The sequence below is a fragment of the Zalophus californianus genome, chromosome 13 (assembly GCF_009762305.2).
Source record: "Zalophus californianus isolate mZalCal1 chromosome 13, mZalCal1.pri.v2, whole genome shotgun sequence".
Taxonomy (NCBI): Eukaryota; Metazoa; Chordata; class Mammalia; order Carnivora; family Otariidae; genus Zalophus; species Zalophus californianus.
Window position 1 is genome coordinate 47,582,769 of NC_045607.1, and position 69,310 is coordinate 47,652,078.

The 69,310-nt window shown below is 40.9% G+C and overlaps 1 protein-coding gene and 1 pseudogene across 3 annotated transcripts; both read left to right on the forward strand.

The window, feature by feature from the left end:
• The first annotated feature begins 16,928 nt into the window (after nt 1-16,928).
• CDKN2B (cyclin dependent kinase inhibitor 2B) lies at nt 16,929-27,016 on the forward strand. 3 transcript variants are annotated; one of them, XR_004819535.1, is made up of 4 exons: nt 16,929-17,465; nt 20,137-20,403; nt 24,048-24,118; nt 26,715-27,016. XR_004819535.1 is itself a non-coding variant. In XM_027615818.2 (2 exons), exons 1-2 carry the CDS (start codon nt 17,310-17,312, stop codon nt 20,395-20,397), a joined length of 417 nt encoding a protein of 138 aa, XP_027471619.1. In that variant the 5' UTR covers nt 16,931-17,309; the 3' UTR covers nt 20,398-21,669. The 3 variants fall into 3 exon arrangements, 2 of the variants coding, with proteins under 2 accessions (XP_027471619.1, XP_027471621.1); XM_027615818.2 differs by lacking the exons at nt 24,048-24,118; nt 26,715-27,016 and having other exon boundaries at nt 16,931-17,465; nt 20,137-21,669; XM_027615820.2 differs by lacking the exons at nt 24,048-24,118; nt 26,715-27,016 and having other exon boundaries at nt 17,336-17,583; nt 20,137-21,669.
• A 3,538-nt stretch (nt 27,017-30,554) lies between these two features.
• Nucleotides 30,555-55,545, forward strand: LOC113934551 (annotated as a pseudogene).
• Nucleotides 55,546-69,310: the final 13,765 nt, after the last annotated feature.

Here is a 69,310-nt window from a genome sequence, read left to right on the forward strand (position 1 = left end):
GATTCAGGTCAGGGCTACATAACCAAAGCAGTTGCGGTATTTGTTTTGTTTTTGTTTTTTTTTTACAGCTTTTTTCCCAAAAATGATTTGCAGTTGTATGTGCGGCACTTTGCCGTGATATGTGTGCTCTACAATAAAAAACAAATCTACTTTTTAAAAAAGCAGGCCAGTTTGCTATAGTTAGCCTTAACTTCGTCTTCATAACAGCCTCGTGAAGTAGGTTTTTTTATTCCCATTTTACAGATAATGAAGCTGTATAAATCTTAAAATAAGTATCTTCTCCCAAAATACCCAGCTAGAGTGAAAAAGCCATCATCAAGCTCCAAGTGAATTTTTTCCACCATACCAGGGGTCAGCAGACTAGAACCCTGGCATCTTATCTGTCCCACTGACTGTCTTCGCAAATAAAGTCGCATCGGCGTTCAGACATTCTCATTCATTTCTATATTATCTGTGGCAACTTTGGTGCTACGGACAGCAGAGTTGAATAGCCCCATGAAAGAAACCATATGGGCTCACAGAAGCTAAACAATTTCCTATCAGGCCCTTTAGAGAAAAACTTTGTCAACCTCTGCTCTTCCATGTGCCATTAAGAATTTTAGAAGGTTGAGTATAAAGAATATTATCAGAGGATTAGGAAATTCTAACAAATGGGAGTTTGCCACAATCAATTTCTTTGTGAACAGCTACACTAGTACATTCTACCCATGTGTAGAGCTTTCTTCCAGCCCCTCAAACCTCAGGGAAAGAGTGTTTTAGAAAACAAGGATCTACCGAAGGGGTACGTGCACCCCGATGTTTATAGCAGCAATGTCCACAATAGCCAAACTGTGGAAAGAGCCAAGATGTCCATCGACAGAGGAATGGATAAAGAAGAGGTGGTATATATACACAATGGAATATTATGCAGCCATCAAAAGGAATGAGATCTTGCCATTTGCAACGACATGGATGGAACTGGAGGGCGTTATGCTGAGTGAAATAAGTCAATCAGAGAAAGACATGTATCATATGACCTCACTGATATGAGGAATTCTTAATCTCAGGAAACAAACTGAGGGTTGCTGGAGTGGTGGGGGGTGGGAGGGAGGGGGTGGCTGGGTGACAGACATTGGGGAGGGTATGTGCTATGGTGAGCGCTGTGAATTGTGCAAGACTGTTGAATCACAGATCTGTACCTCTGAAACAAATAATGCAATATATGTTAAGAAAAAAAAAAGAAGAAGAAGATAGCAGGAGGGGAAGAATGAAGGGGGGGAAATCGGAGGGGGAGATGAACCATGAGAGACGATGGACTCTGAAAGACAAACTGAGGGTTCTAGAGGGATGGGGGTGGGGGGATGGGTTAGCCTGGTGATGGGTATTAAAGGGGGCACGTTCTGCGTGGAGCACTGGATGTTATGCACAAACAATGAATCATGGAACACTACATCAAAAACTAATGATGTAGGGGCGCCTGGGTGGCTCAGATGGTTAAGCGTCTGCCTTCGGCTCAGGTCATGATCTCAGGGTCTTGGGATCGAGCCCCGCGTCAGGCTCCCTACTCAGCGGGAAGCCTGCTTCTCTCTCTCCCTCTACTACTCCTCCCTGCTTGTACTCTCTCACTCTCTCTGTCGAATAAATAAATAAAATCTTTAAAAAAAAAACTAATGATGTAAGGTATGGTGATTAACATAACAAAAAATTTAAAGGGAAAACAGAAAGAAAACAAGGATCTAAATTTAACGGACCAACTCATTCAAGCCCTCCCCAGTTCTACCTCCAGCTTCTCCTTGCCTCAGCTTCTCATAGGACAGCTCCAGCTTCTCCCTAAGAGAAAAGGAGAGAGATGAACACAGTGAAAAAGTGTTGCTATAGCTTCATGGAACTTCCATTCCATTTTCAGACCCTGCTCCCATGTCAGAGGTAAAATTTGAAGGAAACATGACAAATATCAGGGTTTACTTGGTTTAGGCTTGTCAGATCGATGAAAGCCTGAGTGGATAAATTGATAGACTAGAATAATATAATTTTAATATGGAAGGCACATCAGATAATAACCAATTGAGATGATTCAGTTTATAAAAAAAAAAAAAAAAAGAATCCAGCAAAGCTGGGTGACTGACTTCTCCCAGGTTAGCAACAGAGAAGAGGCTTCTCATCCATTCTACCACATATTCAGCAGGATCCGGTTTAAGGCCACAACTGTATCCTATTCACCAGCTTCCATATATACATTATTTTCATGTCCTTTCTCAAGGCCACAGCTTTGGTTGAAAGAGCACCTTTGGGGAATCAAGCCAGTTGAGGTTCAAACCCTGTTTTGGTCCCTTACTATTTGTGCAAACTTAGGAAAGTCAGTAAACCAGTGGAAGCCTCAGTTTTATAGAAGTAAAACATAGTTAACTGTTCCCTGCATGGAAAGAAGAGAAAATAAAACATTCAGTGCCAAACAAAGTACCCCTAGCATGTTGTAGGCACTTTCTCAACACATGGCAGACTCTCGTATTACTCTTAAGGGACAAGTAAAACTGCATCACCTTAGTCTTTTATTGGGCCAAGATCAATGGGTATTAACAGTTGGACAAAGAAGCATCTCCCGGTTCAGGGATAGAGGATAACATGCTGGCCACATATTATAGAGGTATTTCCACTCTGAGGGAAATTTAGAATTTTCACCTGAGAAAGCTAAATGTTAATTTTCTAATCAAGTCTTGTACCAGTTGCATATAATTGTTATTATATGCTATGATTTATGGACAGCCTTGTTTTTAATTATGAGGTTTTTATTGGAGAGACAGGTTTCGGGGTGAGTCTGCCATCGGACTTGCCAGCACTTGTTAAAAGTTTTTATAGTGTGACTCATTTACGTGTGTGTGTGTGTGTTTAGGAGTGCTATTATTAAACATTCCTGGCATATAGTGATAAATTTGTGATTCAAATTTGTCCATATATTTACCTCCCCACCACCTACTCTATCCTTTCCCATACCTCATCCCTCCCCCATCCATCAAGGCTAGCTTCAGATTGTTTTCAAGGTTTTCTACAGATAAACTCACTTGGAATGGTCCTTGCCTAATTCCCTTTAGCTCTCTCTCTGCATGTGAAATAGAAGAAAACACTGCTCAAAAGCAAAAATATTTCAGGTAATGTGGTAGATGGAAAAACTAGAGGAAATTTAAAAAGCATGAATGCCATTTCTTTATGCTCAATGTTTTTCATTTTTTTTAAGATTTTTTATTTACTTGTTTGAGAGAGAGAACGTGAGAGAGAAAGAGAGACAGCATGAGCAGGGGCGAAGGGCAGAGGGAGAAGCAGACTCTCCGCTGAGCATGGAGTCTGATCGGGACTCCATCCCAGGACCCGGGACCATGACCTGAGCCGAAAGTAGATGCTTAACCAACTGAGCCACCCAGGCACCCCTTAATGTTTTTAATTTCGTAGAAAGAGTACCTGCAGGAAAAATCGCCTTCACGTTGATGAAGTCCACAAGAGATACTGATAGATCAGTGCTATAAATTGCCTACAAAGAAAAAGAGAGGGAACATGAGTACACAAAGCCCATAGAAGAATAAAGATATTTCCATAAGTAGAAAAATGAAAACAAAACAGAATGGATAGCATTGATTCAACTCCCATGGTGATTCAATAACACCAACAGCCAAACTTTTGTTAGATGTGTATACTACATGAGTACTATGAAGCCAACATACAAAGCCTGGCACAGGGCATTGGGGAAAGGTATAGATGATAACATTTTGCAGATGGAGGAGTTTTCTTTTGCGCTGCTATTGACTTTAAGTTTCCAACTGTTCCATTAATTAGAAGTATGAAAGAGTAGGAGGAATAAAGGGAAGGAGTGAAAGAGAGAGGGTAGGGAGGAAAGAATCGGAAAATGAGAAAGAAAAAGTGTCCAATGTTAGAAATCACAGTTCAACAGAACTGCCAACACTTGGGGCCCAGGCCCAATGGTGATAACTTGGCTCTACCTCCACCGAATCACTTCTGGAAATGAGTCCCATAGACTTGTGTTATACATTGCTGAATAACAGATTAATTCTCCCAACCCAATATCCAAAAATGAAGAGTTTAAAATGCCTGTGGTCAAGGCTCTGGGGATGGCTTTACTGGGTCTTCTGCTTCACAGTCTCCCACAAGGCTGCAGGCAAGGTGTCCATCAAAGCTGGGTCTCATCTGAAGGCTCATCTAGGGAAGGATCTGGGTCCCAACTAATCACATGGAATTGTTGGCAGGATTCATTTCCTTGAGGAATGTTGAACTGAGGGCTTCAGTTCCCTGCTGTGCTTGGGTCACCATTCCTATGGCACCATTCCTTGCTTCATCAAAATCAGTGCAAGAGAGAGACAGAGAGAGAGAGACTTCTAGCAAGATAGAAGTCACAATCTTTTACAAACTAAGCAGGGAAGTGACACCTCCTCTAAGTTGCCATATTCTATTGGGCTAGAAAACAGTTTCTCAAGCGGAGGGGATTACATAGGCATGAATACTAGATGGTGAGATAATCAGGGGCTATCTTAGAGGCTGCCTACCACAACTTGGCAATCTACTCTCTTTTTCTTTGCTAACCTTTTTCCGTCTCATCTCTATTCAGATTACCACAAAATTCCAAAATAGTCAGGTCTAAATAGACAAAAGTTTACTTTTAGGTCTAAGTTTGCACTCCTTAGAAGAGTTATTAGTATAGCAGAAGCAATAAGATAAGCAGGTTAATAAGAAGGCATGAGTACCAGGCCCAGTTCTGGAAATTTACCGGCTATAAGATTTTATCCATGAGCCTGATTTCCTCATCTTTGAAATGGGGATAATTATGTTTTCTCTGTTTTACCTCACATAACAATTACAAGGACCAAGGACTATCATGCGTGGCAATGTTTTCCAAAACACAGTAATATAGCACTGGAGGTACTTCCGATGACTATAGGTATATGGACTACAGGTGGAACTTTTTTGAAGTATTTGTTTTTAGAGTGCATTAGAAAAATATAACTTGCACAACAAATCCATGATTTTATAGCTAATGTTGCTCAAATGAGACTTAAATCAAGTTGGAAAAAAGGTGAGTCAATGTGACGAAATGTGACGAAAACTATTAAGAAAGTAATGATAAGTCTAAGAATGGGGCAAACATTATGATGGTGATATACAAATGATGGCATAAAATGTAAAATGCTCCACAAATACATCCAATCTTATTCATTGACTCATGCTCCATGACTCTGGTTTAAGAAGGAAACTAGATACATTCTTTGCTACCAACAGAGCAAATCTAACTACAATGGTAAAAGAGATGGCCACTTGAAAATCCAGTTCTAAATGTTTTGCCCACAAAGAATCCTTCCACTAGTATTTCTTTTCCTGTGTCTCATTTATCATTTTATTGTTTAAAGTGCCCCTACAGAGTGCCTTGAACATATTAATCAAGCTTTGAAAGTTTACTGACTTGATTGTATTTTTTTATTTCATTTATTTATTTTTATTTAAATTCTGGTTAGTTGACATACAGTTCAATATGGTTTCAGGAGTAGAGTTCAGTGGTTAGTCATTTACATATAATACCACTGCTCTTCCTAACAAGTGCCCTCCTTAATATCCATCACCCATCTACCCCATCCCCCACCCAGCTCCCTCCATCAACCCTCAATTTGTTCTCCATAGTTAAGAGTCTCTCACGATTTGTTTCCCCCCTCTCTTTTCCCCCTCCCGAATGTTCATCATTTTGTTTCTTAAATTCCACATAAGTGAAATCATATGGTATTTGTCTTTCTCTGATTGACTTCTTTCATTTAGCATAATACACTCTAGCTCCCATCCACATTATCATTGCAAATGGCATGATCTCTTTCTTTTTGATGGCTGAGTAGTATTCCTCTGTGTGTGTGTGTGTGTGTGTGTGTGTGTGTGTGCGCGTGCATGCATATATATATATTCATACCACAGCTTCTTTATCTTCTTTATCCATTCACCAGTTGGTGGGCATTTAAGCTCTATTATTAAAAAAAATTTGTATCATTTGTTCCCTGATGCACTTTCTTTCCTAACAATATTTTAATAATAATTTGAATTTATTAGGGGTTTACCGTGTGCTAAAATGTACATATACTATTTCAATGAATACATCTCCTAGGAGAAAGGTTGTGTTATCATAGCTTATGAATAAGGAAACTGAAGCCTAAAGAGGTTAAATCACTTGACCAAAATCACTCAGCTGGTAAATAACACTTTTATATTTTCGCATTGCAATTTTTTTTCCCTCTGGAATGTAGGAAAATACGCCAACACCAGAGCATTCAAAACAAGGTCAGAGAATGAGTCACCCCAGGATCCTGCAGGCATCTTTTACTGTTTTGTCACTGATGTATCTTAAGGGTCTAGAAGATGCCTGGTACATAACAGATGCTCAATAAATATTTGCTGACTAGCTAACAGATGAATGGAATAATCAACACAGCCTGTACATAGGAAAGAACAACCATGAAAAAATTCTTCACTCAGAAAGGGTGTTATTTTTAGATGATTTTCTAATAATATCATTTTGCTCATTTTTCTCTCATTTGGTAAGAATGAATATAGAGAGATAAATTTTAGAAGAAACTCTTATCAGGAACATTATGTAGTAAATGCTTTCTCCTGGCTTTTTTTTTCTTTCATTTAGTTTTCTGAATTTTTTTCAGTAGATTATTCTAAGTTTGAATTTGAATTATGTTTATGTCCTGGGAACTGGTCCTTATATACAAGTAATCAAAGAAAATGTTGAATGTGCAATTTTTTAAATAAAACAGGATTAACAACGTAAAGGATTATGAAAAATGTCTTCAGAATGAGAAAACTGAGAGACAGAAGAGGTGGGATCAATATATCAATCATATATTATCATATATATCAATATCAATCATATATTATCAAAATTTTTGGTAGAATATGTTCAGAATTAATTGAAAAGTAAACTAATCTTCTATACTAAAATTTGTGCCAGAAATTTTCATTTCTTCATTTATTAGTATAAATTAGTCCATATTAGGAATATGCACTCCTCTCTGAGCTACAGACCCATCTTTCTAACAATAAACATTTCCATCTGGATATATCACCATGTCTCAAGTTCAAGCTCTCTGATCCTGAACCCATCCTCTTCACCTCAAACTGCATTCTCATCCAGTGTTCCCTATTTTGGTGACCATAATTACCAACCTCACCAGTTGTACAAACCTGCCTAACACCTTCTTCCTCATCTGTATCTCAAGTTTATTGCTAAACTCTGTTGAAATTATTTCTTAAATATATCTTAAAGGATTCCCCTTCTTTCCATCTTAGGTGCAAACAGTTTAGTCCAAACTACCATAATCTATCCTCTGAACTACTGGTCCACCAGTATCCATTCTAGCTTCTCCTCCAAACCATTCTCCAAAGTGCATGGAAAGTGATTTTTTTAATTTAACTAAAAATCTGATCATATCACTTCTCTGCTCAAACCCATAAATGGCTTCTCTCTTTCTTTTTAAGATCTATTTATTTGAGTGAGAGAGAGAGAGAGAACACGTGCACATGGGCACATGTGCCAGTGGGGTAAGGGCAAAGGGAGAGGAAGAGAGAGAATCCTCAAGCAGACTCCCCACTGAGCGCAGAGCCAGATGAGGGACTCGATCCCAGGACCCTGAGATCATGACCTGAACTGAAATCAAGAGTTGGCTGCTTAACTGACTGAGTCACCCAGGTGCCCCAGGCTTCTTTTTGCAAGATAAAGATAAAAATGCTTCACATGGCCTATACAGCCCTACAGGATTTTGCAGTGCTTATGTCTCCAACTATAGCCGGCCATATTCTCCTCCTCCATCCCTGTGCTCCAACCACAGTTCCTTCAATATGCGCATGCTTTGTCCCACCCCAGAGGTTGCCACATGCAATTCCTTCAACCTGGAATGTTCCTCCTTGCAACTACTGACCCACACCTTTGATTAGTTAATACCAATATAATCCTGCAGATCTCAACACCCTCCATCTCTTTGACCACCAGACCCTCATTATGCATTTAAGTAGCATCCAGGGTTTTTATTTCATGGAAGTTAACCATGTTTTGTAACTAATAGTTTCTGACTTGCTCATTATTTGTACCTAGCAGACAATATCTGATACTTAGGAGAGGTTCAATATCCAATTTTTAATGGATAAGTAAATATTTTACTAGCTAATTATTCAAGATTTTATTTTAGCATTGTTACTAAAAACATGGATGAACTAAATGTAGATTAAGAATATATTTTTAGAAGGATGTAAACGTGTTAGTATTATTTACATCACATACATGACATATGTGATCAGTAATATACGAGAGAACAGCTTCATCAGAAGCAAGAAAGTTAAGAACAGCAAGAAAAAAAGGTTCATCAGCATCCAAAGCTGTACAGAAGAAACTGCAAGAGATGAAGGCTGGGATTACTGGATCTAGCAACAAGAAAGCCATTGGTTACCTTGGCAATTAGTTACTTGATTTTGTGTGAAATTGGTTACTAATTCTGTGTGAAAGCCAGATTATGGAAGGTTCAGGAGTGAATGGAAATAGAGATAACATTCTTCTTCCAAGGATCTTAACATCTGATTATGCAGTTTCTTGGGCCATGCAGAAGATAATTTCTTATTGGATCTGTGCTGTGTGATTGGATCTACACAAAAGCAACAATTTCAGATGAGAAAAAAATTCAGGTTCCAATTCACAATGACTCATAAAGATGAAAGCTTGAATGCAGGACTGGATCCATAGCATATCAGATTACCAAATCTTCAAGCCAATTGATTCTGCTGAGATATGTGTATAGGTGCGTGTGTGTGCGCGCGCGCGTGCCTTTTTTTTCTTAACAAAGAAGCCTCCTAAAATAAAAAAAAAGTTTCAAAAAATCACTACATTTTTTAGGATGGGTTTTACGCAAGAGCCCTGGAAAGAAAATATACTTTATCAGAAATGTATCAATTATCTCTAATGAAAGAGTACTCAACATAGGAGTGCCTGGGTGGCTCAGTTGGTTGAGCAGCTGACTCTTGATTTCAGTTCAGGTCACGATCTTGGGGTCCTGGGATAGAGCCCCATGTCTGGCTCTGTTCTCAGCAGGGAGTCTTCTTGAGGTTTCTCTTCTTCCCTCTCCCTCTGCCCCTCCTGCTCCCACTCACGTGCACACGCACATGGGCTCTCTCTCTCTCTCAAATAAATAAATAAATCTTTAAAAAAGAAAGATTACTCAACATAGTTCAGAAGTAACACATTTCTGAGGGGAAAAAAAGCAAATTAAATGTGTAACTTATGCTAAATAACAATCTTCACAAGAAAATTAAGATAAAGCAAAATTCTCAATTTGTTGATCTTTTCAGCATATTTTCTTTTTTTAAGATTTTATTTGAGAAAGAGCATGAGCAGAGGGGAAGGGCAAAGGGAGAGGGAGAAGCTGACTCCCTGCTGAGCAGAGAGCCACACACAGGGCTAGATCCCAGGACCCCAGATCATGACCTGAGCCAAAGGCAGACGCTTAACCGATTGAGCCACCCAGGTTCCCCTCAGCATATTTTCAAGATATTAAGCTAACAGAGTCTCTCTCTACTTTGAGAAAATGTTTTCCACTAACTCAATCTCTCACTCCCCCTTCAATATTCAATTTACAATAGTAACAGTTGTGAGATGCCCTTGATCCTAATATTAATGCTAGACCTCCAAAATAAGAAAAAAAGAGAAGTCTGGATACACACAACTTAGTTTCACAAATAATTACTGACTCCTATATCACTGTGTTATTCAACATGTCAAACTTTAGCATAAAGTCACTTCAGTAGTAGGTAATGCTTGGATACTGATGCTCTCTCCCTTGGCATGTGATGGCCTACTGAGTTCTCTTCAACTTGAGAAGGCTCTTTCATCATCAAATTTCTGGCAAACAAGAACTGTACATTACTGGTATTATAAGGTACGCAAGTCAAGATTGGCCTAATGTTTTCAAGTGGGGTCTCTGCCATGATTAAACAATAAAGGAAAACTTTATTCAAGAACAAGCTTCAATGGGAAGTTAAAATTTGATAAAATGAAAAAATAAATGATTTTATGCCTGAACTGAGTGCAGTATACTTCCATGAATACACCTGAAGAAGTTCAAACTTTCCTAGCACACACAAAGTCTGGATTCAGTTGGGGGTGTGTGCAAGGGAGGTAGACAAATCATAAAGCAGAAGATTTTTTATTTTATAATGAAATCATCCCTTTGATCTCATCTCCCTCTATCCATGTGTCATTTAAATCAGTGATTTTTCTAAGGGAGCCACCCTATGGGGTATTTTGGATATTTTTTGGTGGCATTTCTTGTTGTAACAATGACTTGGGGGCCCTCTGGGCTCAAAGATAGGCCCAAAGACCCACACCATTGAATTTTCAACAATTCCCTTGACATTCATGTAAGTGAAAATATGTGTAAATATTCTGAGCTAAGAAGCTAAATTTATGTTTTATATGTAAACATAAAGGCCTTGAAATATCATGGCCTGCTGGGTAGCAATAAGGTCCTCAGCACTGACGATGTACTTTTTAAATACCATTCTCCACTAAAAAGAATCAATGCTCCTTGGAGAAATAGGTGATTCTATATATAGTACATGAAAAATACAAGATAAAACTGGAATACATTGCCATACCAAAAATCAAGGATTCTGTCAAAGACTACTGGAGTCACATTAAAAGTCTCAGGAACCAACCTGCAGAGGCTCTCACTGGCCAAAGACAGGCCTTGAACATCAATAGGAATGATAATTATAGTGGATGAAAACACATCAATTATGTTCAAATCCACAAGTTCACAATAATTCAAAAATCATTAGTCACCTCTGAAAGATGCTGGAAGCTCAAGTCATTAGTTTTAAAACCTATAAATAAATTTGAAAATAAAGTACTTACCCTGTCTTTCTTACATATACTTGAGGGCAAACAAGTAGATAGCAAAGGAAGCTTTCTCTTTATAGAAGTATTTCAGCTGTTAAATGAAGCAGGGATGGTAGAATTAGAATGCCACCATTTTGTGACCCCTAAGGAAATAATAGATTTAAGAAATAATTATCAATGGCTGCTATAATCATGGAGAAGCAACCAGATTATGTGCCTTTTGGTAGAAGTTTATACTACTTATAAAGTATTTTTGCCAAAATATCAAACTTGAATCACATCCAGACTCTAGATCTAAATAATAAATTACAAGAAATACAGGTGACAGAGAAAAATGTTAAATGTCATCATGAAGAAGCATTCTGCAAAGTTCAGACTTCAGAAAACTCCAGAACTAACAATCCCATTCCTGCAACGAATAAATTGAAAAGAGAAAGAAAGAGAAGAAAGAAAGAAAGAAAGAAGAAAGAAAAAGAAAGAAAGAAAGAAAGAAAGAAAGAAGAAGAAGAAAGAAAGAAAGAAAAAGAAAGAAAAAGAAGAAAAAGAAAGAAAAGAAAGAAAGAAAGAAAAAAGAAAGAAAGAAGAAAGAAAGAAAAAGAAAGAAAAGAGAAAGAAAGAAAGAAAGAAAAAGAAGAAAGAAAGAAAGAAAGAAAGAAGAAAGAAAAAGAAGAAAGAAAGAAAGAAAAGAAAGAAAAAGAAAGAAAGAAAAAAGAAAAAGAAAGAAAGAAAGAAAGAAAGAAAAGAAAGAAAGAAAGAAAGAAAGAAAGAAGAAAGAAAGAAAGAAAGAAAGAGAAAGAAAGAAAGAAAGAAAGAAGAAAAAAGAAAGAAGGAAGGAAAAAGGGAATCTATAGATTAGAAGAGACACAAATTGGGGTGCCTGGCTGGCTCAGTCAGTAGAGCAAGTGAGTCTTGATCTCATGGTTGTGAGTTTGAGCCCCACATTGGGTATAGAGATTACTTAAAAATAAAATCTTTAAAAAATAAATAAATAAAATATAAAAGAGACACAAGAGACTGGTATCAATATCAACAAATTTCAATGTGTTGACATTATTTTCACCCTTATTCAAATAAATAAATTAATAAAAATGATATGTGTAGAAATTGGGAAAGACTCCATTATAGACTGAATTGTGTCCCCCCAAAATTCCTATGTTAAATCTTTGACCTTCAGTATCTCAGAATGTGACTGTATTTGAAGATAGGGCACGTAGAGAAGGGATTAAGTTAAAATGAGGCTGTTGGAGTGGGTCCTAATTCAATCTGACTAGTGTCCTTATGAGAAGAGGGAATTTGGACACACAAAAGAGATTACCAGGGACTTACATGCACACAGAATGAATATGAGAAGCAGCAGCAGGAATGTGACCACCTGCAAACCAAGGAGAGAGACCTCAGGAGAAACCAAGCTGAGAAAATAAATTTCTATTGTTTAAGCCAACTAGTCTATGGTATTGTTTTATGGAAGCCTTGGAAAACTAATACAGATGCTAAAATGTCCACTGTTCAATTAAACTTAAATAAATATGGGAGGGGCACCTGGGTGGCTCAGTTGGTTGAGCATCTGCCTTCAGCTCAGGTCGTGATCTTGGGATCCTGGGATCAAGCCCTCCCTGGGACTCCCCTGCTGAACAGGGAGTCTGCTTCTCCCTCTCCCTCTGCCCCTAACCCCTGCTGTGCACCCTCGCTCTCTCAAATAAATAAATAAAATCTTCTTTTAAAAAAAGGAAAGAAATAAATATGGGAATATAGAAAGAGATATACTATGAATCCTGAAGCATAAATCTCAACTGATGAAATGGAGAGAATCAAGTCCCCTGGTGGGAGGTGGGTCATACAAATACAAATTGATTTGTATTCACACTTTGATAGTGAGTTCATATATAGTTTCACCAACTAGAATATGAACATTATCACTGGAAATATGCATTATTTATAATATTGAAACTGATTCTACTCATTCCCTTCTTTTTTTTTAAGATTTATTTGTTTGTTTTTCAGAGAGAAAGAGAGGGAGGGAGGGAGAGCATGAACAGAGGGAATGGCAGGCAGAGGGAGAAGCAGGCTCCCTGCTGAGCAAGGAGCCCAACATAGGGCTCAGTCCCAGGACCCTGGAATAATGACCTGAGCCAAAGGCAGACACTTAACTGACTGAGCCACCCAGCCACCCCTCTACTCATTCCCTTCTATTTACCTCCAAAATTCTATGCCAATTTACTATTTATTTTCTCTCTTTTCTCACTTATAAATTATCCACCCTATTAAATGGCATAGCTGTGACAATTCTAAGTTTCAGCTGCCCGCTATGTTCCCATCCACTTCATCTCTTAAATGTGTTTAAAGCATTAACAATAGGTTGTGTTTCATCCTAGAGACAGTTGGGTTTCAGGGAGAGGTAAAATGTTTCATTATCTCACCCTATTGTCCAAGACAAATGTGCTATTGTATTACATGTGAAATGTCAACTTTGAAGTCTATTAAGGATGTGCTGTGAGGTGAACCATCTGGAAAACACAATGTAGGCTGGAAAATAATTATAAGCCAGTTCATTGCACTTTTTTTTCCAGTGAAGCCTACCATGACAGCCGCTAAAAACACTATGTAATGTTAGGGGTAGAGGCTCTGAAGACACACAGGTTAGACCCTACCTCCAACAATGCTTAACTAGTATGCAAGTTACTTAATTTCCTTGATCCTTTTGTCTTGTCTGTAAAATTGAGAAACTGATACATTTTGCATTGGAGTTTTATGAGAGTTAAATGAAATACTTGTAAATCACTTGGAACAGGGTAGACATCAAGTGTTTTTCTCCTCTCTTAAATATAGAGACTATTTCATGTTCTTTACATAGAGAATATTAGATAATCCAGTAATATTTGGAAATCAGATTGAGCAGTCCATTGTAAAGATGTTTTGTAAATTAGTCCATCGAGTTTCCATGTGATTCTTTGAATTTCAGGGGAGAAAGCGGGTTTGGAAAATCAAGTGTGAAGCTTTCTCAGGAATTCTCAGTCTGGAGTGGGTTAGGACCACCTAGATGCGCTTCCTAGGAAGGCGCTGTCCGTGGTGCTAGTAATCGCACGTACCGCTAGCAACATTTCCCCCGCCCAAAATTCTTTTCCAGTCAACTTACTTAGTGAAGCTCACATATCTGCCTCGTGGAAGATTCTCACACATTTGGCTAATTGGCTTTTTCTCTATCTTACCACTCTTTGTCTATGTTCCCTTCAACTAAAAACAATTTTCTTCCATCTCCTTATCAACTCCAAATAGTTTTCATTTTTTCAGACACTTTGGCCATGCTTACCACTTAAGAAGGTAGCTCAAAAATTGGTTCATGCTATCTTTTTCTGACCTTTTTGTTAAGTTTCAGAGAAATCCAAAGCTCAAATCTAGAATACAGGAAAAATTTTCTGATGCATTCTTTAGAGACTCTTCATCTGGTAACTCCTCTGCATCTCCATCTTGATTTAAGTTCCCCTCTTCTTACTCCCAAAATAGCCTATAGATACATCCTCAGTAAAGTTATTGCATTAAATTGAAACTCTCTATTTATTAGTTTTGAGTGCCACCAGGGAAACTTTCTTAAAAGCTAGCACCCATACCTTATTCAATTGTGGACTCCTGGAATATAGGACATACTGAGCTAAATTTTGTTGAACTAATTTAATTACTGGATCCATTAGAAGAAAGATCCCAACAATACTCCTTTAAAAGGCAACCTGCCTTTTTACATTTGGCTGTGCACTAAATTTCAGGGTAGCTATGTTGTTCTGATGAAGATACTCTGGACTGAGTCCATTTGCCACCACATCCGCCACTATCAGTCTGATGACTCAGCCCCTCAGAGTGACCGCCAAAGAAACAATGCCATCCATTTCAAAACTCTGGCTTCCCACTGTCTATATTTCCTCTTCCTTCTCCCATTCTGCCTACACACCTGTAATCTCCAGTATACCATGGGTGGGGACTAGCTCCAAAGACTGGTCAAAAACAGCTCATCTATGCTTTTCAACCAGAAGTAGACTTCTATTCCTCTGGCCAGACCAAGAAACGGAGCCACCATCGACAAATAAAAGGACTTTTCTTTTTCAGATAAGAGTGGAGGTTCAAATAAGAGGGAAAAATAGAGAAATTAAGAAGCTGAAAACTAGGGGCACCTGGGTGGCTCAGTCGGTTAAGCAACTGCCTTCGGCTCAGGTCATGATCCTGGGGTCCTGGGATCGAGCCCCGCGTCTGGCTCCCTGCTCAGCAGAGAGCCTGCTTCTCCCTCTCCCTCTGCCTGCCACTCTGCCTACTTGTGCTCTCTCTCTCTCTCTCTCTGTCAAATAAATACATAAAATCTTTAAAGAAAAAAGAAGCTGAAAACTAAGAAATGAGGTGGGGAAGAGAGACGAAAAAAAAAATGGTTATCAATGCTGCCTCCTTCCCTTCCCTATCCAGGTGGATTTCAACTCTGTCTCAGTCAGTAGATCTTCATCCCTAACCACCACTTCTATGGGTTCCCCTGTCTTTGAAGAATTCGTCCTTATTCTTCAATGGATTGGGGAAGGGAGTCCAAGCTAAGGTATGCTAGAAGAAACACGTGAGGGGCGCCTGGGTGGCTGTCATTAAGTGTCTGCCTTTGGCTCAGGTCATGATCCCAGGGTCCTGGGATCGAGTCCCACATTAGGCTCCCTGCTCGGCGGGAAGCCTGTTTCTCCCTCTCCCACTCCCCCTGCTTGTGTTCCCTCTCTCGCTGTGTCTCTCTCTGTCAAATAAATCAATAAAATCTTTAAAAATTTTTTTAAAAAAAGAAATATGTGAAACAAACTCCCATTTATGAGTAAGCAAGCAATTGCCCTTCCTTAGGCACTCTTCCTCTGCACTCTGAACCGAAATTAATTTGTAAATAACTGTTCCGTGTTAGAAGCAGCTCAATCTAATGTAGTTCCTCATCAAAGCTTTCAGACAACAGATACATAACTTGTGGTTCTCTTCCTATTTTAATCGAACATCAGCTGCAATTTTTTAAATCTTTAAAGCAATACATATGTTAGTTCAAACTCACCTAGGAAGATTGGGAAGAAAGGCAATTGGCCTTTAAATCTTCAGAAGAGGATTTAATGACAGGTTCAGCCTGTTTAATGACAGGCCCAGCACCACACCCCTGTTTTATTATGCTTCATTATTACTGCATAAATTTCCTTTATTACTCATGATAAATAAAAATCAAATACTTGTGAAGTGGGTTTAAACAGGTAAGAGTGCAAACAAAAATAATACTATTCAAATATCATGAAACTGGAATCTCAGATTCTTAAAATATATATTTTTTAAAAGTCTCACATATACCAGGTTGCCACTGTCATTTCCAAACTAGGTTTGTTTTTTTGAGGTGTGTGTGTGTGTGTGTGTGTGTGTGTGTGTGTATCCATTATTCAAAGATGAAAAGAATAAAAAACACATTCAAAACAGGATTCTCAGGATTTTTCACTGTGACTGATTTTTGACTAATTCAACTAAGAAGACACACCCAAAAGAAAATTGCTAAGGTTGATGCAAGATGTGAAGCTAGTGAAGTTCAAGTACTCCCTGGGGATGAATTTAACCCGCGTGACAGGTGCAAAACTGTCACTTTCAGAAATCTTAGGGGAGACGAAGTTATTTTGAATGCCTTTCTCCTAGTCGTTCAATTGCACAAGGAACGACTAACGTCTCCAGAGCGAAACCAGCTGGCATAGGACTGAAGGAATAGAAATCCTCTGCTCCGCCTGCTGGAGGGAGGGGATTAGGAGGAGTGAGTGCTTTAATTCAACTTTTCCAAAACCTTAGCTAAGGCCTTGCAGGACACTGGGCCAGCAGGACAGCAAGCTCCGCACGCCCAGTGTCTGGCGCATGCGTCCCAGCGCACTCCGGGATGGCTTCCCTCCCGCCCGCCCCTACCTCGTCGGCTGTAACGTCATCTGCGGGCCAGGCCTCCGGGCCAGCGGAGTGGGAAGTGCCAGCGCCGGCCGGCCGGACAGGGGGCGGAGCCTAAGGGGGTGGGGAATGCCCTGCCCGGCAGCCCAGCGTGAAACGGATTCATTCCCAGCCGGCTCTCCATCTAGCCGGAGCGAGGCTCGGCAGTGAACGCTGCGACGCGCCCGCGCTCGGCGGCCGGAGGCACCCTGCGCTCGGCTGCGGCCACGCGAGGCGCTTTTTCCCGGGAGCGAGCCGGGAAAAGCCCGGCTTAACCACGAGTGGCACGGCCATTGCAAGGACCTCCAAGGCGACAGAAGGACGGCGAAAGAGGGCTGAAGCTGACCTGAGCTTTCCCACGGAGGGGAGACGGCGCCAGGGCGAGGTGGGGAACAAGGGAGTGTGGCGACGCTCACGGCCAGCGGTGGATTATCCCGGTCAGTCTGCGTCTGCGGCCTGCGAAATGCGCGAGGAGGACAAGGGCATGCTCGGTGGTGGTGGCGACGACGCGGGTCTGGCCAACGCCTCGGCGCAGGGGCAAGTGGAGACCGTGCGGCAGCTCCTGGAAACCGGTGCGGATCCCAACGGAGTCAACCGCTTCGGGAGGCGGCCGATCCAGGTAGCTGGGGCCCTGGGCCCTCGCCGGCAGGGGGCGCATGAACAAAGGGGAGCGGCCTCCGTGGGACGCGGCTGGGACCGAGATCTTCACCAACGTACCTGTGTCTCTCTTCCTTGAGGTGTGGAGCCCAGGTGTAAAGCAGGTTCTCCCCCACCAAGGATCCTAAAGAGAGGGATTGAAAGAAACCACTACTTCAGTTTGGTTTTCTTTTTAGTAGTGGAAAAAATGTCAATACTCTCTCCGTCTCGTGATCACAGATGGAAGGGATAAATTCAATTGGGGAGAAAAGGAGAGGTTATTTGGGGAGGAAAACTTTTGTCTGTCTCTCAATAAATATCGATCAACTTTCATTGATAGAGATAATTAAATGACAAATTACACAATCTGGATTAGATTTGAGGAATGATGCAGAATCATAGCGCATGAAAAAAATTACCATGCACTTCTAGGCTGCAATATAAAATTCTCTTGTTCCTTTCTCGTAGAGGCAAACTGAATACAAAGAGATAAGCCAGGATTCCTCGACCACAGAACTTAATTCCTTTTACATTAGCAGTGTCTCTTGAGTGTTACATAAGAAAAATATGCTTCCATATATTTTTGTTTAATTATACAGTGATTACAAAAGCATGCTTGCAGCAATTTTTAGGTCCTTTTTAAATGGCAGAGGGTCTACATAAATAATTCGCCTCTTCATTGTTAAAATCCTTTATTCAATATGTTTATGAATCCCTTTAATTAGTACTGATTTTTTTAAATTCCTTTAAAATCCAAGGTAATGTTTTGTGCTTTATTGTTGACTATAATGGTTAGTATTCATCTCAGTGTCACGTTCTAGATCCAAGCTGTTATTAAGGAATCTTATTCATTGTGTAGATTTTTAAAGAAATATATGTTCATTCCTTTTGCATTCTTAGAAAAGTGTTATAAGAAGTGAGGGATAGCTTGCGGCTCAGTCGGTTAAGCATCTGCCCTCCCCTGGGGTCATGATCTTAGGGTCCTGAGATCAAGCCCTGCCTCCAGCTCCCTGCTCAGTGGGGAGTCTGCTTCTTCCTCTCCCTCTGCCTCTCCCTCTGCCTCTTCTGCCTCCCCTGCTTGTGTGTGTGCATGCACCATGTGTGCGTGCGCTCTCAAATAAGGGGATAAAATCTTTTTAAAAAAAAAGAAAAAGAAATGAGGAATAGTTTAAAGCTGCAAAAATATTGTAGTTTTTAAAGACTTCAAATGATATTAATAATTTTTAAAATAGATTTTAATTATAGTTTTAATTCATCATTTTCTGAGATACTAAGAACCACTTTTTTTCCCTCTATATATGAAATATCTGACATACATCACTAGTGGAAATGATAACATATCATGGTTTTTAAGGGAGGAAATGGACGTTTCTAATATTCATGAAACAAAAAGTACTGTCTTTCAATTACATGGTACATTTTAAAATACATAAACTCACAAGAATAAAGAAGTCCATTTTGGATATTTAGTTATCAAAAACTGTTTTATTGTTAAAATAAGAAAGTAAATGTTTGTATAATGTACATATACACAAGTGGATGCTACAGGCTTACAGCTCCAAAACATCTTTTTTCTAAATTATTCATTGCTCTGATGTGACTAACATCTGAGCTCTATTTTACATAGCAATTTACTATCTAACATTATAAAATCCTGTTACATTATAAAATCCTGTACAATGTAAATATAGTGTTTATGTTACATTAAATATATTACCCTTTAAACTTTATCCCTTACCTATAATGTAAACTTAAAATACTAAAAATGGTAAATCATCTGTTAAAAAAATAACTCATTTTCATCATCTTATAAGACTAGACGTGACATTACTTTTTCCCCTCTATCTCCAATTTTGGCTCAAACTGTCAGACTATATTCAGTTTATGAGCGCAAACATATACGACAATGAAACATAAAAGCCTCCCACAGCGGATTTAAGAGGAAAACTAAACAACTTAAAACATTATTTCAGGGGTGCCTGGGCGGCTCAGTCATTAAGTGTCTGCCTTCACCTCAGGTCTTGATCCCAGGGTCCTGGGATTGCTCCTTGGGGAAACTGCTTCTCCCTCTCCCACTCCCCCTGCTTGTGTTCCCTCTCTGGCTGTCTCTCTCTGTCAAATAAATAAACTCTTAAAAAATAAATAAATAAAACATTATTTCTCCTCTAAAGCATTTCTCTCTGTAAAATATCAGCTGACTGCCTAATAAATATTTTTAGATCCGGATTATGGCTGAGGTGGGAGAGACATCAAGGGAAATAATCTAAGACTTTAAAAGCTTTTAGACGTAACTCTGCCCATAAATCATTTAACGAAATAGATTCCCATGTTCCAAAAGAAATCAAAATTTTCCTTTTTGCACAACGACTATTAGAGCTTTATTATCAGCTCTTTCTTGTCTCCGCATGTTTGGAGAATAAGATGCAACTCAGGACTGAGTAAAGAGTTATAACAGGGGAGAGGGGGGAGGGTGTTGGGATTGCATCAGCAAACGAAGCATAACCAGACTCCTGAGACTTGTAAGTGCCCCTGCGTTAAGTGGATACTTCATGAATAGGTATTTCTTTGAAACGGTTCTACCTGTCCCGGTCCAGGCCTGAATCTTGCTGCCCTGACCACCGTCCCTGCCCTGACCACTCTGCTCTCTCCGGCAGGTCATGATGATGGGCAGCACCCGGGTGGCCGAGCTGCTGCTGTGCCATGGCGCGGAGCCCAACTGCGCCGACCCTACCACCCTCACCCGACCTGTGCACGACGCGGCCCGGGAGGGTTTCCTGGACACGCTCGTGGTGCTGCACCGAGCCGGCGCGCGGCTGGACGTGCGCGATGCCTGGGGCCGCCTGCCCGTGGACCTGGCTGAGGAGCGGGGCCACCGCGCTGTCGCCGGGTACCTGCGCGCAGCTGCAGGAGACTGATGGCAGGTACCCCCAGCCGCCCACAACGACATTTCTTTTCTCCCCTGTTCCCCACCCCCAACTTAGTTCAAGGCAGGCTACAAATGTGGAGCGGCGGAAAGCCTGAAAGCCTTCCAGGAGACTTGACTCACCGTGGGGGAGGAGAAGCAGACCGTGAACACATTTTTTTTTTCTTTCTTCTTTTCCCCTGGATCCCGCCCTCACACTCACAGTGCAGCCAAACGCAGAGGTGGTACAAATGGATTTCCAGAGAGATTTAGGAGCTGAACGTGAAGCTCCCGAGTGTTGTTCACTTTTCAGGGTTTTCTGGCAAAAAGCGGCCTATAAAGTCCCTAACGACCCCAGGTGTCTGCCAAACTTCACTGGAAGCAAGCTGGCAGCAGAGTGGGAGGCGGCGATGATTGGCATTTGAGCAGGAGGCAGATGGCACATTTGCCCTCTGACCTCGAAGGAGCGCATCAGAAGCCCCTACATTGGGTTTGAGGCGCTGGAGGCTAGAAGGAAACCTCTGAAGACTGAGGAGACGACAACCACAATGCCGAAGACTAGTTCAACAGTAGACGCCATCAGCAGGTGCCCAAGGCTTTATAGGTTGTGTGTTGCCACCCAAGTCACCTGCGAAGCCCTGGGGACTTGTGCCCATTTCCACCGGATAGTGACGGGAAAGGAGGATGTGAGAGCCACCTTGAATCTTCCCACAGGTTCTACCATCCCTGGGTCAAGATGACACAGAACCGCTCCCGGAGAGGGGCAGGTGCTTGCTGTTTGTTATTCAGTCGAGAGGAGATTCTTGGGGAGTTCCAGAAGTCAGCGCACAGGATGACGTGCTGGATTGTAGGGAGAGCAACTGTCGCGATTAACTGTAAGGACTTGCTTCATCTATATACGAGAGGATAAAGAACCACCCCCCACCCCACCCCCCCCCCCCCCGTGAAAAGATTTTGTGATATTTTGTACTTTTCAGTTGTTTTTCGGTAACACTCTTACTGGCTTTAAATAACAAAGTAACTCGTGCTCCTCGGTGAGGAAGAAGTACAGCTTTTAAATGAAGCTCTGTCACAGTGCTAAAGCTTAGACCCATTCATCCCTAACCTATTTATTTCTTTGTTAAATTTTCTGACCGTTTCCTTCACTAGAGTGTCTCAGGGGGTCAAACTATGAAATATTCCAAATATCTTTTAGAAAACCGATGCACTTGCCCAGTAAATTATTTCGGGGTATTTCCCAAAGGGTTGCTGAAAGAGTAAATTGAATATAAAACTGTTGAAAATATATGATGATGGCTCATGGAATGTCTTCATATCTGCTGAACAAACTAAAGGTGTACTGCTTTAGGATTTAATGTCCAGCATTGCTTGATTCCTTACAGCATTGGAACAACTGATACTTCAATGCTTTAATAAAGAAAAAACAATAGATTGGACTCAAAGATGTGGATATTTTGGTTTAAAAATGTATGATCATGGATTTACCACTAACTCCTGAGAAATGTTAAAGACTCAAAGAGGTTCACTTCTCTCACTCTTTATAATAATTATTGATAAATGATATCAACAACAATTTATAAAAAAAACTGCTACACATACTAGGAAAAGATTTATGGGGTGTGTGTGAGAGAGTGAGAGAAACATAAAAAAAACTAATTTGAGAGACCAAAAGAAGGGGTTTCTTTAAATTGAATAAAAAAAAATCTTTACTTCCCCATCAATTCTTTATACCCAAATGAATACATTACTGGGGAAAGTTTGTTGAGAATCAGAGCATTTCTTATTGCGAAAAATATGTAAGCACTTATTGACACATAACTTGTGCTGGACATACATTAAAATATATTTGTTCATTTAATACTTAAACCTGAGAGATAGGTATCATTTCCCAGATGAGAACAAGATAGAGAAATATTAGTTGATTATTTTTTATAATAGGGTATAATTCTTCCAATGTTCAAGACATGGTTCAAGATTCTACCAGAAGAGCAAGTAGAATCAGTGATCTGGAAAAATGATAGAAGTCATCTGAGAAGCACTTCTGTGGACTACCTTATGTAGAAAATGCAAAAGTCAGTGTCACTTAAAATACAAGAGGTCTGGGGCGCCTGACTGGCTCAGTTGGTAGATAGAGCATGTGACTCTTGATCTTGGGTCATGAGTTCAAGCCCCACATTGGGTGCAGAGATTAAAGAAATAAATAAAATTGTAAAAATAAAATAAAAAAGATCTGCTTTCACGTATATGTTAGCAGCTAATTCTGACATCCTAAGTTTTTCATTACTAACAACCTATTGAGTCATTCTGTGAAAACTTGAATAATTTGGGGGTTGGTATAATTTCACAGTGTTCACTTAACTAAACTACAAATAGGTATGAACATAGAGATGATAGATGGTAGAACATATGTAAGAAAATACAATTTTAAGTTTAAAAATTAGTTGAAGGAGCAACAATAGTTGTGTCACAATACTTTCCATGATCTTCTCCTGTCCTATTTATAATGCCAGGGAAGGGAAGGAAAGGAAGGAAGGAAAGAGGGAAGGAAGGAAAGAGAAGGTAGGACCTGACTGGAAAAATGGAAGACCTGGGTCCCAGGACTGGTTCTCTAACTACATGACCTGAGTCCTGTGACTTTGATTAGCCTCAATTTCCCTCATCTATAAAAGGTGGGAATTAGACTAGATAACTCCAAAGTTCCCTACCATCACTAAAGCTTTATCCCTTTATGAATTTGTGGCATATATGAATGTAGTGGGGTCTTATATTTTATTAGTAATAATTGTGCCATGCTAAGAGTCAAGGAAAGATACATAGAAGAATAGAGAGGAAAGATATATTTTAAAATTCCTGAGCCCTGGAAGGGAAAAAAAAAATCTTTATTAAGCACCACCTCCACCAGTTAGTTGAAAAATTACAGACAAATTTGCAAGACAAATTTGCGAAAACTAGGAGCAGAAAGTATGCTTTGCAAATTAATAGTTTAAATGTTCAGGTCTTTCTCATTTTGTTTTACCTCTCATTTTCCCTGTTGCTTTTTGCATTTCTCTTAATGCCACTCAAAGCCACTAGAGGAATTAGTTTCTTAAAGTGAGATAAGCAAGTAGACCAAATAGATTTATAAAGTAATGCTGAAGTAGGCATTGCAAACTAATATAAATGTTCTGAAAGAAAAAGTGGTTTTAAAATGAGCATATAACAAGGGATTCTGACCTAGAATGGGTTGGTTTAGGAGTTAGAACCAAGAGAAAAGCTTGGGCTGGGGCACCTAGCTGGCTCAGTTGGTAGAGCATGTGATTCTTGATTTCTGAGTCTTGATTTGGTTATTTGGGGTGGTGAGTTCAAGCCCCACGCTGGGTTGTAGAGCTTACTTAAAAGAGGGAGGGAGGGGGAGAGAGACAGAGAGAGAGAGAGGTTGGGATATCAGAAGAACAAAGTGTGAAGGTGAGAAAATGCTAAAATACATAGTCATTCAAGGTAAGTAACTCGGTAAACAGCAGTCATGGATCTTACAGACCCATTTCTAGGGGTCTGTACTTTCTCGTTTGTTTCTATTGGATTCCTTGAAACTTTAGGTCCTTAAATTTTGCCTGGGGGATAGTAGAAACCAGCTGGTTAGGGAAGACTTCTGTATCACCTAAATGTGTACCTGTCGCTATTCAGGAGGGCAGAGAAGGAGATGAAAGCAACAAAAGGAATACAAGGAGGAACAGCTTGGTGGTGTTTTGTGCAAGGTCAGTAATTCAACAGAATTAATCAAATCAAACCAAAACAAACTTATATGGTCTACATACTGACGGGATTTGCGAAATGTTCCCAGACCTAAAATAATCAGAATCTGCTCATTCCCTACTGCCTTGGTTTTCTATAAAACTTTTCTCAAGTTCAGCTACAACAAATAGGATGGCTCCTTTCTTGCCTCTCGACTCCCCCCTCAGAAGATTTTAATATCATTCCTTGCATAAGGAGAAGAATTACTTTACTTTTAGAAATGGTAACTTTTGTAGGTCATTTATATTTATCATTTATATTTAATTAGATAACTATGTATAATATGTATAATGTATAACATAATTATAAATGTATACAAATTAAGTATATTTATTTATTAAATTTTTGTTTTAATTTAATTTAATTTAAATGTTTAAATTTTATATATTTATAATTTCTTTATTAATTTTGCCACAAATTTGCTTTGAAACAAGTGCTGCTAATGAAATAATATGTAACTAGCATGGATTACATACCAAGCACACTAATATAAATCAGCATGTACATCAAAACTGAGCATCCAACTCTGATTCACTAATTTGAAGTTTGAAAGGTTTTGCCAGGGGAAAAAACCCTGAGAGATGTGTGAAGGTGACATGCTGACTCACAGCCATCTACATTATAGTGGAAGTTTACAAAGGACCCCCCAAACACCTGCTAATCCCTTTCCCACTCAGAAGCCCCAGGCATTAGAGTACCAGTACCTGTGGGTCTGAGTTGCTGGGTTCTACCACCTCTCCTAGGGCATAGAAGAAACCTCTGCCGTCCCCTGTATCTCCTCCCAACATGCCACCTAGAGTTTTAAACACTAACCTTGCCTAAAATTTTCGGGCATCTTCTACTACTCTCCAATCTCTGGACTGCCTTCGATAGAGTTATCACATACAGATCTATCCAGAATTGCAGGAGCCTTTTGATCTGCTTAAATATCACCATAAACAAACAAAAAAAATGTAATGTCATCTCTCTAGAGAAAAATTAAATGACATTTCATTTTACATTCACCTCAGGTATTTATTATATCTTTACAAAGATAGTGCTGTCCCCGCCAGTCATTGGAGACCAACAGATAGGGACATGGTTCTCAATCTTGGCTCCATATTAGAATCACCTACATACAGAGATGTTCTAAAATTTAGATTTACTGACCATCAGGTCTACAGAATTAGTATCTCTAGATTTGAGATGTCTGTGGTGGTTACTTTAGAATTTTCATTCACGGTAAACTTTCAAGCAGTACAAAAAATAAACAAAATTAAGTAAAAATCTCCTAAAACCTCACTACCCCTCCCCATTCTCACTACCCAGGGGTAACCACTCTTTTTAAATTTTTTTAACTAACCTTCCAGAAATATAGGTACATATAATTGTAAACACCTCTCCCACAGTACACACATTTGGAAAACATAAATGGGATCATACTATTCCACAACTATTTGTTTTCTTTGATTAGTAATAGATCTTAGACAACTTCCATTAGCAGGACAGATAGATGCACTTCATTTTTTTATGGCTATATAATTTTGTATTTTATGGATGAAACCCAGTTTAAAAAAGAAATCTATTGGCAAACACATAAATTATCTCCTTTTTCCTTTCTTGCTTTTTTTTTGCTACTATATATGATGCTATAAAGAATCTTTTTTGCATTCTTATATGAACTATCTGCAGAAATTTATAGGAGAGAAACTTCAAGGGTTAAGAATATCTCTCTCTCTCAAAAAAAAAGAATACATCTCTCTGTCACACACCCATGCACACAAAGTGTGTGTGCATATGTGTGTCTCTGTGTAAAATCTTTCCAAACTTATTTGTGCATGTGTATATATGTGTGTGTCTGTATATCTTCAATATTACATATGAGTGTGTGTATATATGCACATAAATATATATATATATACACTTTTCATACTGGTATGAGTTATTGAGTGGAAATGCTGAGTTAAAGGGACATATATCTTTACATATGTGTATAAACATATATCTGTATATATAAAAATACAAATATCATAAACACAAATACATGCATGCATAGCATATATCTCTTTCCATACATATATATATACACACACAGTACATGTATGGTATATATATTTCCACGCATATATTTATGTATGTGTATCTTTGCATACTTATATGAGCTATAGGAGAGGAATTGCTAAGTCAAAGGGACACATATGCATGTTCAATTTTTATAAATACTCTAAAGTTGCCTTCCAAAACAATCACACCAAATTACAATAGTGTGTGTGTTTCCTGTCTTTACCAACATTATCGCTCCTTTTTTAATTTTTGCCACACCCATAGATATGTCATTGTTTCTGTTACCTTTCTTTACTAATGAGTAAAACTGAGTATCTTTTCATATATTTTTCTGACCATTTGTATATGCTCTACTATAAGCTACCCGTTGTATTCTTTGCTCATATTTCTACTGGTTTACCTTTTTGTTCATATATGTTTTTATATTTTAAAAGTTAATCTTTTGTTGTATGTTCAAACGATAGTTTTAAAATCTTGCTTATGGTGACTTTTGTCTTATACTTTTGGGGTTTTCAGCTTGAACATGTGCAGTATTATGGAAGTTTCTCATGGAATTCTGATCATCAAGAGTTACCTGAGAGAAGGAACTAATATCCTGGACATTATGGGAGTGGGGGGACAGTGGCACAAAGCAAGTAAAATATCCTCTTCTATCTCTGCCTGTGGGATGAATTTGCTGATCCAAAATAGAAAATAATTTTCCTCCATTAAAAAGCCAAGAGCTCACTTTGGCTGTGAACATAATTGCTCTTTAAAAAAAAAAAGTATATTTTTGGGGGCGCCTGGGTGGCTCAGTCATTAAGCGTCTGCCTTCAGCTCAGGTCATGATCCCAGGGTCCTGGGATCGAGCCCCACATCGGGCTCCCTGCTCAGCCAGGAGCCTGCTTCTCCCTCTCCCACTCCCCCTGCTTATGTTCCCTTTCTTGCTGTGTCTTTCTCTGTCAAATAAATAAATAACATCTTTAAAAAAAAATCTAAGAGAGATCTATGCCTTAAAACTTATGAGTAAAAAAAAAAACTAAGATCTAAGAGATCAATTTTTTAGGCCAAAGGAAAAGAGCAAAGAAAAGAAATCACATTCAGTGATTCTCTAATTGCACAAATGACCCACTGATGGCTCATTCCCTATTGACTCCATCCTTTAGTACGACAAAAAGAGCACAAGACTTATAGTCCAAAAACCTTCTTGATGATTCCAGCCCTAGCACTTGCTGGTCATAGACTGTCCAAGACTTGAGCCCCTGCGGCTTCAGTTTTCTCACCCGTAAAATAGAAGCAGTTATCCCAAATTCAAAGGGCCACTGTACAATACAATAAGTAATACAAGTAAAAGGGTGTACACATACTAATGCTCAGTCCTTGATCCTACATTTTTTGAAGAGCACACAGCCAAAAGTCATTTGGAATTCCAAAAGTCTTTGTAATGCCACAAATTGGTTGTTTTGCTAAAGATTCATCTACATAATTGTATTTTGCTTAGTCTACTATTAAAATTGCATAGAATTCCCCTGCATGCCACAACTTACAAAACACAGGTATTGGGCAGCAGGGGAAAACCAAGATGGAATTTAAGTTTAAATTTTAAAACTTATATTCATTGAACACAGAGCTTATTGTATAATGACCTTAATGCTCTTACTCAAATGGCATTCCTCTGAAGTGGGCAACTTCCCTTATCCCCTGAACAAGTCTGGGTGAAGATGAAAGGGCTACAGGTTAGGTTGTATGGGCCCAATCAATACAGACAGATTCCTGAATTTAAACTTGTCTGGAAAACTGAGAAAACTCAGCAGACCCCAGACATAATGGGATAATATGATATTTAATATTAGGTGTCACCTTGCCTAGGTTACAGTACCAGCTGTTTTGTCAAATACCAGTCAAGATGTTGCTGGGAAGGTACTTTTCAGTATAATTAACATTTAAATCCATAGACTTTGAATAAAGCAGATTACCCTCCATAATGTGTGCAGAACTCACCAAGGCCTTAAGTGAAAAGACAGTTTTTCCAAAGAAGCAATTCTTTCTCCAGGCTGCTTGACTCAAAACTGCAGCATCAGCTCCTCCCTGGGTCTCCAGCCTCAACTATCTGTCTTGCAGATTTCAGACTTGTCAGCCCCTATAATCAGATAAGCTAGTTCCTTAGAATAAATCATACACACAGGCACACGCACACCCATCCTATTGGCTCTGTTTCTTTGGAAACAGAATTTCTCTGGAAATTTTATATAAAAATTTTCCAATTTTTCTCTGGAAACTAATAATTTCAGGAGATGTGCAACACACGTATTCTTCCATGGTTTACTGCCACAGCTAATCGCCTGCCTGGAAACCCTCACTCTTCCACTTCTCCAGGTTCCTTCAATAATACCATGCTGGAATCGGGCAGCTCCCTTTTTCCTCCAGGATGCTTTCTCTGAACTACCCACCCCCTAAAGTGCCCCTCCTCTGGGCCATAAAATGAAATCCCCTCATTATAATTGTGTGTATTTTTACTAATCCATCCCCTCTATGAAGTTTTTTTGGGAGGGGTGGGGGGGAAGAGGGTCATCGCTGTAATGCAAAAGAGCAGGATCTGCCTCCCATGGAGTTTACAGACTACTGTAAGAGACAAACCACAAACAAGTAAACAATTACATACGAAAACTTTGTTCGCTAAATTCTATACTGAAAGGGGGAAAAAAAAAAAACAACCCACCATGGTGATAAGATGCGGCCTGAAAGAGGGAGAGTCTCTGAGCAGGGAAACTTGAGAAGCATCTGAAGGAGAAAGAGCTGGCCTATGAAGACCGAGAAAGGGGATTCACTCTGGACGGAGGGGTGGCAAGTAGCCCCAGTAGGGAACACGGTGTTCGGGAAATTCTGAGTGAATCCCACAGGAGAGGGGAGAAGCGCGTTTGTGAAGATCTAGATATTTAGAGTAGCTATTTAAGACTGGTACATAAGTCTCACTTCATGCCACCGGCCTGGTCCGCGGCTAAGTCGTGCGATGAGGGTAGGGATGGAGAACCGGCAGAAGCCTGCCGCCAGACCTGGCCTCTCGGTAGTGTACGGTGGCTTGGGCAACGCAAACCTCACTGTCTCCACGTACCGCGGAGCTTGGCACCTGATGTATAAGGCCCCGTCGGCTCTCATGCTGAGGGTCCTCTTCCTTAGCTAAACCACCAGGCCCGGGCATAAGTAGAAGCCACAGCGCGGCGGGCCACCTTTAAGGTTCCGCGAAGGCTGGGCCTAGCTAGTTCCACATCCTCTGCCCTACGGCCGGCCCAGGCCGCGCGTGCACCCGGCGAGGCTCTAGATCGATCGCGACTGACTGCAGGCGGGGGAGGCTGGGGCACCGGGTCAGCGCCGCCGGCCGGAAAGCGGCGTCCTGGGCTCGACTCCCCGCCTCCGTGGAGCCAGCGAGCCCGCGTCCGAGCTCCATCCAGCCCCGCAGCCGGGGACCTGCCAGGCTGCGCTCTGGGAACTGAGCTCCTTGTCCTCAGGCCGCCCCTGTATCCTCGACTCACCCCTCCTTTATGCCGCTGCTTCCTTTCCTTCCCCCGCTTTTCCTGTGCTGAGTGGATCGCAGCGGGGAAGGGGGAGGAGGAGGGAGGATGGCCGAGCAATAAAGAATCAGTGGTGTGGAAAAGAAGAGGGGCAGGAGGAGGAAGGGAGGCGCGGGGAGAGCGACCACGCGGAGGAGTCCGGCGGCGAAAGCGAAGGGTGTCGGGGCGCCGGGAGGGTGAAGGAGGAGGAGGGCTACCGGCCGGGAATCAGGCTGCCGCGGGGAAACCGGGAAAAGCGGGGAGCAGCCCATGGGGGAGGGGAGTGCCGCGGGCGGAGGAAAGAGGAAGAAGCGTTCAGATGTTGCGCTGCTTCTCCGAGGTTAAAACCGAAAATAAAAACTGCCCGGCTTCTCCGCCCAGCCCCGCGCCCTCGGCGACGCGGGGAGCAGAGAGTGGAAGAGGTGCCCCCGACCCAGCAGGGACCCCGGGATTGGGGTTCGGCTCCACCTACCTGGTGGGGCGCCCGACCCGCCGCTGCGGCGGCGCCAGCGCCACTCAGTGTCCAGATGTCGCGTCGGCTGCAGGCAGCGGTTTCCTTTAATTTCGCTCGTTTCCCAAATCTAACAGTGGAGCTTAGCGCCATTTCTTTCAAAACCGACATCCAGCCTCCTGAATGGCTGATGCAGCGCTGTGATGGCCTTGCTTTTCCTTTCTTTTTCTCTTTTAAATAATCCGGTTTGGAGCGATGGAAGACCCTTAGCGAGTGGCGCGAGGAATAAAAGAAGGGGGGTTGGGGAACCGGGGCGCGAGCAGGACTGGAAGCCGCCGCAACGCGGTGGTTCCTGCTTACGGCCGTGTCAGGTGACAAATGTTGCGAGGGGGCGGGGGCCTGGAGATGCTTTCTGGCGACAGGCCCTTGAGCTGTCACCGCGTGGGGCGCCGGGGCGGAGGGTGGGAAGGTGGGGGAGAGCGCGGATCGGGCGGGAAAGAGGAGGCGGGGGGAGGGAGGGGAACCTTGGGTGCTTGCCGCCCGCGCGCGCGCAGCCCTCGGGCTTCACCGCCGGCCTTTCCCGCGCGCGCGGGGCGCAGAACGGTTCTGAGATCGGGGGGAGGTCGGGGGGCGCGCGAGCGCGCGCAGGGAACGCGGGGGCGCGCCTGCGGGGCGGGGATGGGCGGGGGGCGGTGCGTGGGTCCCAGTCGGCGATCGGGGGGCGGGCGCGGCGCTGCCTACCTCTGATGCCAAAAGGCGGCGCAGCGGTCGCGGAGCACAGAGGAGGTGGCGGCGGCGAGAGTATGGTGCGCGCGTTTTTGATCACAGTGCGGATTCGGCGCGCTGGTGGCCCGCCGCGAGTGAGGGCTTTTGTGGTGCGGATCACGCGGCCCGCGGGTGAGTGGGCAGAGCCGGGTGTGCGGGCCGCTGCGGCCCTGGTGTTAAAGCTAGTGAAGAGCCGTCGCAGACCGCAGCAGCCGCATCCTAGAAGAGCAGGTAAGAAAGGCCTCGAAAAGTCCCGGGCGCAGTCCGGCCCTTGGAAGATTTTGTTTGGTATGATTTAATACAGATAAACCATCTTCCGGACCAGGATAGGAGGAGGAGGTTTCTAGGGGTGGAAGCTCTCTTCCCTCTTTCCCCATTCGGGTTACAGTTACTTAGAGGTGCGGTGCTCCCAATATCTTGAGCCCAGAGCCCCCTTCACACACCTCCTCAGTCCCGTGAAACTCCGGGGAGAAGCGGGAGATTCTAACCCACCTTAGAAGTCAGTCACTCCTGAATTTCCTGGGTAGGAGTCAGTAAATACACACACACACACACACACACACACACACACACACACACCCCACATACCACATAACACACACACCCCACATAGCACACAACACACACACACACACACACACACACACACACACACTGAAGGTGTATTTCTAGGGCACTTTATTTCGCCCTGGAGGAAAGTATTACTAACGGTCTTGGTTTTATGGGGGCCACCTGTTTTCTCCCCTGCCAGGTCAACCCTCTCTGTAGGTGGAGGATGTTCCAGGGTGGGTGCTCACACACGGTTTGGCTTCCCGAAATAGTAACACTGGTCGAAGGAGCAAACACTTGCTTCTGCGGGTCAGTAGAGTTGGGTTTTGGTAATAAGATGGAGATCTCATATTTGGAGCCCTAACAGATTCAAACTGCTCGGGATGATGCTTAGCAAAATGTTTAGCAAAAAACAGAACTACAGTGATGAGTCTGAGAAATCACAACGGATCATATTTTAATCATCTCAGGCCACAATTAACACTTTCTAAAAAATGAGGCCTACTTGAAAAACAAAATCCTAGGTAGTTTTGTCCTCACATCAGACAAATCTTTACTCGGTGTAATTTCCTATGACCAGAATAATTGAAAATATATATTGCTACAATATGCAGAATCCTAGTTAGAATTTGGATATAAATCTAAAAGCAATTTCATGAAGCTTCATTTTTGTGACCTTACTTGGGGCATCCATTTTCCCCAGGTATAGATGTTTTGAAAAAGCAAAGGCCAGGGGAAGGGGAATTATTTTTTTATTGTAACGTTAATAGGCCTTTGTCATGTAAATGTAAACTGTTAAAACTACGGGTGTTTAGTTAGGTGCCTCAATTTACAAAAATTTACAAGCAGGGGCGCCTGGCTTGCTCAGTCCGTAGAGCCGACAACTCTTGATCTCGTGGTTGTAAGTTCGAGCCCGTTTGTGTAGAGATTACTTAAAAATAAAATCTTTTTAAAAATTTACAAACAACTTATAGGGTAAATACACATTTTCTTTTTCATATTATTATGAAAGTTCCGTTTTTTAAAAGAATTAGTAAGAGCTTGTAAAGGATTTCATGCTATGTTGTGGACTTAACTTCAGTTCATTTTAAACATTAACAAGACCCTGTGTGTTTGTTTGTTTCTTTTATGGTGCTTTATTCTGACCAGCAAATGTTTAGCCACCATATGTTTTTGAATATCAGAGTTGTTACTATTACTCTCTACTTAAAGCTATTTTACTTAAAGTATTAGGTTGCTTCTGGAAATCTCTAATAACAAAGTAGAAAATTTTAATCTATGTAAATATAATTATGTGTTTTCTATTTTAGGACTACACAATGTAATTACTTTAAGTTAGATACAGTGTTTTTATATTTTTATGAAATGTTAAAAATATAAAAATAATAGACTCATGGAAAGTAGCCATTTATTTTTTGTTATTTAAGTATAAATCAATTTTCAGGACTAATATGTAAAGTTATTTAAAAATGTATTGACTAGGGGCGCCTGGGTGGCTCAGTCGGTTAAGCGGCTGCCTTGGGCTCAGGTCATGATCCTGGGGTCCTGGGATCAAGCCCCACGTCCAGCTCCCTGCTCAGCGGAGAGCCTGCTTCTCCCTCGCCCTCTGCCTGCCACTCTGCCTACTTGTGCTCTCTCTCTCTACCTCTCTGTCAAATAAATAAATAAATAAAATCTTTAAAAAAAATGTATTGACTATTTGAAAAGCCCAATTTTTAGTAAATATCTGGCCCAATTTTTAGTAAATATCTGAAGACAGGACACACAACTTAGGTAGAATAGACTATGTCTTAAAAAGTTGTGCAATTATCCTTTATTTGTGAAATTATACACATATGTGACATATGGAAGTATTAATTATAAGTGATGTTTGATTATATATTTCACATAAATATATATTATGCCTATGGTTATACTGACTTAAGAATATATAGGATGGTAATTATATTGGGACTCATTCAATTTCTTAACCACAATGCTAAAAAATTATTTGTATGAATTACTTAATATTAATACAAATATATAAGATGTAATTATTTTTTATTTTTAAGGTTTCTACAACTATGTGCATTATGACTTTTTATTTTTATATGACTGGAAAATGTATATAATAAAATTCCATGTTACTAGTTTCTTTTTCACACATGCCTGATGAATTACATTAATTGATTTGTTACTTCTACCTTGGTGTGTTTACAAAACAGTTGTATTTTTATGACATGAAGTATTTATTTGTTTACTCCTATTTGGGAACCCTTAGGGTTTTTTTATCACCTTTAACAGCATAGCGTTCTCTCAAGGTAAGCACTGTACGTTAGCATAAACCATTATTCCCAACGTGTACATGATCCCCAGGTTGTATTATGTTCTACAGAAACAGTGACACTTTCACTAACCAAAACATAATATTCATTTACTTCTTTGGGGACTCTTGAATTTTAAAAAGTCCATTGTCATCCTAAGGTAGGAAGGACATAACCTTGTCTATGTTCGTAATATTTTATAAGTCTCTTTGATTACATGGTAGTTCATCACTAGTAACTACCATGGTAGAGTTAAGCTAAACCATTTTTCCAACATGTGAATGACTCCTATTAGTAAAGTGATCCAAATCATCTCAAAAATACTTTCTTAAAGGAAGGCTAAACATTTGACCCAGGATTTTTATTCTTTTTAATTTTTAATCCTTTTTGAGAAACATAACAATCCCACTTGCCCCCTCCATACCTAAATACCTTAGGCCAGAGAATCCTTCTGTCTGCTGCAAAATCTAACTTGAGAAAAAATTTTTGTGGTGCTTTATTTCTACAGTTTAAGTTATGTAAACAATGGATATTCTTTCACTTTCTAAATATAAAATTATTGTATTGAATAGCTTTTTTAAAAAGCTACAGATATCAAAATTCTTGTTCTCACATAATGATCACTAATATTGTGTCTGTTTATTAACCAATGAGATTAATGCACTTTTTAAACACGCCACTGGCAAGGACATTTTTATTGTAGGTATGAAGAACTTTTAAAATATCCATACATTTTTGGAGGCACCTGGCTGACTCAATCCCTAAAGCACATGACTCTTGATCTTGGGGTCCTGAGTTCAAGCCCCATGTAGGGTATAGTGTTTACTTTAAATTTTTTTTAATCAGAAAAAATATTCATACATTTTATTCAACTATTCTCTGTGTAGGCATCATTCAACGAAAGAAAGATTATGACAAAGATCAATAGACAGATAAATAGTAGCAAGAAATTGAAAATTGCCTTGAATTCTAGCAATAAGATGTTAAATTATGACATGAAACTATACTCTGGAATAATGGTCTGGAATATTCTGGACTCTGGAATATTATAGACAATCATTTTTGAAGAATATTTAATAGAATGTGAAATGATTACATTAAAGTTAGGTGATTTTTCAAGATTGAAAACAGTAAACAATTCTTATTTTTGCTTTTCCTCTTTTCCTCTCTCTGGACACACACACACATACACACCCTGTTTATGTACCAAAATATCTATAGTGCTTTCCTTAGGATGGGGGGACTGGGATTGGTAATCTTTAATTTCTTCGTTATACTTTCGAGTTTTCCAAAAGTGTGATGACCATCAGCAGTAAAAAACAGGTCATTTTCGAAGACTGAAATGATCCTACGTTACGGATGAACTAGAACCTGCTTAGCGTTAGATTGGGAGAGGCAGTGAGGACACTGAGTTGTGCAAGTATCATATATAAGAAGGTTCTTGTAAAGTCTGGAGAAAGCACAAGAGAGTTGTGACTTAAGACTAACGCACGCCGCGCCTATTCACAACCTACTTCGTTTTTACGGTAAATGCATAGCTGTGCTAATTCCCCCAAGTGCCTGGGCGTTAGGCCTCCTGTCACAAAATCTGCCCCGTTCTAGGAATCCCTCTCACGAGTCCTTTCCGGACCACTTCAAGCTGGGGCTCACCGCCTCCCAGAGCCGGGCGAGGGTTGCAACGGGCCTCCCCCAGAACCCCAGAAAGAGCCCGCCCCGCAGGAAGCGAGACTCGAAGCTTTTCGGACCTCGCCTCCCCCACCTCCCGGCTGCAACCAGCCTCCAGGACCCTACCTCCTCCCCACCCTCTCAATTCCTAGAGACTCTGCGGATCCCGGAAATTTAATTGGCAGCTGGGGTAGGACTCTCTAGCAAGAGTTGAGAGGCATGGCCCACCGATCACCCCACTCCGCGAATGCACCCCTTCAGCTTTTAGCGGGCCCCTGGGCCTCGCCCCACACCCCAACTATTTCTTCAAGTAAGAGTTGATCAGAGTAACAGACCAGGGGTTACACGTAGAGCGGGAATGGGGCTTCACTAGATGGAGGAGGAAGTGGGGGCAGGCAGAGGCTGAGGTGGCCTCGTGGATTCAAGAGAGGTGCAAGGTAGGACCAAGGACGTCTCTTGGTCACCTCCCCAGCTTGGAACTAGCTAGCCCTTTTTTCTAGAGGGGAGGATCAGTGAATGGATCGGGTTGACTCGAGACACCGTGGGGAAAGTGTCCAAAACTTGGCAGCTTATCCCTTCCAAACAAGGTGGTGACCAAAGAGTATTGAAAAGGCCTCCTCCTCTTCGTTCCTCTGTCTGCGGTACAAGACCGTAAGGAGAATGACCCGTAGTATTTCCAGTGATGAAGAATTTGCCTGAAATTCTTCTCTCAACTGTTTTCTTCTCATACTGCAGCTTTCCTCAGGTTTGAGAACTTCCCCAGTTTAAAAAAAAAAAAAAGTCAGTAAGTATTAAAACAAGATCAACTTCTATGACAGTAAGCCAACCAATGGAGAAAACCTTGGGAATAAATAAAGGCTTTGTTCAGTAGGGGAAAGAAGGCCTCTCTATAAGGCTCTCCTCCATCCTAGAAAATGCCCGCCAACTTGGGACCTGCACAGATTCACCATATCCTAATTCATGCTATTTCAGTGTGTACGTACATTGACAGTTGTTGAACTTACTAAAGGTCAGTAGCATTTGTTTTTTAGAGAAAGGAAAATTGAAGAAAATCTCTGCTTCTCAGTGCAGTTATTTATTTCATGAGCCCTAGAATGATTGCTGCAATAGGGCAGACCTACATAATCAGAAAGAAGTAATAAAAGGGAAAAAAATTAAAACCATCCACCACAAGACTTAAAATTCCAGTGCCTCAGAGGTCCTTCAAAAAATAAGTTGATCCTTATTTTTTATATTGTAAGTCATATAATGGCTCTGTTCATGAAAATATAAAAATGTTATCACAAATGACTTTTTAATTCTTGTTTGACAAGATCTCAGTTTTTCCCTTCACCTCAAAAAAGGGGGGGCTCAGAATAATTTAAATTGTTTCAAAGCCAGTAGGAAGAAAGGTTTTGTAGAGGTTCAGAACTATATGAACAAAGATATGTAATCTCTTAAACTGAAACTAATAAAATTGTGCAACCAGAGTGGTGTAAATAAATATGCCTTTACTTTCTCAATCTAAGCATGAGGTTAGTGAGAAGTCGAAGAACTAAGGCAAGGCTTATCAGCAGCATCATTACCTGAACTGCTGTTCAGAATATACATTTCTGGGGCCCATTCACAGAAAATCTAATTCAGCATATTTGCTGTGAGTCCCAAGAATCTGCATTTTAAAAAGCGCTTGAGGGGGATTCTGTTACAGGTGGCCTTTCTGCAACACCATTTGGCAAATATGGACAGTGTTGCTTTTTAAAACCTTATTTTTGCTTATTTATTTTTAAATCAAGGCCCTGGCCTTTTAGATAAGATTTAAATTTTAGAATCAGTCAGTCACACTTTGGGTCCCAGAAAGGATACTGAGAGTCTGAGTAATCAATGAAGGAGCTATTTTACTAAATAAGGGAGACTCTTTATTATTATGTGATCCTTCATCTGAATTGGAAGATTATCTCTTAGATGCCAGATTTTTACTATCAGAACATACTTTGGGGAGGGGGAAGGATGTAACAGGATATACTTACATTGTTAAAACTTGTAGCACCAGACAGAAAATTTCCACATAAAACATTTATGATATTTTAGAAATTTTATCTTTTCAAAACACTATACGTACTTACCCCTGCTTACATACGATGAATAGTTCCAGATAGATAGATAGATAATAAGGGGTTTCTTTCAGTTCATTTTATTATCCAAACAGAAACCAGGCTGGTAAACATGACAATCTAAAATGATGTAAGAGAGGAAAAACAAAACAGAGAAATGTTTCACAGGTTTAAATGGTATTTATTAATCAAGGCAAAATTGCCGTAAAATGTCGCCATAAGAGCATAAAGCACTTGTGGAAAAAATTATGAGGTCTCTGTGTCTCTGCAAAAGCCCAACGACCAGAGAGGAAATATATGTAACTAGTGTAAGCTAAAAAATAATTAGCCATTCTAAGAAAAACTAAAATATTATGCCTTCCAAATTATCATTTTTCTGCCTTTAAAGTGCAATTTGTCTCATGTTATACCTACTTTGCTGGTGTATTAGGGAAGCTTATGTTTTGCTTTCTTTCTTTCTTTCTTTTTTTTTTTTGAGTGCCACCATTTTCTTGCTCTGAATCTCTGAGGCTGCCAGATCCTCTGACTCAGCAACTGTACAACTCTTTCACCCAATTTAAAGAAACAACAGCCATCCAAAGAACGATGACTCCCCCCTAGCAAATCTTTCTCACCTGTAGAACAAATAGTGTATTTTAACTTCAGAATGATTGCTAAATGTCCATATAACATGGGACACTTGGAATTTTACTCGGTTCAGTTTACATGCTGAATAATTGAAGCTGATTCTATTTCAAGGAACATACGATTTTTAAAAGAAGCTTTATTGAAACTTTCTTCCAAAAGCCTACAATCAAGTTTGCTTTCTCTATTCTTTCAAAATAATTATGAGAGGCCTAACAGTAATAGAACACATCAACTCACATCATCTCATGCAATTGTCACATTATCCTTCTGTTTTAGAGATTTTATTTTCTCATTTTATAGACTGGAGACTGGGGTTCAGATAAGTCGTTGTATGGTCTGCCAAAAGTCATTCACCAGTAATTCATGTACAGTTGAACTGGTGTGTTTCTTGCCCCAAGTGCCCACACTTACCACCTTATAATTTTATTATATAAATATTTTTTATATTTATTTATATATATATTTTATTATGTAAATATAAGTATTATATATAGTATAAATTACTTATTCCCCACTTTAAGAGCAATCAATGGGAAATCTATGTACAAGCATAAGAATCACTTAAGCATGAAGTGAAAAGTCACTTTCTTGAAATACATGACCTGGGATTAGATTGTTTCCTTTACTTACTAGTTGTGTACTATTAGGACTAAGTACTTAAAGCACACAGTGTTTCCATTTTCTCATCTGTAAACCTGAGACAGTAGCCTATAGTATTCATCTAATAAAAACTAGATATAATAGTATATGTAAAGATACATTAGGAACTTATAGTTAGCATACATTTGTCAGTTGTTGTTAAAATGCCAAATGAAACTATGTCCTTAAAAGCACATTAGTTTACTTTTACAGTAAGTGCCTACTTAATTTGACTTTAATTATTCAGATTAGCAGGAAATTCCTGAACTCCACTTTTAAAAATGTACATATCATAATAAAAATATATTTATCAATTCAAATCCCTGCCACATTCCAAGGTGTCATGTGAAATCAATGTAAATTTGCCTACTTTTTTTAACCCATACCTGTACAGAAACCCTATATGATGGTCTTTACAGTATGACTCTGAACTGTAGTATTCCTAATCATTAAGTAGATATTAAACAATATTCATGAACCTCTGCTTTCTAAGATGAAGAAATCAAATTATTTTTAGAAAGCTGAAAAAAGTTATTGACCTGCCTTCAATTATCAAAAAACTCAATATAATAATAATTTCTGGAGGGAGCACTGAGGTAGTAGACTCTTAATTCCTCCAGAAGGTTGCCACCAGTCTAAACATCTGAATCAATAGTGTTGGCACAGAATTTTGTAAAAAAAAAAAAAAATAGTATAAAAAATTCTGTGTGAGAGAGAGAATGCAAGGAAAGAGGAGTAGAAAGATTAAAGTCATCCCCAGAACCTTCAGAATCTCTGCCTTGGAAGGTAGCATGCTATTATTTACATTTAGGAGGATATCAAAAAGATGAGATATATTATGTAAACTTCCTTAAGGCAAAATTGACTTAGGTGTATAAAATTGGTGCAGAGTAAACATAAATTGTATTCTGTTATCATTGCCTTTTTAAAAATGAAGTATGGAAGTTATCATCTTAACCAGAAGAAAGAAAAATATAAAGCTGTACTTTCTCTTTTTTTAAGATTTTATTTATTTATTTAACACACACACACAGGGAGAGAGAGGGCACAAGCAGGGGGAAGGGCAGGCGGGGGAGAAGCAGACTCCCTGCTCAGCAGGGAGCTCGATGTGGGGCTCCATCCCAGGACCCTGGGATCATGACCTGAGCCAAAGGCAGACACTCAACCGACTGAGCCACCCAGGTGCCCCAAAGCTGTACTTTCAACCCAGAGACTCAAACGAAAACATGAGTGGAGATGTTACATCTGTAAGTAAAATGTGCTAAACATGAATAGGAAGCATTTCCTGATTTATTCAGAGTTGATACATATCATCATGAAATTGATTCCTTCCAGAGGAGTTTAATCACAAATTAGGTGATGAATGTCACTTGAGGAAGAGCGATCCAAAACAAGAATTATTTCTTATAATATTTTATAGTATCAGGTGACATTTTGGCTTCAGAAGTCCAGGAAAAAAAAAATGTTTTGAACATAACAGTAGGACTATAGAGCCCCGAGAAGGCAGGCTACTCTTAAAGAGGGCAACCAGTTCTCCATTTGAAGAGGAAATCTTCAACTTAAATGATTCCCCCTGAAATTAGAATATCCTAAATCACTGTTAAATCCAATCAACCATGAACAGTCAACTCCCACCCCCAAGAGTGAAGACTTAAAAGAATATTTTCTCTGTGAGTTTCAGTAGTTTCTTTGCATTCTAGTAGCACATACATACATCAGCAGCATAAGCAAAAATAGAATAGTATATGTGTTCATGCTTAGCAATTAAGAGGGCAACATGTGTTTGAAAGGAGAAAATCTATTCCATGAGTGGGAAAAAGAGGGAGGTTGGGAATAGAGGTTTAAAGAAGGTAAACTTTATAATCCCTCAATTTTGCCTATAGTTTCCCCATTGTACCTGATATATGACCTGTACACCAAGTAATGGTGGTGGGTGGCAAAGAATGCCCAGAAAACACTGAACACTCACTTGCTTCATTGTTACTTCCCATGATTTAATGAAGCTTTTTGTGCAAGTTCTTTTGTTTTAACACAGCCAACTTTATTACAAAGAAGCTCTGTTTTCAGGGGGTTAAAATTCAAAGAAGATAATCACACCTTTTGGAAGGGAGTTGGCTTGTTCAAACCCCAGGTACCCACCAGAATGTATAGTAACAACAACAACAAAAATACCCCAGAGGAAATTGACTTTGATGGCCTAAATGAGCAACATGATAGTAAATGTCATATCTATTCTCCAAAAAAAGGAAGTTCTATTTATTAAGAGCCTACTGTGTGCTTAGATTTTATATATCTGACATTCTTTATTCTTTATAATAACCTATGAGGTAAGCTTTATTTTCCCCACTTTTGAGAGGTGGGAAGATGGAGGCTCTTGATATAATGAGCAGTGGGTGTTATATACAACTGATGAATCACTGAACTCTACCTCTGAAAATACTAATACACTGTGTTTATTAATTGAATTGAAATTTTAAAAAAGTTCCCATAACTATTCAAGCCCACAGAGCTAGTAAAGGAGGGATCAGGTCTATGAGGGTATAGAGACTGGGATTGTCTCATTACCATGCTTTATTTGTGTCTCCTCCAAGACTGTTAAGGATATGGTTGACATTCTCACCAACCACATCTCTCCAAGTCAGAGTAAGTAGCTGTAGCCACAGAAAGATTATGGAGAGAGGATTGATTTCAAGACCTGCAACAAATATTTATTAACTGTGCAACCATGGCAATGTACCACCCCTCCATTTTCTTATCTATAAATCAAGAGGGTAGCTTTTTGAAAAGTAAATTGCAATATGTGGCAGAGCCTTATACTTTTCGAAAAACTGCAGTACTATGTATTGTAGCAATTAGAAACCCCTAAAATATCTGACAACAGGGGTATCACTAAGTAAACTATAACACTGTCTCAGTGGAATGTGTTGCAACTGTTAAAAGTGGTGTTTATAGGGCCGCCTGGGTGGCTCAGTGGGTTAAGCATCTGCCTTCGGCTCAGGTCATGATCCCAGGGTCCTGGGATTGAGCCCTGCATCGGGCTCCCTGCTCAGCGGGGAGCCTGCTTCTCCCTCTCCCACTCCCCGTTTGTGTTCCCTCTCTCGCTGTCTCTCTCTCTCTGTCAAATAAATAAATAAATAAAAGTGGTGTTTATAAAGTGATATTTTAGAGAATTTAGGGAAATGTTTTAATGATAAGTGAGAGGAAAAGCTTACTTCAGAATTGTACTATATCTACAAAAACTAAGCAAGGAAAAAAAATATTTCAAAATGTTAACAGTCACTGCTTCTGTGCATTGTAATTTTTCATTTTCTTTATGTATCTCATTTCTTAAAAAATGTTTACACCTGTGAACTATAATCAGGAAAACATTATTCAAAAATGATAGAGTTAAGTGACTTTGAAAGGACATGAAGATTCAAATTTCTGTCATTATGTGTATTATTAACCACCAGTACATCACTCAGAAACACAGTAGTTTCTGAAAGTGGAGATCCTGTCATCTTAGTCCAGGATTTGCCACCTGCTCACGGGTACAGTTCTCAAAGAAAAGAAAGCATTGCTGAGTGTTGTCCACCATGTACTGTACAAATCAATCAACAGGGAGACACACCAGGGAGAGTGTTGACCTCTCAGATAGAACTGTTAACCTTGAGTTCGAATTCCATCTCCTTGTGCATTGTTCCTTAAGCACTCTGGGCTGCTGCTTTTCTAATCTATGAAGAAAGGATAATTCTATCCCACAGGACAGCTGAGCTGTGGGGTTAGAAATGATATAGGTAAAGCTGTTTAATGCTTGTCACATAGTTGGAGTTCAATAAACGGTAGCCATTATGATTTTCTTGGCAATTTTTTTTAAAGATTTTATTTATTTGGCAGAGACACAGCGAGAGAAGGAACACAAGCAGAGGGAGTGGGAGAGGGAGAAGCCGACTTCCTGCCAAGCAGGAAGCCCAATGTGGGGCTGGATCCCAGGACCCTGGGATCATGACCTGAGCCGAAGGCAGACACTTAACAACTGAGCCATCCAGGCGCCCTAATTTTCTTGGCAATTTTGAATGAATTTCCTATTGTCTCTATTTCTGTCTGTCTCTCCTTTAATTATATGCCTTATTACGTATTTTGTTCCTCAGGATGAGGCTAATTCTCAATATCCGTGCAGGTAAACAAATTATACACATACACACAAATACATACTACAGATAGATATTTAGATAGATGTACGTAGACACACAAACTATGCTAATATTTTAGTTTTCTCAACTGGCCAAATAGCAACAGATAGACATAAGTAATTCACCTCAGAAACTTCTCAATATGCAAAAGCAGACATTTACAAAACAGGGGAATTCTGAAATGATTGTTTTCATGACCTGCAAAGATTCCTCATTTCATAAGAACCCACTCTATAGATACTTTTAATAGTAAACTCCTTCATAGATTTAAAATCACATTTGTTTTGCACACAATTTAGAAAAGACATCTGCTATATAACATGTAATACATTTCTAAATTGTCCTCAGAATGATTTTGGGAAGATGACAGGTACTGCAGATTCTATGCTCAGTTAATACTTTGGAAACTAAAGTTGAAAAGTTGTGACCTACCTATAATTATGCATCATGTTTATAATAAGTGAAGTCATTTTGAGTTTTGTGTTCCTTGCCAAAGTCCTGTCTGAGCAGGAAGAGAAAAATTATAGTAATTCTGAGTGAACGAAGATGTCATGGAGTCCCTAAAGAGTGCCTTACTTATAGCAAATATTCAATAATTGTGCTATATTGAATTTAATTAGAGAATATTACAAGAGAGAAGGAAACATCCTCCATCTTGAATTTTCCATAGAGCTAATCCGGGATCCTCTTTTCTCAGCAAACTTGTTGGAGGTCTGCTGTTTTCTCAGGGGTCTCCCTTTCATGTTAAAGGTATCTTTTCTTCTTGTGGAAAAATAAATAAAGGAAAACCTACTCTTTCTTTGCCATTTTTCATGTAAGGAAGTCCTTGTTTCCCGTTTAAAATACCCAGATTGGACACTGAACCTTCAGAATTCTTACCCAAGGGCACTTCAAGGGGGGAACATGTTTCTTGGCTGAACAATATTTTGAGGCACAGTCATCAATATACTTGTTTTGTAAATGGGGATATTGAAGCCAGAATAATGTATGACCTGCTCAAGGTTATAAGCGGTAGAGCTAGGCCTGGGGCTCTCTTTTCCTTACATTATTAACTTCTTCTATATTAAAGGGGTGCATGAAATTATTCTCCTATTGCCTTAGTCTTCAAGTAATCCTGTTGCACCCAGCATTCAATCCTAGACTTAACTATTCAGACTTAATTCTATTCAGACTTAACCCAGCTGTGACCAGAAGCTCTTTCATGGAGAATACCTTGCTCTGATAAGCTATATCCTAAGAAGCTCTTCTTAATTATGGGATCCTCTCGAGAACCTGAAATACAACATCTTTTCCCTGCTAACACAGGTCTGAAGTGTCAGTTATCAGAATTCATTTTCCTGCTCCTGTACTGTTAATGTAGACTCCCCTCAAGGGCTCATCCCATTTCAAAACCACCTTCCAGAGAAGCAAACATGTTGATGGTTGTTACCAATATACCCTCTTGACTAAGGACCCTTCTTTTTCTGTACCCATAGCTTAAAGCCAAGCACCTGACATACAGTATATGTCTTCAGTTACTCTTTGTCAAAGTTATGAATGATGGTTTTCAGAAAGGCAACTCTTACTTTTCTAATAAATGTATCATGTTCACTTAATTAATTAGAATGGCTAATGTATACACATGGTACAAAATTCAAACATGAAAAAGAAAGTCTCCTGTCCGTCCCAGTTCTTCATTTCCTTCCCCCACAGTTAACAGACTTTTCTGTATCTTTCCAGAGATATTCTATGTATATTTTATTTTTAACCTCGAACTATATTTTGAACAACTGTTTAGTAACAATGCTAATATTGGATATGGCAAAGAGATATATGCTTTTAAACACAGCTTTTGTGTGTGTTTCACTTGATATAATAACCTCATGAAGTAGAAAGAATAGAACAAGATAGATCTCACTTTAAAGATATGGACATTGAAGCTAAAAACAGTCTCAAAGGAGTTCATATTCAAAAAAGCAGTTCACTAGATACATCAGGACTGTCACTTGGTCCCAATTCAGAGCTACTTCTCCAACACCTTTTATTTTCCCAATAAAGTAATATTATCATATGATATGTGTGCACACAATGCATGTCATACCTTGCCAATCCTGCAATGCCTTGTCAGAACCAGAACCTAATTTCAAGATACTACCTTCTCAAATATCTTTTTATCTCTTTCTGGTGATGTGTTAAATTAATAGTCACATCTAGAATGACAATCTGAGCAGCCCTTCCCAGGCTCCTCTGAAGACTCTTTTTCCATTTCATTTTCCAACTTCTCGCCATACATCCCAGTGAATTATTTTCAGTGTTCCCAAACTTCCCCACCCTTTCCACCAAATTCTTTGATTTGTAGTGTTACTAGGGTAGCACCATTGCAAGGCTTTCTTTAAGTAAAATAGATTCTCCTGTAGTGTCATGATCTCTACCCTCAGCTGGGTTCTCCAGGCTGATGAAATATTTCTCTAAGTCCTACTCAGCCCATCCCTCTCTCCTCATAACATATTCTAAATCTTCACCACTCTCACTTCTTTTTATTTTTATTTTTTAAAATTTTTTATTGTTATGTTAATCACCATACATTACATCATTAGTTTTTAATGTAGTGTTCCATGATTCATTGTTTGTGCATAACACCCAGTGCTCCACGCAGAACGTGCCCTCTTTAATACCCATCACCAGGCTAACCCATCCCCCCATCTCACTTCCCTTTTTAAACATAATTTTTATTAAATTCCAATTAGTTTACATACAGTGTAATATTAGTTGCAGGTGTACAATTTAGTGGTTCACTAATATTAGTTTTGGGTGTACATTGAGTAATTGTATGACTGCTTACATACAATACCTGGTGCTCATCACAACAAGTGCCCTCCTTAATCCCCATCACCCATTTCACCCCTCTCCCCAACCACCTCCCCCTGGTAACCGTCAGTTTGTTCTCTATAGTTGAGTCTGTTTCTTGGTTTGACTCTCCTTCATTTCCCCTATGATCATTTGTTTTGTTTCTTAAATTCTACATATGAGTGAAATCATATGGTATTTGTCTTTCTCTGACCAACTTATTTCCCTTAGCATTATCCTCTCAAATTCCATCCACCTCATTACAAATGGCAAGATTTCATTCTTTTTGATGGCTGAGTAATATTCCTGTGTGTGTGTGTGTGTGTCTCTGTGTGTGTATGTGTGTGTATACCACATCTTTTTTATCCATTCATCAGTTGCTGGACACTTCAGCTCTTTCCATAATTGGCTATTGTAGATAATACTGCTATAAACATGAGGGTGCCTGTATCCCTTCGAATTAGTATTTTTGTGTTCTTTGGGTAAATACCTAGTAGTATGATTGCTGGATCATAAGGTAATTTTTTTTTCTTCTTCTTTTTTTTTTTTTTTGAGAGAGGTGGGGAGGGGCAGAGGCAGAGGGAGAGAGAGAATCTTAAAGCAGACTCTGGAGCCCCATGTAGGGCTCAATCTCACAACACTGAGATCATGACCTGAGCTGAAATCAAGAGTCCAACACTGAACCAGCTGAGTTACCCAGGCACCCCAGGGTAGTTCTATTTTTAACTTTTTGAGGAACCTCCATACTGTTTTCCAGAGTAGCTACATCAGTTTGCATTCCCACCAAGTGTGAGAGGGTTCCCCTTTCTCCACATCCTCACCAACACATGTTGTTTCTTGTGTTAATTTTAGCCATTCTGGGGTGCCTGGGTGGCTCAAGTCAGTTAAGCGTCTGCTTTCTGCTCAGATCATGATCCTGGGGTCCTGGGATTGAGCCCTGCATCGGGCTCCCTGCTCAGCAGGGAGTCTGCTTCTCTCTCTTCCTCTGCTGCTCCCTTTCTGTCAAATAAATAAATAAAATCTTTAAAAAATTTTTTAGCCATTCTGACAGGTGTGAAATGATATCTCATTGTTTTGATCTGCATTTCCCTGATGATGAGTGATGTTGAGCATCTTTTCATGTGTCTGTTGGCCATCTGGATGTCTTCTTTGGAGAAATGTCTATTATTCGTGTCTTCTGCCCATTTTTAAAGTGGATTATTTTGGGGGGGTATTGAGTTTGATAAATTCTTTATATATTTTGGATCCTAGCCCTTTATCAGACGTGCCATTCACTCTCACTTCCTAACCCACCATCTTATCCTCACTGCAAACAAGCCAGCCTCTTCCTTCATGAGAGGAAGTGCTTTAACTTCCTCCCTGCCCTGACCTTTTCGCCTTTCTCAAATCTAGCTATATCTCCTGTGTCCAAATTTATAACCACTCTCTGTGCCTTGTATTCCATTTTTTCCTGACTTTTTAGGGACTTCAGGTCCTAGAAATACCTTACCTTGCCTGAGTCCTCAACTTCCCTTTTTTCTCTTCTAGCTGTCCTTCTCTTGGCCTGGGACCTTTCCTTGTGTGTGCTCAGGCCTCCTCACCCTTCCCTCTACCTCCCATCACCGACATTGCTGTGAACCGTCACAGCTAAGGTGGGAAAAAATAGTCCACATAGTGTCCCCACGTCCTTGCCATCCCATACATGCCTGCTTTTCCTTCTGACCATCTGAGCAGCCCTTCCCAGGCTCCTCTGAAGGCTCTTTTTCCAGGAGTTTATTTCTCCAGCTTATTACCATACATCCCAGTGAATGATTTTCAGTGGTCCCAAACTTCTTTGCCTTTTCACCTGCTCTCACCTCTGCTTGGAACATCTTTCTCCTCCTTTTATGTCTTTATACTCCTACATCTCTCTCCAAGGCTTGGGTCAGTTTTCAGCATCCGTGCAGCCTCTGCCGGAGCCACCAGAAGTTTGGTTCCCTTTTCATTTTCTTGTGTCATCCTCTACTTCTGTTTGCTCTTCAACACACGTTACATGTAATGCCAGTTTAACACCTACAACAACTCTTTGAGGCAAGTACTATTATTATCTCACATATACAGATGGGAAAACAAACCTAGATGCAGTAAGTAACTTTGTTCAAAGTTATAGAGCATTAAGTGAAAAGTACAGCTTTGAACTCAGGCAGTCTTACTCTAGAACCCACATGTTTAACATTCCACCACCACCATGCTCCACCCTTAGCCTCTGAGTTTGTCGAATGAATGAAGGAGTGTTAGTCTTTTTCTTAAAAAATGGATCAAAATTGAGACAAGTTTAAATTTCATAGCAGAGATTTTCAAAACTGCCACGGCAGCACGAACCTAAATAAGGCCATGACATTCTCAAGGACGAAGAAAATTAAGTTGGAGAATGATAATAACAATATGTAACAAAGTTTAGGATTCAGAGAGCTCTTTGGCTTCATCATCTTATTTAATCAACCTGTGAAATATATTATGATTCCATTTTACACATGGGCAAACTGAGGCTGGAGTAACCAGGATCCTGGGCTTTATATTCTATTTCTTCTTGGTATTGGCCCTCAGGTCTGATCTGATATGGAAGAGTAAATCGGGAGTATGGTAGCTTCTTTAAAAGAAAAACTAGGAAAGTTTTACACTATTATTAACTACTTATTTATACAAGATTTCTAATAGAGTATGGGATCAATTTCTAGACCTGAGGAGCCACACCCAAGGATGCCATAATCTCTTGGGAGCTCTACTGCAAAAGTGCCAGAGCTAGGATATACCTGTCTAAAACCTCTTCTTGGAAAAAGTCAACCTCCGTGTCTGTATGTAATTCATCCAGAGGTTGTTTTTATATGGTTCCCTCATGCATTTCCTTCAACAGTAGTCCAATATATTGCCTAAGAGTTTAATGAGCTCTTGAGTAGGAATCCGTAGTTGGTTTTAGAAGAATTTCTGAATTCCCTAAAAGTTATATTCAGAAATACATGTGCAAATAGGGGTGCCTGGGTGCCTCAGTCAGTTAAGCATCTGACTCTTGATTTCAGCTCAAATCATGATCTCAGGAGATCAACCCCCTCCCCGCCGCAGCTCAGCAAGGAGTCTGCTTGAGATTCCCCCTCTCTCCCTCTCCCTGTGCTCCTCCCCACCCCTCGCTTGCCTGTGTGGGAGAGGGAGCGAGCTCTTTCTCTCTAAAATAAATATATAAATCTTTTTTAAAAAATACACATGCAAATGAACACACTAGTTTAAAAAATTATCACATACTTTATTTTGGGGGGAGAGGGTCTATAGCTTTCAACAGATTATCAAAGCCCTACTCCCCCTGCTCCAAGATTAAGAGCCATTATTTTAGTGATGGAAGCTAATTTTGATACTGCTCTAAAACAAAGACACATTATAAAGAAACTCTATTACCTCCTTCCCAATACTACAACCACTATTTTCCCCTTCCCTATCATACCTACATTAAAGAATTTTATGTTCTCAACCACAGTTTGAATTTTCCACACCATTGTTGCCCAGATAATAGAGAGGTGCCTGGAAGAAAATATAGAAAGCACAGCAATTCATTTTTTACAACAGATTTTACATCCCATAAGAGTTTTAACTGGCATCATTTTAGTTTTTTTTTTAATTTTTAAGTAATCTCTAAGCCCAATGTGGGGCTCAAACTCATGACCCAGAGATCAACACTCACATGCTCTACATGCCCTTAACTGGCATCATTTTATTTTTTTAAGATTTTATTTATTTGTTTGAAAGAGAGAGCATGAGCGAGCAGGGTGAGGGGCAGAGGGAGAGGCAGACTCCCCACTGAACAGGCAGACCCCTTGCTGAGCAGGGAGCCCAACTGGACTGGACTTGGGGCTCAATCCCAGGAGCCTGGGATCATGATCTGAGCTGAAGGCAGACACTTAACTGACTGAGCCACCCAGGTGCCCCAACTGGCATCATTTTAAAACTACATGTTTTGCCTGAACTAACAGCAACTGAAAGTATTTGGGGGGCTTGAAGAGAAGTCAACTAGGGATTGAAATGTAACTTTTGAGTAGAGCTGTATTATCTAGTAGGCAGATTAAGCATGTCCTTTAAGGCATGAGCAAAGCCTGAACGATCCATTTTTTGAAAATAATACATATTTTAAAATATATTAGCCACAGGAAAAAAGTAATAACCACAGGTAAAATTAGAACCATGCTGGATTTTCTTTTCCTTGTTATACCCTTAGTTCTGTTTAACTTTTCATTAAATATGAGGGCGGTGGAGGGTGTCCTTTATCTTTTCAGTGATTAAGGTCTTCTTGGCCTTCCCTTTCATATAATATTCATAATTCTATCCAAAGCCTTTTATTCTCTGTGACTCACAGCAAGATTTTAAGAGAATCCTCAAAATAGAAAATTTAAGAGCTAAGGTATTAGCTTAAGATGAGCCACACTGTTCTAAATGAACTTATGTTCATCAATTCATTTAAAACTCACAACAGTCCTATTAAGTAGGGACCACTCTCAGCCTCCCATTTTGTAACTAAGATAATTGTGAGGCTTTTCCAGTAGGAAGAAGAGATGGGGACAGGAGAGGAGCGGGAGTCTTTCCATCCAGGAGAGCGCTGTTCTGCTGTCTTCCCAAGGAGGCGCCCTTCGCTCTGAACTCGCTGTGAATGTGATAGACTCTGAATCACTAAGCAACTCTTTCTAGAGCTCTAAGCACTTTTTTTCTAGTCTAGGAGTAATTATTTTTTTTTTAAGATTTTATTTGTTTGACACACACAGCAAGAGAGGGAACACAAGCAGGGGGAGTGGGAGGGGGAAGCAGGCCTCCTGAGGAGCAGGGAGTCGGATGAGGCGCTCGATCCCAGGACGCTGGAATCATGACCTGAACCGAAGGCAGACGCTTAACGACTGAGCCACCCAGGCGCCCCTAGGAGTAATTATTTATTAAGAGCAAAGTCTATCAGCCCAATGATTCTCTTGCCAGTTTCCTATCTGCTCGTTGGCAGAAATCTCCATCATCCCTGTTAAATAGACCTCATCTTCTCGGAGCCAGCCCTTATCAGGGCACTCAGGCTTTGCACAAGTTTGGGAAAGCTTCGCCCTCGTCATCCATTTTACAGATTGTGTGTGTGTGTGTGTGTGTGTGTGTGTGTGTGTGTGTGTGTGTGTGTACAGGCTGCTGGCGGGTGGGCAGTGTGTGTGTGTGTGTGTGTGTGTGTGTGTGTGTGTGTGTGTGTGTACAGGCTGCTGGCGGGTGGGCAGACTCTCCAAAACTAATGTTTGAGCAAGGATTTCTGGCATGGTGGACCCAGCACGCGAACCCAGGTGTTGAATGGTGGAAGAGGGAGAGTTATCTAAAAGTAGGTAAGCCTCGTAGTGGCACAGGTGACACCGATCCTCGTCAGGGCTCTGACTGCGAGGAAGAGTTAGCTGTTTCTTCTGATTAAAAGAGGAAGCAATACTTTGCCTACGACATCAAACACCCTGGTTCGAAATTGGCGGTTAGGAATCCTGTGCGGCTTTCAAATGCGAGGGTTTGTACCGGAGAGGCAGGAAACAGGAGAGCAAAGTCGCTTCAACCGAGTGAACTCGCTCTGAGACCGCGAGCGTCTCCGTTGGGGGCGGGGGGAGCGCAGCGCCGGGAGGAAGGCGGAGGGAGGGGGGAGCGGCGGCTGCGGAGGGGCTCAGGGCTCCCTCCCTGCCACGGCTTCGTTAGGCTCCCCGAGCCGCGGAACCGTGACAGCAGAGGCCCCGCGTGGGGCGACTTCAGGGGGTGTCACGTTCACAGCGAGTTCAGAGCAAAGGGCGCCTCCTCGGGAAGACAGCAGAACGGCGCTCTCCTGGATGGAAAGACTCCCGCAGGAGGAGTCGAGGGGCAGAGTCGGGGGGTGGCTTCCGCCGGCCCCGGAGGAGGAGAGAGGAGGGGCGGGCTGGTCACGAGAGGCTGGGGCGGGCCACTGGCGCCCGACCTCGGCGGAGGGAGGGAGGGAGCCAGGGGGGCAAGCGCTCGGGGAGCAGCATGGAGCCCTCCGCAGACAAGCTGGCCACCGCAGCCGCCCAGGGCTTGGCGGACGAGGTGCGGGAGCTGCTCGCGGCTGGGGTGCCGCCCAACGCGCGGAACCGCCAAGGTCGGAGCCCGATTCAGGGTGGGTGAGCCGGCCTGCCGCGGGAGGAGGGGGTGGCGGGCGACTTTGGAGCACAAGCTTTGTAAGGGAGTCGGAACCAGGCCAGCGTTTCGATTCTCGGTAAAGGGGAGACTTCTTGGCGAGTTCTCAGGTGGAGTTTGGGCAGCCGAGACCCTCCCGTGTCCACGTCCTGGGGGCTTAGGAAGCCACGAGGAATGAGGAGGCACGTGGGGTGCAGAGCCCTAGAGTGGTGTTGGAGATCGGGCGGGGGGGGTGTGAACCTATTCGTGTTCATACAGTTCGAGGTATGTTCTTTATCTGATACCACGGTTGCGGAAAGTTTGCGGTTAAAAGCAAGATTTTAAAGAAATGGGAGGTTTGTTGGGTCCACTAGCCGGGAACTCAGATCCCCGAAGGGAGCTGATCATCTTCCTTTCTGGGGGCGGGGGGGGGGGGGGGAATTGCAGTGGAAACCGTCTGTGTAAATTGAATAAATATCACTTGAAATTATTCAGAAGCAACTAAATATTGTGTTTATTTTTACTTTAAACCGAGTAAAGGAAAATATATGCTTGTTCTAAGAATTTAGGTAATACAGACATATGAAGAAAAAACATTTTGTGTGATCTTGCCTGAAATAATGTCGTCAGTTTAGTTACCATTTTGAAGGTATCTCTTATACTTTTGTTTATTTTAACTTGCTTGCTATAGATTTATTTGGGGCAGAGTTTTCAATTCCTCACTGTTGAAAATGTCGTTTCTCCCCCTCCTCACACCAGTTGTGTGTAGGGGTGGGGGTGGGGGGGGTGTTCGGCATTTGTGGTTGTTGTTTGCCTTCACTAACTTCCTAAATCCAGGCTAAAAAAAACGATTTTCTTCCTGGCAGTCACCACCCTAGTTTTATTCCAATGTCCACAGTGATTTCTGATTCTGAAAAATAAAATCTATGTGAAACAAAAGCTTACTGCACAATTCCAGCATAACAAGACAAAGGAAAGTAAACTGTACCTGCCATTTCACAGATTTCACAAGTCAGTCTTCCCTTTCTTGAAACTATGCTACATAGGATAAATTTTATACACTTTAAATACAGATATAAAAGTAAAACCAAAAATGCCTTAAAACAAGAATTATTGGGATTTGAAGTGCGAAGAGATTTTGAGAGGAGAGAGGCTGTGTGATGGTAGAAGAAAAAGCATGAGTCCTTAAAAGAATGCATGCATGATTCCTAATTTCTCTAAATTTTGCTCGGAGACTGTGAGTTTGACCTTGAAATTCTGGAATATGTTAGAAGAGGCTTTATTTGTTTAAATACAAAAAGAAAAAAGAAAGTTGGATAATTAGTTTTAACATTTTTTTTTAATAGGGAAGTAAGACCCATAGAGAAAGGGGGGCATGATTTCGGTTTAGAATCCTAACCAAACTTGTGTTTAATATAAAACTAGTTTATAGAAAATTTTAATTAAAGATAATGTGTTATCGAATGGATTTAAGCACTCTACAAATATTCATTTAATGGATTTTTTCTTTTTGCTTTGGACTGCTATTTATTTAAATATTTATTAAATATTTAAATGTTAGCTTTCCTTCCATACTTTAATACTGCAAAATGTAATGAAAACCCTTTAAAAAACCAGTTAAATGATGAAGTACTTCATTGGATAAACACAATGTTTCATCTATTATATTTTCACCTGTATTATATATATATGTGGAAGGTGACTTCTTCTAAGAACGGGTTTTAGACATGTGTTTTCTAGCTCTGGCACTTTTGCAGTAGAGCTCCCAAAAGATTATGGTATCCTTGGGCGTGGCCCCTTTGTTCTAGAAATTGACACCATATTCTGTTAGAAGTCTTGCATAATTAAGTAAAGGTGGGAGAGCTTTCCCAGTTTTTCTTTTAAAACAGTGAATTGTTCTAATCCACTGCAATAGTTTTTATTTTTTGTAGCTGTAATTTGGTTCACTGATAGTCTCTCTCTCTTTGAAAATTAAATCAGTTTCACTTTCTCCAGACAAGAACCAACCACTATAGTATAACTTACTGTTTCCTTGGTTTCGAGAAATTAAAAAATTCATCTTCAATACAGAATGAAATGAAAAATAAGGGAATTTCTCTTATACAGTCACTGTTGTCTAGCTAATATAATGAAATAATGGTTACCCTAAAAAAGAATTGTCTGCCTTCACTATCCACCATGCAACACTCCAATTTTAAGGTTGCTGTAACTGTGGATACTATTTAAAAGATTCCTCTTGGTAATGACTTTGTTTCAAGATATATATGAAACAAATGAGGGGCAGCATCTCCTGTTTAATGAACTCTCAGAGTGTAAACTTGGGGAAGTTCTTAGTTTCCTATTTCTGCTGTAACAAATTACCATAACTTTCATGTCTCAAACCAACCTAAATTCATTATCTTGTAGTTCTGGAGGTCAGCAGTCTAAAAGAATCCACAGGGCTGCATTTCTTTTGGAAGTTTTAGAGGAAATCTGTTTCCCTGTCTTTTCCAACTTCTAATGACCATCAACATTCCTTGGCTCATGGCCCCTGCATCTTCTCTCAGACCTCCATTCTTAGATCTTTCCTCTGTAACCTTCTTATAAGGAAACTTGTGATTACATTGGACTCCTCCTGACAATTCCCGTTAATCTCCTCAAAATAATTTAATCCAATTGCCAAATCTCTCCTCCCATGTAGGTAATATATTCACAGCTTTCAAGTGTGAGGTAGTAGACATCTTAGGAGCATTATTTAGTTTACCACCAAGAAGGAATTTAGGGGCTGGTTAGACAAAGCTCTTTTATACTTAAAGCGAATTTTAACATTCTGGGAGGGCTAAGTGTAGATTAAAAGTTTTACAAAAATTAAAGGTTTGCTGTTTTCATTTTCACTTTTAAACAATTACTCCTCCTGGGCTTGGATATACAGAAGAAAACCATACAAAAATCTCTGGGCCTTACATAATTTTGCATCAAAATGAGGGGGGAATACAGGAGGTCAGGCTGTAGTTCAAGCCATTTTGTCCCTCACCCTTTTGCTATTGTCTGTGCCTCTGGCAGTGTTCTGTGTGTGGCTGGAACTCCGCAAAAGTTTGGAGAATATAATGGAATTCAGTGTGTACAGAAAAATGAAATGAATAGGAGAACTGGCTAAGGGAGTTGGTAACTGAAAACAGAGAATAACTAGACACCTGTGGCTTGCAACCAGCATCTGCACGGGGTGGGGGCTTCACAAAGAGTTTCTTTAGTCTTGCCCCTGCCACCGTCCCTGCCCTGACCACCTCTGCTCTCTCGGCAGGTCATGATGATGGGCAGCACCCGGGTGGCCGAGCTGCTGCTGTGCACGGCGCGGAGCCCAACTGCGCCGACCCTACCCACCCTCACCCGACCTGTGCACGACGCGGCCCGGGAGGGTTTCCTGGACACGCTCGTGGTTGCTGCACCGAGCCGGCGCGCGGCTGGACGTGCGCGATGCCTGGGCCGCCTGCCCGTGGACCTGGCTGAGGAGGCGGGCCACCGCGCTGTCGCCGGGTACCTGCGCGCAGCCGCGGGGGGGGCACCGAAGGTGGTAGCCACACCCTTACGGAGTTGCGGAAGGTCCCGGCAGGTGAGGTGGCAGATTTAAGAGTTTGAAACTCAAGACAGCTTCTGCAGCCCAGTGCACTCTTTTCAGAAGAGAACGCTGGCTCCAGGAGAGCAGGGTCTTGGGTCTTGCCTCAGCTCTCGCACTGCCACCCTGTAGGACAACCCCATTGTCCCAATCGCACCGCCTCGCTCGGGCTGCGGACAGGAAATAGCCTAGATGGATTTCCACACATTAAAGCCCATCCCACAAACCATACCCCTATTCCCGCAAACACTCACCCTCCCCAGAGCTCAAGCCCTAGACTGTGGAACAGCGAAGACTCCTGGAGGCTAGAGGTCTAGTGGCCCCTCTTCCTCCAAACTAGCTGGCAGCAGCATCCATTCAGCTACCCTCAGTTTCCACATTAGCATACATAGGTAGCTGGACCAACCCGGCTATTTCCAAAAGCATTTGAGCATGGCATCGTCTGGAAGAAATCTGTCACCCCCCAACTCTACTGCAAATTTTGACTAAATCCGACCCTCTGCTCTATGAGGTGTTGTTTTCCCAGAGCTGCTCAAGGGAGAGAGATCTCTCCAACGCTGGCAGTCCGCACCCAGAGATTTACTACACTCTCTGAGAAACGGAGACCCTCTCTTACGCTTTTTCTTCTCTGCGAGAGAGATCGCTGAGAGAGGGAGATGGCCCTGTGATCTCCTTGCCTTCTCCTTCTGCAACCACAAAGCCTTCTTCTCTTGCCGGTCCCCTTTCTCCCACTTCCACTCCTGCCTGCCAACCTTTACTGATATTTTCTGAAGGGAGAACTTATATATATATTTATATATATATATATATATATAATATATGAAATTAACACGAATATTTCAGGTAAACCATGACTTCGAAGATACTAAGATCTATCCCATTTTGGCTCAGAATTGGGGCACTAGACCCCTCTGGAATTTAATGGGGGATGAGAGGACAGAGGGGAGAGGCTTTGCTCTGAGCCCTAGACCAGAGATGCAGCGAGTTTTGAGCCTTCGGCGTGGGAAGTTCGAAGATCTCCTTTAGCCTGCCCACCCTCTCTCTCCACGAACTGACGTTCGCATCCGGACACAGCGCAGGGCGAGGGACCAATCATAGGGGGGTTGCGCGGAGCAAAAACGGGGAGGAGCTGAAGAGAAGGATTAGATGACTGAATCGGCCACCCGCAAATAAAATAGAGTACCCTTTATAAGCAAAACTAACGAGATTTGACCCAAGCACACAAGTCCCGTCCACTCCTTTCTTCCTCCCCTCCATCCCCTCCCTCCTTCTTTCCCTTTATCCTCCTACATAATCAGCTCCATTGTAGATGGACTAAGTGAATGAGAGAAAACAGGAGTCCTGCCCTCATAGAGCTTACATTCTGGGAAACAGACCTTTAAGCAATAAACAGCGTTATTTTCAGACAGTTTGTGAAACCGATGTGAAGGATAAGAGTGAAGTCTGAATGGAAGAGGGGCTTAGAGTGATCAGAGAGCATGACCGATGAAAAGAGATTAGCTACTAGAGGCAGAAACACTCTGAACACTTTGTACAAGTGCAAAGACTGGCGGTTTAGGACAGAAAGGCCGGCTGGAGCATGCACACAGCGAGATCAGAGAGGAAGGTCAAAGAAAGGATGCTAGGTCGAAACGTGGGTTTTGTTCGAGAAACTTTCGAAAGCCATTAGCGGGTTTGGGAAGAGAGAGCCTAGGGAGAAACAGCACAGCCTAGAACCGAACGTTCCTAACGCCCAGCCGCTCCAGCGCCTCAGGTCCCTCAGCTTACGCGCGTCACCCAGTCGCTCTGCGTCAGGTGCAAGAGACGCCTGGCAGATACGCGAAGAGCCTGGCGTTGTGTGTGGCATGCCCTCAGCACGCATATATACCCGGGTTTTCCTGTCGCAAGCCCGCCGGCGGCATGCCTGCGCCCCTCCCTGCCCTCGCCTGGCGGGCCTGGAGCTCGGCGAGCCCGAGCAGCCAGCCGCGTAGTGCAGGCGGTATCTGCGGGATTTGGGGAGTCGGGCTGCTGACAGGGTCCAGCCTTGACGGAGGGACCCTGTGCTGAGGGGTGGGGGTATTGATAAGAGGCCAGCGAAGCCGTCTGAGAACCTTGCTCCTAAGTGTCTGAATACCGAGTGGGAGACTATGAGGGGAAGGAGGGATGGGTCGCACACCCTTCATTGCTAGTTGCTAATGTGTTTTTTCTTTCTGCCCTCTGCAGACAGCCCGGACTTAAAGAATGACTGAGATCTAAAGACACCTCAAACTAGTTTGATCTTCAGTCAACAAGTGAATTACCCCACCCCACCCAACTCTTGCCTGCCTTCTAAGTTGCCATTTATCAAATAGCGCTTTTTAACACTGTAGACTGCTTTATATAAATCTGCCTTCACCTTCCCCTAAATTTCCATTTGTATGTCCATTTATACATTGTTATAAAAGGTAAAAAAAAAAAAAACAGTTTCTGCCTTTTTATTATTAGGTTGGAGTTTTCTGGAACTTTAGGCCTATGTGGGCACTTCCTCTTTTCAGCCTCACACCCCCCCAGAGTGCTGTTGTTGTGACAGACATTTAATGAACTAAGGATACGAAACTTAAATGGGTTACATGGCCTTTCCTGTGTCATACGGCCATCAAGTGGTAGTGCCAAGGTTCAGTTAAAAAAAATGTTCTTTTGTTTACTCATTTGTTCAGTCAACATTTATTGAGCACCTATTATGGCACCTTGCCAGGGGGAGGGAGGAGAAAGACATCAACTCATGAACACACAAACACATGACTAGAAATTTTAACACCGATTTCATTGACTAGAAGAAGGTAGTATTTTTTTCCAAAAGATAAATGCATGCCATAGTAAGAGTACACAGCATGGATTTCAGATGATAAAATGTCAAGACCTGGGTCTTCAGATGGATGAAATGGGGTAAAAAGTGGTGAAGAGAAACTCCATGGAGACCTCAGATTGACAGACTCACGCTTGGCCTTCCATTACTCATCTGGCGGCAGGAGCTGAGCCTCTCAAGGTTTCAGATATTTTGCCCTAAGCTCCGCAGGAAGCATGTGACAGGGCCAGCAGAGCGTGGTCCACAACCACAGAGCCAGCCTGGGGGGGTCCTGACTGAGCTACCCCCCAACTACACCCCACCCAGCTTTCTGAAACTCCCCCACAGTGGCTCCAGAGGGCTGTGAAGTAGCTACTGACCACCACCCAAACCAAAAACAGTACCAGCCTCTCTACCACAGCAGGGGGAGGAACATGGTTCCAACTTCAGCGGACACACAGAGGCCATGCTGCCTCCTCTGCAGTATGGGTACCATACCTTCATGACTTTTTTTTTGAGGTGCAATTCATACAACATAAAATTAACAATTTTGAACTGCACAATTTGGTGGCATTTAATAAACTCACAATGTTGTGCAGCCATCACCATTTATTTAGTTCCAAAACATTTCGATCACCACCAAAGGAGACCCTACACCTAGTAAGCATACCCATTAAATCCTCCCTGTCCCCAGGCCCTGGCCACCACTAATCTTCTTTTGTCTCTATGGATTTACCTACTCTGGACATTCCATATAAGGGGATGCACACAATATGTTGCCTTTTGTGTCTGGCTTCTTTCATTTAGCATAATGTGTTTGCTGTTCATCCATGTTGTAGCATGTACCAGGACTTCATTCCTTTTTATAGCTGAGTAGTATTCCATTACTTACTCCATCTCATAATGAATATTTGGGTTGTTTCCACCTTTTAGGTATTATGACCAGGGCTATATTCGCATACAAGCATTTGTTTGAATACTTGTTTTCAGTTCTTTGGGGTATATACCTAGGAGTGGAATGGCTGGGTCATGTAATAGTACTCTAACTTTTTGAGGAACTGTCAAACTGTTTTATGCAAGACTACAAATGTTGAGCATCTTTTTGTGTGTTTATTGGTCATTCACATATTTTCTTAGGAGAAATGTCATTCAAATCCTTTGCCCATTTTTAAATTGAGTTGTTTTTCTTTTTGTTAAGTTGTAAGAGTTCTTTGTATATTATGGATATTAGACCTTTATCAAACATCTGATTTATAAATATTTTCTCTCATTCTATGTGCCATCATTTCACTTTCTTGATGGTGTCCTTTGATGCACAAGACTTTAATTTTGGTTGAGTTTGTTTTTCCCTATCGTATAAGGTAGGACTCTAACTTCATTCTTTTCCATGTGGATATCCAATTGTCCTTGTAATATGCAAGAGTGGAATAGCTGGGTCATATTATAGTACTCTGTTTAACTTTTTGAGGAACTGTCAAACTATTTTCCACAGTAGCTGCACCATTCAATATTCCCACAACAATATACAAGGGTTCCAATATCTCCACATCCTCAGTAACACTTGTTATTTTGTTTTTTTGTTTTTTTTTTTAGAAGCTATCCTAGTGGGTATAAAGTAGTATCTAATTGTGGGTTTGCTTTGCATTTTCTTAATGACTACAGATGTTGAGCATCTTTTCATGTGTTTATTGGTCATTTACATATTTTCTTAGGAGAAATGTCTATTCAAGTCCTTTGCCCATTTTTAAATTGAGTTGTTTTTCTTTTTGTTGTTAAGTTGTAAGAGTTCTTTGTATATTATGGATATTAGACCTTTATCAAACATCTGATTTATAAATATTTTCTCTCATTCTATGTGCTGTCATTTCACTTTCTTGATGGTGTCCTTTGATGCACAAGACTTTAATTTTGGTTGAGTTTGTTTTACCCTATTGTATAAGGTAGGACTCTAACTTCATTCTTTTTCATGTGGATATCCAGTTGTCCTAGCACCATTTGTTAAAGAGGCTATTCTTTGCCAATTGAATGGTCTAGGATCCTTGTCAAAAATCAATTGACTATAGAGGTACTGGTTTATTTCTAGACTCTCAGTTCTATTCCATGAAATATATGTCTGTCTTTACATCAGTTCTACACTATTTGATTACTGTAGCTTTGTAGTATGTTCTGTGAAAATGAGAACTGTGAGTACTCCAACTTTGTTCTTTTTCAAAATTATTTTAATCTGTTTTAAGCTTTTATCTGGGGTCGCTTGCAATTCCATATGCATTTATGGATTAGCTTTCCCATTTCTACCAAAAAAAAAAAAAGGGCCACTGGGATTTTCATGGGGACTGCATTGTATATGTAGATCATTTTGGGCCCTACTGCCACCTTAAGTCTTCCAATTCATGAACACAGGATGTCTTTCCATTCATTTAGTCTTTAATTCCAGCAATGTTTCATATTTTCAGCACACAAGTATTGCACATATTTGGTTAAATTTATTCCTATTTTATTCTTTTTGATGCTACTGAAAACTGAATTGTTTTATTTTTTTTGGACTGTTCATCGTTAATGTATAAAAATACAACTGATTTTGGAGTGTTGTTCTTTTATCCTGCAGCTTCACTAAAATTGTTTATTAACCCTAATTGTTTTTTAGTGGATTCTTTAGGATTGTCTACATATAAGATCATGATATCTGCAGAGAAGGATAGTTTTACTTATTTCTTTCCAATTTGAATGTCTCATTTCTTTTTTTCTTGCCTAATTTCTCAGGTTAAAACTTTCAGGACAATGTTGCTTGTAAAACTTTGAATAGAAGAAACAAAAGCAGGCATTCTTTTCTTCTGCCTGATATTAGCAGGAAATCTCTTTCACCATTGATTATGATGTTAGCCTATAGTTTTTTCAAAAGTGCCCTTAATCAGATTGAAGAAATTCTGTTCATTCCTACTTTGTTGATTTTTCTTTTTATCATGAAAGAGTGTTGGATTTCCTCAAATTCTTTTTCTGCATTGACATGATGGTATGTTTTTTCCTTCATTCTATTAATATATTACATTGATTGACTTTTATATGTCAAACCCCTTGCATTCCTGGGATAAATTTCACTTGATCATGGTGTGTAATTATTTTAACATTCTGTTGGGTTTGGTTTGCAAAGACTTTGTTGAGGATTTTTTTTTTTCATCTATATTCACAAGGGTATTGGTCCATAGTTTTCTTTTCTGGTAATGTCTTTGCCCGGTTTTGGTATCAGGGTAATGTTGGCCCCATCAAATGAGTTAGGAAGTGTTCAATATTCTATTTCTTAGGAGAGCTAGAGAAGGACTGGTGTTAATTTTTTTTAAACATTTGATACAAGTCACTAGTGAAGCCATTTGGTCCTGGACTTTGTCAGGAGGTTTTTGACGACTGATTGAATCTCTTTACTTGTTATAAGTCTGTTCACATTTCCTTTTTTTTTTTCCTTGAGTCAGTTTTGGTAGTTTGTATGTTTCTAAGGAATTTGTCTATTTTATTTAGGTTTGTTAGCATACATTGTTCATAGTTTTCTCTTACGATCCCTTTTATTCCTTTAAGGTTGCTAGTGATGTCCCCATTATGCTGTGTTTAAGTCATCTTTTTCTTGATCAAGAGTTCACTCGGTTGCTGTAAACCTGTGACTACTTTCTAGAGTTCCCACAAAGTCAATTCTGACGCTAATCTTTTTGGTGTTTCTGTTTAGGGATGGGCTCTTGGAGCTTCCAACCCTGCTATTTGCACTGATGTCACTTCTGTTTTTTTGTTTTCTATTAGAGTATAATGGCCAACCGCCTCTGATGCGCCAAGTTCCTTCCCCCATACATCCCGCCTGACTGGGATTCAGTGCCCCACTACTGGCCTTCCCACCATCTAGGTATCTGTCCCCCACCATTTCTCTGAATTTATCTAGCTCTGATACTAAGCTATGTCCCTTCAAATGTTTTCCACCTTCCCTCCTCCTCCTCCCTCTCCTCCGGTTTGTAGGAGCTCACTCTTCTTTGCTCAACTTTCTTGAGCGCGCGCGCACCACCCCCTCCTCCCCCCCAGAGTCACTCTCTTACCCTTGGCCAGCAGGCTCCGCTGTAGCGTGGGCGCCTCCGGAACAGCACTGGCGCCTGCTCGGAAGCCCCGGGGCCTCAGGCCAGGCGGCGCTTCCCTCCGAGGCCCGACGCTGCCGGGAGCTCGCGATGGCTCCACGTGCGCGTCTCCCCGCACGCCGAGCGCGCGCACGCCCGCGCGCCCACGCCCGCGCCTTCGCGGAGGGACCTGGGAGTGAAACGTGGGGCTGGGCCTGGGTCGCGCAGGTGGGCCTAGGTCGCACAGGTGCGCCTGAGAAACGCGAGGTCGACTTCCATGGTTAAGAAAGGAAGAGAGGGAGAAAGAGAGGAGGGTGCGAGAAAGGGAGAAGAAGAAGAGAGAGAGAGGCGCGGCTGCAGGACCGCAGCTCAGCTCTGAGACAGGGGCTTTCCCGTGGTAACCGACCAAATGTCCGAACCAACAAGCCGTGGGGTATGTAGGGCTGGGGGGAGTGGGCAGGTGGGAGGGAATAAAGATAAAACATGGAAAAGGCAATGATGGACTGCAGCGTTTTAAAGCTTGGGTTGGAGCGCAGCCTGGCTCAGGCAAACTGAGAACCGGGAAACGGTCCTGGACGCGGCCACGCCTCTGCGACCTAAAGCGGCCGTGAGCTTCCCTGGGCCCCGCGCACCCCCAGGCGGCCGGGTGGGAAGGGCTGGCTCCCCAGCTCTTGCACCTCCTTTCAGGTCTCACAGAGCTGGTTTAAGCAGTAACACTCAAGTAAATAAGCAAATAAACCTATTTTTAAATGACTACATTATTATAAGCCACCTTTTTTCCGACTCAAACTTTTCTGTGAGTGAATTGTCCTGCAACGGTTTTCTGAATTCTCAGTTGTCTTTTCATCAAATAGCGGACGTAATACTTTGGTGTTGCCAGTCCTATCTGTAGATAGTTTGGTCTTAGAAAACTGTTTCTCTTGAGAGATTGCGGCCAAAGGACAAGTCTAAGAAAATCGCTCTTGGGGCGCCTGGGTGGCTCAGTCGGTGAAGTGTCTGCCTTCGGCTCAGGTCATGGGATCAGCCCCGCATCGGGCTCCCTGCTCTGCGGGAAGCCTGCTTCTCCCTCTCGCACTCCCCCTGCTTGTGTTCCCTCTCTCACTGTGTCTCTCTCTGTCAAATAAATAAAAAATAAAATAAAATAAAATCTTAAAAAGGAAAAGAAAATCGCTCTTACATGTTTTCTGTCTATGGACTACTCTTTGAGATTTCTTTACAGTTTTTCTGAACATATTGAGAATAATCAATCCCTAACTTCTGTCTCCATTTAGATGGATAATGTAGCTGCTCCAGATCGTACTTGCACTCTTGTTTACTAGGAAAAATGTATGTGAGATCTGAAGGAGAGATAGAGTGAGGAGTTCTGTGAGTAAATTTCCCACTCACTGATTCATTCCAGAAATAATCATTGAACACTTCTTGTATGCCATGCGCGGTGTTAGGAAATAGGAGTAGAAGGCTCATCATCTCAAAAGAAAGATTAAAACCAAAACAGGAGATATGTGTGGTGGTCATAATTCTTCCCATGTTCTGTTCTAGTTCCCTCCTGAAAGAGTCCTTCCTCCCCATCGCAGGGGAGAAAATTATTAACAGACTAAAACCATAACCTGTTCCCCAACCAAGCCGAGCCTTCTTGATTTGGTAAAGATTACCAAAGATAATTTTTAATGAGTAAGAGAACAAATCAGCATGTTCTACCCAGAAGAAGCTAGTGATAGTATTTTTTTTTCTTTCTTTTTTAAAGATTTTATTTATTTATTTGTCAGGGAGAGAGAAAGAGCACAAGTAGGAGGAGTAGAAGGCAGAGGGAGAAGCAGGCTCCCTGCTGAGCAAGGAGCCCTATGTGGACTTGATCCCAGGCCCCTGGGATCAGGACCTGAGCCCAAAGCAGACACTTAACTAGCTGAGCCACCCAAGCACCCAGTATTTTTTCTTTACTGGAGATGAGAAAAGAGAAAGAAATCGTGTTCCTGTCATTATAAATCATTTAATGGACTGATGTGGGGTGTGAAAACTGTTGTTACAGGTGAAATATGAAGTTAGCAACCCAGGAAGTAAATCTCAGGATCCTTCTAACTACCAATTTCTAAGTAATCAAGTCTGATAAATTGCTATACGATTTTAAAACTATTTTAACATGTAAAATGTTTTTATTAGTTGTCATACTCTCAAGCTTTAGATAGGAGCCGCAAGGCAAAATAAAATTTGGCCTTACACATCAAGGAATCTATATAGATGGGACACTGAGAAAACTACTTTGCATAAAGCTGAACAATAATCAAATAAAATGTTTTCCTAAGGATCCTTGAAATGAGATTGATGAAAGGAGGGAAGAGAGAAATGGGGAGACAGTGTATCTCTTTTTGCCAGGGAAAGTACCTCAGATAAATAGCTCTCAGAAAGGGGCAGGTGTCCCTTGGTCCACCATTGAACCAAAGATGGATACTTCTGCAAAGTGCAATCAGAAAGTGATCCAGGGTTGTGAGGGGCCAGTCAGCCCCAAAGCAGAGTTTTCTGCTATATGGAAGAATAGAATTAATAATTTCCATGCCCATCCTAAATGAAGTATATCAATCATGTATAAAGTTAAAGAAAAGGGACTCGATTTCACAGTTTCAGTTAGAAAGGTTCCAGGAAATGGGTCGTTGATGCAACTGTGTTACCAACCCCTGGGCAAGGTTAAAAATAACTAAGTGTGTCTATACACAAATAAGATCAATTTTTCTTTTCCTTTTCATTCTTTTCCTCTTGTGCAAAGTGTTTTCATAGTGTCAGATATAGTGTGGATAATATTGCTGAGGGGGATAAATTTATATAACATCCAGAGAGAAAAATTAGCAGTATTGATGAAAAATTTAAAGGGACATCCCTTTGATTCAGTAATTCCACCTCTAGAAATTATTCTGCAGACACATTTACATATGTGCAAAATGGCCCATGTGTAAGAATAGTAACTGTAGTTTTGTAATAACAAAAGATATAAGAACATTTCATTGGCCATAAATGAGGAGAGATTAATGAAATTATGAGGCTTCCCTAAAATTAATAATATGTAGCTATTAAACAGAATGCAGCAGATCTAGCAAAAATGTAGTGATTTTCAAGATACATCATGAGAGTAAAAAAAGAGAGTGGTACCGGATAATGTATGTAGAATACTTCAAATTAAATTTTATTTTATTTGTTTATTTTTTTAAAGATTTTATTTATTTATTTGACAGAGAGAAAGCGAGAGAGGGAACACAAGCAGGGGGAGTGGGAGAGGGAGAAGCAGGCTTCCTGCAGTGCAGGGAGCCCGATGCAGGGCTCCATCCCAGGACCCTGGGATCAGGACCTGAGCCAAAGGCAGACGCTTAGTGACTGAGCCACCCAGGCACCCCGCAAATTAAATTTTAGAAATATTTGTATATGTGCTTGTACATACATAGAATATTTCTGGAAAGACATGCAAAATGTTGACTGTTGCCTCAGGGTAAGGACATGGATAGCTGGGGGCTGTGTGGAGGGTGTTTTATTTTGTACAGAATATAATTTGCTACCAGTTTTAAAAATAAGTGTTTGAGGGGAGGGGGGTGGGAGAATGGGTTAGTCTGGTGATGGGTATTAAAGAAGGCACGTTCTGCATGGAGCACTGGGTATTATACGCAAACAATGAATCATGGAACACTACATCAAAAACTAATGATGTATGGTGATTAACATAACATAATAAAAAAAAAAAAAACCCAAGTGTTTGAACTACCTAATACAAAGAACTAATAAAGTAAGCCAAGCACTGGTAGCCAGAAGTTTTTCTAGAACTGACCACATTCTATTTCGTAAGAATTCTGCAACTGTCAATGTTGCATTAACAGGAAGATTAAAAAAAGAAGAGACATCAGGGTATTTCAGTTAGTTAGGCCTTATCTAAGCCTTAGTTTCCTCATTTGTAAAATGGGTACAAATGTGGCTGTTTTGCAGAGTGGTTGCCTGGATTAGACATAAAGGGTATAAATTTATTATACATACTAGTACACACACACACACACACACACACACACACACACACACACACACACACACACACACACACACACACACACACACACACACACACACACACACACACACACACACACACACACACACACACACACACACACACACACACACACACACACACACACACACACACCCTCCTCTGGCTTTGGCCTTCAGTTTACCCAAAATAGTTCCCAGAGAAAGACCAAGCTGGAGCAGGAAGAATTTAGGCATACCACCACATCTCAATGGCCCAGGACTTAGCATTAGCAGTTAAGTCCTACCCCCTTGGACTTCTGTTACTAAACAAACATTACCTTTGTAGTACTGAGCTGGGTGCTTGGATACAATGATGCACAAGACAAAACTCTGTGCTTTAAACTATGTTATGCAGTTTATACATGAGTGAATTTGTGTTCAAATCATATAGAACAAAACTAATGTTTCCTTTTGCTGCTACAGTTGTCCACAGAGGTAACTGCTGATATCCTCGTAAAGGTGGAGGAGATCTGTTATGACTTGTGGTTTTGTTTGGTGCATGCTGTTTTCCCCCCTTATATAATATGCATCATAAAGTATGCACTGTTCTGTAACTGGCTAAAATATCAATAAGTCTTGGAGATTTTTGCAGGTCATAAAGATTCTCCCCTGTTCTTTTAAACTGCTGCAGGTATCCTCTTATATGGATACATGTACCAGTTACTTAATCATTCCCCTACTGATGGACATTTAAGTTATCAATTTTTACTTGTATTGAATGCCCTAAAGAACATAGTTATACATACATCTGTTTCATACATCTTTTTCTTTCTTCCTTTTCCTCTGAGGCTATTAGCCTTGGTTATATACATTACAAATGTCTGCCAGCTTGTTGCTTGTATTATTACTTTGTATATGTTATTATTCAAACTACAGAATTTAAATTTTTAGATGGAAACAAATATACCAACCAATCTTTAAAAAAAGATGTCTTACAACTTTGTTGTCATGTTTAAGGTCTTTTATACACCCAGGATTATACACACACATTCTCCTATATATTCTGTTATTATTTGACATTTACATATTTTATCAACCTAGAATTTATTTTCAAAGTATGTCTTGTGGTAGGCAGTATAATGCTCCTCCCCACAAGATGTGTATGTATATCCTAATCTCTAGAACCTGTGAATATGTTAGGTTACAAGGCAAAATGAAATTAAGGTTGGAGATGGAATTAAGGTTGGTAATCAGCAGACTTTAAGATGATGTATTGGTTTCCTATTGCTGCTATGACGAATCACCACAAATTTAGTAGCTTATAACTCTCAATTTTATCCACTTATAGCTCTGGAGGTCAGAAGGCCGAATGAAGTAAGTTTCACTGGCTGGATTGAAAATGTAGGGCTGGCATCAGAAAGGATGAATACCCAACTATTACCTCAACATGGATGGGACTGGAGGAGATGATGCTAAGTGAAATAAATCAAGCAGAAAAAGTCTATTATATGGTTTCACTTATTTGTGGAACATAAGGAATAGCAGGGAGGACATTAGGAGAAGGAAGGGAAAAATGAAGGGGGGTAAATCGGAGGGAGAGATGAACCATGAGAGGCTATGGACTCTGAGAAACAAACGGTTCTAGAGGGGAGGTGGTTGGGGGCATCAGTTAGCCCGGTGATGGGTATTAAGGAGGGCACGTACTGCATGGACCACTGGGTGTTATATGCAAACAATGCATCATGGAACACTACATCAAAAACAAATGAAGTATTGCATGGTGACTAACATAACATAATAAAATTTTTTAAAAAAGAGAAAGAAAGGAAGAAAATGTAGGGCTGGTTCTTTCTGGAGGCTCTGAAGGGAAAGTCCCATCCCTTGCTTTTTTCAACAAGTGGCTACTTGTATTGCTTGACTTCCTCTGCCTTCAAAGCACATCTCTCTAATCTCTGCTTCTGTCATCATATCTCCTTCACCTTCCTGTTGTCAAATCTCCTTGGTCTCTCTCTTATAAGGACGCTTGTGATTATATTTAGAGCTCACCCAGATAATCCAGGATAATTTCCTCATTTCAGGATCCGTAACTTAATTACATAGGCAAAGTCCCTTTTTCCATAAAAGTAACAATCATAGGTTCCAGGAATTCAGGTCCAGGTATTTGGGGGGACATTATTCAGTCTGACACGTAGAGGAACATTATTCTGGATTATCCAGATGGGCCCAACATATCACAATTCTTATAAATAAAAGAGGGAGGCAGAACAAAGAGAACCAGAGAGATGGCAGAACCAGAAAGACGCAGCTTTCAAGATGGAGGATGCACTAAATCAAGGAATGTGGGTGACCTCTAGAGGGTCACCCACAAAGGCAAGAAACAAATTATCCCCTAGAGCCTCAAAAGGGAACACAATCATGTTAACACATTAATTCTAACCCAGTGAGACCCATCTTAGAATTCTTTTTAAAAACTTTAATTTTAGGGGGCACCTGGGTGGCTCAGTCAGTTGAGCATCCAGCTCTTGTTTTTGGCTCAGGTCATGATCTCAGGGTCTCATCTCAATCCACATCAGGCTCCTTTCTCAGCGGGAAGTCTGCTTGGGATTCTCTCTCCCTCTCCGTCTGCTCCCCCCTTTGTGTGTGCTCTCTCTCGCTCTAGAATAAATAAATCTTTTTTTAAAAAAGCTTTAATTTTAGTAAGAACACTTAACATGAGATTTACCCTCTTAACAATGTTTTTTAAAGATTTTTTTTATTGGGGTGCCTCAGATGGCTCAGTTGGGTAAGCAGTCCGACTTTGGCTTGGTCATGATCTTCCTCCGCTTGTGCTCGCACTCTCTTTCAAATAAATAAAATCCTTTTAAAAATTAATTTACAGACTTTACAGAGAGAG

Coding starts and splice junctions, on each gene's coding strand:
- CDKN2B (XM_027615818.2), top strand. CDS start 17,310: ATGCGCGAGGAGGACAAGGGCATGCTCGGTGGTGGTGGCGACGACGCG. Junction 17,466..20,136: donor TCGGGAGGCGGCCGATCCAG/GTAGCTGGGGCC, acceptor TCTCTCCGGCAG/GTCATGATGATGGGCAGCAC.